This window comes from Bos javanicus, chromosome X (genome assembly GCF_032452875.1).
Source record: "Bos javanicus breed banteng chromosome X, ARS-OSU_banteng_1.0, whole genome shotgun sequence".
In the NCBI taxonomy this organism is placed as follows: Eukaryota; Metazoa; Chordata; class Mammalia; order Artiodactyla; family Bovidae; genus Bos; species Bos javanicus.
Genome location: NC_083897.1, coordinates 120,879,353 through 120,951,441, shown reverse-complemented (window position 1 = coordinate 120,951,441; position 72,089 = coordinate 120,879,353). Strand labels below are relative to the sequence as shown.

Below are 72,089 nucleotides of genomic sequence, written 5' to 3'. Positions count from 1 at the left end.
CTGACTGCGATCGCCGACAGGGACACTCAGGGAAGAGGGGACCTCGTTCCGAGGGCTGGCAGCCGGTCAGCAGAGGGAGGATGTCAGGGCTCGGGAGGAGTAAGGGTAATGACCATCCTCCGCATCACACGGCCGACTCAGGACCCTCCCCTGTGGCAAGCACTTCCTCCCAGCCAAACACGGGGATGGGAGCAGTGGTCTATCAGGGGAGGTTGCAGCTTGGTTGTGAAGGGGCAGCTTCGAGACACCAGAAGGGTGGGTCCCGGCTCCCTTCATTGGGGGCCTGAACATTCCCTCCTCTCATCATTTGGGGTGACAGGGAAGGTGGCAGCGTCAACTTCAAAGCAAGAGAGGGAACAGGGTGGGTGGTTTTGGGGGCGGGGGGATTATGAGGGAGTCTTGCCCCAGGTTTCATCATGACTCTGAAATGTGAACTGAAAGGACCTGCCTCCCCTGCCAGCTCCCACAGGCCTCCCTCTTAACACCGAGGCAGGGCTGTCTGGCTGCGCCCCAGCGATCACTCTCACTTCCTACTCAGTCGTCTCAAGGGAAGGGCTCACCAGGAGAACACAAGACTTGTGGGTCCTAGACCACTGGCCTCAAGGACTGCTCAGAGGCAGCTTTGGTTCAAGCCAGGGAGGAATCTCCTCACTGCAGTTGCTCATAACATCTGCTTGTCCTTCCTCTAGGTGCCCTCCTTGACTACCACCCTGCCTGCATGCGCCTGTGATCCATAACCTGTGTCACCATGCCTCGGATGCACAAGAACAAGTACCATGCCCGTGTGAAATGCCACCAGGTCCAGGGGGACACTCAGTATCCCCAGGAAGCCCAGACCAGTGCTGTTGCAGCCCCCAAAGAGGAGTGCCCCTCCTCCCCCTTGTCTGTCCCTCAGGGTTCTCCCCCGAGCTCCCCTGCTACTGGAGATCACCAGGAGTTTCAGGAAGCCATGGCCCCTAGCTCTCCTGATGCAGGGCCCTCCTTCTCAGGATCTGATAAAGGTGCCCAGGGCCCAGAGGAGGAAAGTGCAGGTGCCTCCCAGGCAGCCCCTGCCACTCAGAGCCCTCGCAAAGATCCTCTGACCAGGAAGGCCAGCATGCTGCTGGAGTTCCTGCTGGAGAGGTCCACCAAGAAGGAGCCCATCTCGCAGCACGCCCTGCTGAAGGTCGTTGGCAGCAAGTATAGGGAGCACATCCCTGAGATCCTCAGGAGAGCCTCTAAGCACATGGAGCTGGTATTTGGCCTGGAGCTGACAGAAGTTGACCGTAGCAGGAACATCTACGCCCCCATTAACAAGATCAACCTCAGGGGCGATGAAGGTCCGAGTGATGAGGGGGGCGTGCCCAAGTCTGGTTTCCTCATGGTGCTCCTGGGCATTATCTTCATGAAGTGCAACCGTGCCACCAGGGAGGTCTGGGAATTCCTCAGTGTGTTGGGGGTCTATACTGGGAGGAGGCACTGGATCTTTGGGGAACCCAGAGGCTCATCACCAAAGATCTGGTGCAGAAGAAGTACCTGAAGTACCGACAGGTGCCCAATGTGAGCCTCCACACTACGAGTTCCTGTGGGCCTCAAGAGGTTGTGTTGAGGCCAATAAGATGAAGGTGTTGGAGGTGCTGGCCAAGATCCACGACAGGTCCTGACTTCCTTCCCAGACCTCTATGACGAGGGTCTGAGAGATCAGGTGGAGAGAGCAGGGCTGAGAGGCATGGCCAGGGCTCCAACCATGGCTGAAGCCAGTGCCCCTTCCAGGGCCAAGTCCTACAGCTCCTCCCACATCTAGGGAGGGAGGCCCAGATACTTTCTTCCCTTTCGTGTTGGAACAGAGCTTTCAAGCTTATAAATAGTAGAGAGTAATAGAGTGGGGGGAACAAAACTTTTATGTTCTTTACAGTTATATGTAGTAAGGGAGTTTAGGTACAACTCATTTTAACAAAATATATATCTTTTTTCCTTTATCCATAGGAGAAATATCTAGTGAAAGTTGATTTAAATTAAGGAGATGAGGGAGGAGTTTAGTATTTTCAAATGTTAATTATTTTTCATGAGGTTTACTGTTCTTTATAAAACAAATATATTAATCATATAAATCACATTTTTGCTGTTTTAAAGTTTTGAAAGCCACAGGTTGGGTATATGTAAAACACATTGAACATATTGAATATGTTGTTCACCGTCTAAACAAGGTAAGATGACACTGGAACAGAATTTTCTCAAAGAGTAGTCAAGCTCCTAGATAGTGCAGGTTAGTAGGGATCGAGGAAACCAGGTTTAGATCTCTATTTTCTTCCTGATTTAAACTAGTAACTTCTGCATATTATTTATTTCACTTTTATCGAATATTTTTACTTCTAACAGATTCTTTTTCTTCAGAATACTGACTTGGTAATGATATTCCAGTTTTATTTATTGCTGTTTTAGGATTTTAAAGTTACAGTTTTGGTAGATGTAAAAGAAAATCATGAACCATCTGTACTGTCTTTATGATCTGGAAGTAGGTAATATGTCGCTGAAAGAGAGATTTTCATGGTAATGTGAAAAACGACCACAGAATATATTGAGAAACCAAAAAGCTTTTAAGCAAACATAAAAGAAAAAGCTTTTAATTTGTAGTTTGCCTTATTTCTTCTAACCATTTGTTTTTTGGTAAAAATATATACTTTGACTTAATTTAGCTCATTTAAGAATATTTATTTCTTTTGTCCCAATGCACTGCATAATCTCTGCTATCTACTGGATAAAAATAACCTCAGATAGGAAGGGGGTATTTTGGAGGTTCATAATAATCATTACTACCATTAAATTAAAGACCAGTGTTTCTTAATCAGTATGACTCTGCTTTATATGTATACATGAATTCCAGCATTCATGCAGGATAGGATTTAGCAGACTCAATTTATAGATGGATAACTTGCAGTTTTCTCAAGTTCACAAGACTGATAAAGTGACCTTCATCAGACAAGTCCTCTGATGTGCACTAGTCCAGAGTCCTTCCCTTTCTTTGCAAGGGCAAGCACTGAGGAAATCTCTTTTCACCAGTGACATATCTGGTACCATGACTAAGATTGCTGCCACAGTGAACTCCATTGGTCTTGCTCAAACTGCTGGCTGGAGACCCCTGACTTTCACCCTATCTCTCCCATGAAAACTTGCTTGCTGTCACTCTCTGCTTTGTTCTCTTTCCATGACCCACAGGGCAAGATCTTGTTCAGCTCACTGTGTCATGGGTCCCCTCAATTAAGAGCTGCAAGGAGTACGCCCAGGCTCTGCATACCCAAAGAACCCTTGGGTGGCAGTTGACACTGTCCTTGGGCCTGGTAGACACAGAATTTCCAATGATGAAGGCGCCCACTGAGGCCAAGATTTTCTCCTCTCAGTCTTTGTCATTTCCTCTATGGCTCTATCTATTTTGAGGTGAGAAGTTTAACCGAGAAGACTGCATGACATTCAAATTCAGATCAGATCAGATCAGATCAGTCGCTCAGTCGTGTCCGACTCTTTGTGACCCCATGAATTGCAGCACGCCAGGCCTCCCTGTCCATCACCAACTCCCGGAGTTCACTCAGACTCTCACCCATCAAGTCAGTGATGCCATCCAGCCATCTCATCCTCTGTCATCCCCTTCTCCTCCTGCCCCCAATCCCTCCCAGCATCAGAGTCTTTTCCGATGAGTCAACTCTTCGCATGAGATGGCCAAGGTACTGGAGTTTCAGCTTTAGCATCATTCCTTCCAAAGAAATCCCATGGTTGATCTCCTTCAGAATGGACTGGTTGGATCAGGGACTTGATTGGGTGAGTTTCTTCTCTGTAAGTCCTCCAGCCCAATTCCCTCCTTACACGTTCTTAATCCCAGTGTGGTTCTGGGACCATAACTGCATCAGGGGCCAAAACTGGGGGACTCTACAGCCTTCTCTATAGATTTTTGGCCTACCTCGCTGCACCCTGATGTTACACTGTGGGCGATCCCCTCCCTTCTGGGGGTCTCAAGCAGACTTTATCAACCCCAGAGCAGAGGCAGTAAGCGAGCACCTTTCTCAGCAGGCTTAGGACTCTCTGCCTAGGAGACAGCCCACTTCTCCCAAGATCCACCATCAGAAACTCCAACCTCCCCCACGTCATAGCTCTACACCTTCCCTTGTGTCCTTGATTTCTCTTCTATCCTGATCTCCAGATTTCTCAGACTGTCTCTTGATCCTTGAGCCTCCTTGCTGGTTAGGTGTTGCTTCTTTCACTTCTATAAAGTAATGTGGTCAGTCGCTAAGGCATGTCCAACCCTTTGTGGCCCCTTGGACTGAAGCCCACCTGGATCCTCTGTCCACGGGATTTCCCAGGCAACAATACTTGAGTGGATTACCATTGCCTTCTTTAGGGTACCTTCCCAATCCTGTGATTGAACCCACATCTCCTGCATTGCAGGCGGATTCTTAGCAAGGAGCCACTTCAGGAGTCCAACAAGGAGCCCTCTTCAATATCACAATGACAATACCCTGAGGGGAACTTTGGCCTAGTATTGTTATCACTGCCTTGTGGTACTCCAGTCCTACCTTTTGGCTCTGTGTTTTTTTCTTTTACTTCAGTCATAACCGTAAACTTTTTAGTGGGCTCAGAGCCTAGGTCTCATCCCTCCCTCTCTGAAGTCTTTAGGCCCTTGGATGCTGGTCAATTTTACTCCCACTGGCTTCTGTTCCTTTTCAAGACTAACCCAAGGGGCCTCCTCAGGCTCACCAATCAGGTAGATTTCAGGTGCTCACAGGGAACCCACTGTTGACACTGGGAGTGCACTAGAACAAATAACTCCCATTGGTCCCTGTCTTGTGACATCCTAACCCCAAAATGGGAGGCGAGGGCGGAAGTCCAATGCATCCAAATGTTCATGACCCTATTCCAAAATCCATGTCTAAAGAACTCCTTTTAACTCCTGTGAAAGTGCTCACACCCCTTTCAAAGTGCCTCCTTCTCCAACAGGAGACCGATGTTTTATATGATCAGCTTATTAGTCCACTTCCCCAAGAACCACAACCAGGAACTGCTACCTCCCCAGTTCTGAGGCGGGGACAGTCTGCCAGACCATCCTCCTCTAATGTACCATCTAGGCAGCTGGAGACCCAAGGCCCCCACAAATCAACTCATGGATTCTGACTTTGGCATACTTAATGATAGAGGTAGGGTTGAGGAGGCAAAAAAGATTCAAGGAATACAGCAAAAAGCATAATTACACAAAGTGACAGCTCAAACCCCTGCACCACCTTAGGGTTATTCTCCCTTAACAAAGCCAACGGCAGGGACAGAATCCAGGAAGCCTGGATCAGAGCCACTGTCTTGTGCACAAAGGATGGATCTTCCTACAGCCAGGGGGACGAATGCTCCCTGTTTGGGAAAAGTCCACCAGTACCCTACCCGATAGATGTACAAATGAGAGGGCCTCCAGAAGCATGACCGCAGTCCCTCCAGTCCTATAGGAGACTTGAGGCTGCCAAACCAAGCTAGCCGAGGGGACTGAAGACTGATGGAGCCTGGGAACCTCCATGGCTCCCAAAGGACATCTGCGCATTTCCCCAAAGGAGCCTCAGGTAACCCTTGATGTGGCAGGAAGGACAGTTATTTTATATGTGGGGCAGCTACCCAGTGCTGATTTCCATTGGCCCTCAGCCCTCCAATCCTCCATGATAATGGGGATGGAAGGAAGGTCCCAAACCAAGTGACCTGCCCCTCCCCTCAAGTCCTTGCTAGGAAAATTTACCTTTGATCATCAGTTTCTGATCATGTATGACTGCCCCCTCCTCTTCTTGGGAAGAAACTTGCTCACGAAATTCCACACAAGAGTCCAAGCTGGAGACCCTCATGGAGAAGACACCCAGCAAGAAAAATGACTGCTCTTGGCTGGGGAGCCTGCCTCCATATGACAGGGATAGAATAGCATAGGATACAGTTAGCTGTCCCAGGTGACTCGGTGGAAAAGTATGCACCTGCAATGCAGGAGACAAAGGTTCAATCCCTGGGTGTGGAACATCCCCTGGAGGAGGAAGTGGCTACCCATTCCAGTACTCCTGCCTGGAGAACCTGGAGTACTTCAGTTCATGGGGTTGCAGAGTCAGACATGAATGAGGGCCTGAGCACAGACAGACAGAGAGATGGGTATCTGTAGAAGTCTAGTAGGGGCCTAGAGATAGAGAAACCTAGGAACCTTTGGGAGACCAGAATAAGTTACTGATCACTCAAGAAATGTATCAAAAGGTCGTGAAAGGTAGCAGGCTTGCTTAAATATAAAACCGTAAATGAAACATGCCATATGCTCCAGTCCCACAGGTAAAAGAAGAATGTCACCACCCTTCTACTGATTTGAAGAAGTACTATGATAATCCGAGATTGACCTCATAGGGTCAGACACTCTCCTGCCCCAAACGAAGCGGGAGTGAGTTATGTAAGCCTGACCTCTATTCAAAGAAGGCAGTCTTTCCCCTTCGTTCACTTTCCTTTGATTATAAAAATGCAACCCACTTAATCCTCAGGGCAGAGCTCCATTACCTGCCTGCTTGCATTTCTTACAAGCGTCCTATATTAATACATCTATTTCTTGTCTAACACTTTCCCTTTCTGAATTCCTTCTGTGCTGAGACATATACACCTGAGCCTCCCAGTAAGTCCAGGCACTAGGACTAGGAGAATTAGAATCACTAGGAGAGTGATTCTAATTAAAATACCATGAATCAAGTCCCAAACAAGAATTTGGCTGGATTCAAGTCCTGGCCAGATGGGTTTCAGTCCCAGCCTTGTGGGCTCAAGTCCCAGCCTGAGGTGAATATTTTCAAACAGAGGAGGTCTCCATGCCACCCTGTCCAAATTTTTCAACTTTGGCCATTAAACTGGTTCACAGTGCTAGAACTAAAGTCAGTTTCTTCTGCATTTCTCTGCATCTAGTCTCCCAGTATCTTTCCCTTTTTGTGTACAAATCCAGACACTGTATGCCACGAATGCCTGCACTTTGTGTGCTTATAAAATTCAAACTGACAGTGCCTGCAGGGTTGGAATTGAAAAAAAAAAAAACACAGAAAAAAAATGGTCTAAAAATTATCTGGCTATCTTTAGAAAGGGGGCTTCCCTGGTGGCTCAGAGGGTAAAGAATTTCCCTGCAATGAAGGACACCCAGGTTTGATCCCTGGGTTGCAAAGGGCCCCTGGAGAAGGGAAAGGCAACCCATTCTAGTATTCTTGCCTCAGAAATCCTATGAACAGTGGTGCCTGGCCGTCTACAGTCAATGTTGTTGCAAAGAATCCGACAGGACTCAACAACAAGCTCCTAACACCTCTTCTCCTCCACTACTTCTTCTTGTGTTTGCCCCATTTTCCCACATTTTGGGAGAGGTCTTGTTGATGTCTGTTAGAAGAGAATCCTTCCTGCCCTACAGCTTCTAAAGTTTTTCCACTTTGGAAAGGATCTAGATTCAACATTTTCTTTATTTTATAGATGGAGAATTTGCATTTTGTTCCATGACTGTGGAGAAAGGACACACAAACTATCTCTTTGTTATTGTAATAACTGATTTATGGATTTGAAAAAAATTTTTAAATTATTACATAACAGCCCTTCCCACAGTCTTCTCATGATATTTTTAGTAAAATATAAATCACCTTTCACTGTCTGAGATGTTACTGTTGAATGAAAAGATGTCTGTGATACTAAGAATGTTGCATCCATTGCTGGCAAATGCCAGCAGGGTAAGATGACTTAACCACAAAGATCGCCAGCAGTTTCAATTATCCCCTGTATTCCTTTTGTTGCTGAAGTTAGTATGCTCCCCTTTTAGCAGATATGGTCTCTATCCTCTTTAGCCTTTTCCACTTCTTGTAACTCAGAGATTATCTCTTGCCTCTCTTTCTGTGTTTGCATAAGCATTTCCTCATTTCCTATTGTCTTTCTATAGCTCTGCATTGTATTTTAAACTACTGCCTCTACCAGAAGCATATTCTAATCAGGTGACTCAGTCAACTGCAATGGGCTTAGGAAGTCTGTCCTATAAGGAGAGAAAAGCTGGACACTAGCAACTGAACCATGAGTTGTATCCTCCCTGTTTATTTCAAACCCTTGGTTTTGAAATAATAGATCCATAAATTGTAAAAACAATTATGGGAAAGATTGAAGGCGGGAGAAGAAGGGGACGACAGAGGATGAGGTTTGTTGGACTCAATGGACATCAGTTTGAGTAAGCTCCAGGAATTGGTGATGGACAGGGAAGCCTGGCATACTTCACAAAGAGTCGGACACAACTGAGAGACTGAACTGAACTGAGTGATGGTGAACACCTTTTCATGGATGTGTTGGCCTTTTGTGTGTCTTCTTTGGAGAAATATCTATTCAGCTCTTTTACTTCTAAACAACAGATATGGCAAGGTGATGGGTGCCACCATTATGGTTACATTATAGTACCTGATGGCATTCCTTTGATCACAGACATTATTTTAGGAGATGTTATTTTGCTAGCGGATATGTTCTTACTTCCCTACCTACCTTGAATAAGAAACCTGTCAAGTTTGCTACTGCTAAGTCACTTCAGTCATGTCTGACTCTGTGCGACCCCATAGACAGCAGCCCACCAGGCTCCCCAGTCCCTTGGATTCTCCAGGCAAGAACACTGGAGTGGGTTGCCATTTCCTTCTCCAGTGCATGAAGGTGAAAAGTGAAATTGAAGTCACTCAGTCGTGTCCGACTCTTAGCGACCCCATGGACTGCAGCTTACCAGGCTCCTCCGCCCATGGGATTTTCCAGGCAAGAGTAATGGAGTGGGGTGCCATTGCCTTCTTCAAGTTTGGAACTACCTATAAAAAGGGCAATGTGTCATAGAACTGCAAGCTGAGGTTAGGAACAGAGAACTGCAAAAATTATTGTCATGAACAACTCTGTCCAAACATCTGCATTAAGAACCTTGACTGACCCCTAGCATGGTTTCTAGCAGCAACCTAAGGCCACATTCTAGGACAACTTGGCTACCCCTGAGTTCCTGTTTAGAAAATTTCAAGGCTACCAAAGGAATCAGTTCCAGCCAACATCTGACATAAGCCCCTCATCTTCCTTTACTGAGAGTGTCTATTTAAAAGAAAGAAAAAAAAAAAAAACCCTCACAATTACAAATCCTTCCTCTGTCCCTTTGAGATGTATGTATCTCCTACAACCCAGGAGTGTCTTTCTCGAGGACCTGAAAGCCCTTCCACTGAAATGTAACAGGAAGGAAGGGTAGAGCCTTTGTCTCCAGTTTCTGTGGGAAATGTGAAGTCAAACAACAGAAAGACCGACAGTTCAATTTTGAAAAATAAGTAAAGACTTGAAGAGATATTTCTACAAAAAAAGATAAACCAGTCACCAAAAAGTATATGAAAAGATGCTCAGGATCATTAGGAAAATGTATATAAGAACACAATGGGATACCGTTGGATCCCTCCTGTGTTGCTGGTAAGAATGCAAAATGGTTCAGCCTCTCTGGAAAAGTGTTTGGGAGTTCCTAAAATTTAAAGAAAAAAATTACCATAGGACCCAGCAGTTCTATTCCTAGGTATATAATTTACACAATTTAGAATTTGCAATCAAACAAATATTTGTACACAAATATTTAAAGATGCATTATTCATAAAAGCCTGAAACTGCAAACAATCCAAAATTTCTAACAACAGATAAACAAAATGTTGTATATTCTTAAAATGGAATAGGATTCAGTCATAAAGAGGAATGAAGTACTAATAACTAAGAGACCATGGATGAGCCTTGGAAACATTATGCTAAATGAAAAGGTCACATACTATATGAGACCATTTATATGAATTATCCAGGATAAGCAAATTCAAAGTGACAGAGTGCAGACTGATGCTTCCCAGGGACTAGGGAGTAGTGTGAATGAGAAGCAATTTTTTGAAGGGTAAGAGGTAAAGTAAGCAGATAGGGTAGGTGTTCCTGGAGAAAGAGAACTTGGCATGGCTTTCCTGACATAAGAGATGCCATTTTTGGCCTAAGTCTTTTTGTGATTGAAGCCTCTGGACAATGTTTGCCCTTGAACAGACATCAGTAATAATGAACTTAAGGAAACAAAAGAATGCAACAATGAGTGACTGTTATCAGGCAGGAGTAGTACCAGTACCAAAGGTAATAAATCAGTTGTAAAGATGCCCAGTTCTTTCAAGGATAAACATTAGCCAGAAGCACATCCTTCACCTGTTTTGCAGAATTCAAGCCCCCCTCAAGTGATCAACCTCAAGATCAACTGGAACCGAAGGAATGGTGATTTTATCTTTTTTGATCTTCGTGACTTCAATCACCTGTAAAGCTTGGACTCCATTGACCTTTGTGTCAACTCTATGCTGAACTCTCTGCTGCTCAAGCCCCTTCATGAATATGTATGTACCCTTAGCTTAAAATTTTCCCAATTTTGCTGTCCAGGGAAACACTGCTTTGGGAACGATCCCCGCTGTTCTCCTTACTTGCTGCAAGAAATAAATCCTTCCTTCTCCTGCTCTTTGACTGGGCTGTGTCATTTGGCTCAACACTCACCAAGAGGTGAACATAGTTGTCCAGTCAGTAGAAGTTACTTCATGGAATGAAGGATATGTTGAAATAAGACAGAAGTGGTGACTGTACAACACTGTGAATGAACTAATGGCACAAAATTATTTGCTTTAAAATGGCATCGGAATATATATACATATGAATTATATTTTTAATATATAATATTCTGTATAATGCATAATATAATCAAATGATTGATTCCACTATGTGTGTGTGTGTGTGTGTGTGTGTGGTGTGTGTACTGTTGTAGTTTATTCGCTCAGTCATGTCCAACTCTTTGTGAACCCTTGGACCATAGCCTACCAGGCTCCTCTGTCCGTGTAGTTTCTCATGCCAGAATACTGGAGTGGGTTGCTATTTCTGACTCCAGGGGATCTTCCCAACCCAGGGAGCGAACCTGCATCTCCTACAAATCTCCTGCACTGCAGGTGGATTCTTCACCTCTGAGCCACCAGGGAATAACTAGAGAATTAGCATTCTACTGACCCTAATGAAGTAATGGATAAGGGTGAAATGAAGATCCTCATCAAGTGTCAGTACCACCACAAAGTAGAAAACAAACACTACATATCTCTAATGGACACAACTTTGTCTCAGGAGTGATTAGTCAATAAACAAATGAATACATAAATAAACTTTAAATTTAACAAGCTGTTTCCTATAATTTTGAGGATTATTGATGCTGAGTTTCAAGTCTACTAAGTTCATTGTTTTATTCTCCAAAGTGTTGTTTATGATTGTTTTTATTTTAAGTATCATGACTTTAAATTTTAAAACTGAAGTAAAATGGGACAGCATTTAGAAACCTATACATCACTAAATTGAAAATGTAGTCCAAACCCACAGTACCATCAAAATGTCCATGACAAGCCAGATTTGGTGGCCCATTACACCAAATGGTCAGGGAGAAACTAATCACCATCTTCCTTGAATTCTTCTAAATCATACAAAAAGACAGAAAATGGATCAACCATTTTAACAGGGTCGCCGTCCTTGACACAAAGTCCAGGTAAGAATGTCCCAATAAAGGAATACTTGAGCAAAGATCACTCTCACACAGCCATGTGATTAAATGAAGAAATAGGCTGTGTCTAAGGAACATGACTAGCACCTAAAGAGCAGAAACTGCAACAAGGAACACACAGATATCATATTAGGAAAAAACTGACAACTGGAAACCACTGCATTTATAGAAAAAGGAGAAAATGCATTTGTAAAGGGAAAGAACAGGTTTTTTTGTTGTATTTTCAATACTGTTGACAACATATGTATGAGTTTTTCTTTGTTTTTCACACACAAACCAATTCTCTAACACCAGCTGAGTATCTACCATGATTCAATTTGTTTCTGACAGTATCTACCTGGAGTTAGCATCACATCTCACAATTTAAGGGCTCATTCCCACAAGAGTGCCTTACACTTAGTCAAATCCAGGTCTCCTGTAATTCTGACTGACTGGCTTTAAATGGGGGTTACCACAAACCATTCCCAGGGTTGAATACTTTTCTGAATCAGCTCAAAGTACTCAAGGAAACAGTTGACTTATTAAATGATTGGTTTATCATAAACCATCTGACTCCCCAACAGCCAAATGGACAAGATGTTTGGAGTGAGGTGTGGGAAAGGGGTGCAAAGCTCTCAGACCCTGTCCAGCACCACCACCCTCACATCTCCTACGTGTGTTCAGCAAACTGGAATCTCTCCAAACTGTCTTATTAGGATTCATTTGGAGGTTTCATTCCATAACCATAATTAATTAAGTCATTTGTTGTTGCTTTTTACTTGCTAACTCGTGTCTGACTCTTTTGTGAACACATGGACTGTTGTCCACTAGGCTCCTCTGTCCATAGGACTTCTCAGGCAAGAATACTGAGTTAGGTTGCCATTTCCTCTTCCAGAGGAACTTCCCGACCCAGAGATCAAACCTGCATCTCCTGCAATGGCATGTGGATTCTTTATGGTTGAGCCACTGGGGAACCCCCATGGAATGTAGGAAGAATTCCCAATAAAGGAAGAAACAACACATGGATATGTGGTACCATCTCCGCTATTCGACAAAAATTTTCCTGCTTTCCCATGTGAATATCTCAGAAACCATCACTCCCATCCTCACAATGAGAAAAAACCTGAACAAACAGAAAATCAAAAACTCTTCCTAGGATCTATTAGAAAATTGAAGTTACAGGGAAAACCACAGCCACCCCAAACTGAAGATCTAGGCAAATAAAGGGAATCACAGCTCGTCAGCAGCAGAATGTCCTAGATCTAGGAATGAGGAGAAAATTCCAAGCGAGGCTTCAACAATACATGAATTTCCAGACGTTCAAGCTGGTTTTAGAAAAGGCAGAGGAACCAGTGATCAAATTGCCAACATCTGCTGGATCATCAAAAAAGCAAGAGAGTTCCAGAAAAACATCTATTTTCATTTTATTGACTATGCCAAAACCTTTGACTGTGTGGATCACAATAAACTGTGGAAAATTCTGAAAGAGATGGGAATATCAGACCACCTGACCTGCCTCTTGAGAAATCTGTAAGCAGGTTAGAAAGCAGCAGTTAGAACTGGACATGGAACAACAGATTGACTCCAAATAGAAAAAGGAGAAAATCAAGGCCGTATATTGTCACCCTGCTTATTTAACTTCTATGCAGAGTACATCATGAGGAATGCTGGGCTGGAGGAAGCACAAGCTGGAATCAAGATTGCCAGGAGAAATAACACTAACCTCAGATATGCAGATGACACCACCCTTATGGCAGAAAGTGAAGAAGAACTAAAGAGCCTCTTGATGAAAGTGAAAGAGAAGACTGAATAAGTTGGCTTAAAACTCAACATTCAGAAAACTAAGATCATGGCATCCTGCCCATCACTTCGGCAAATAGATGGGGAAATAGTGGAAACAGTGATGGACTTTATTTTTTGGGGCTACAAAATCACTACAGATGGTGACTGCAGCCATGAAATTAAAAGAAGCTTACTCCTTGGAAGAAAAGGTATGATCAACCTAGACAGCATATTAAAAAGCAAGACGTTACTGTGCCAACAAAGGTCCATCTAGTCAAGGCTATGCTTTTTCCACTAGTCATGTGTGGATGTGAGAGTTGGACTGTAAAGAAAGCTGAGCACTGAAGAATTGATGCTTTTGAACTGTGGTGTTGGAGAAGACTCTTGAGAGTCCCTTGGACTGCAAGGAGGTCCAACCAGTCCATCCTAAAGGAAATCAGTCCTTAATATTCATTGGAAGGACTGATGTTGAAGCTGAAAATCCAATACTTTAGCTACCTGATACAAAGAGCTGACTCTGTTGAAAAGACCCTGAGGCTGACAAAGATTGAGGGCATGAGGAGAAGGGGACGACAGAGGATGAAATGGTTGGATGACATCTAGGAAGCTCAGAGAATACCAAGCAGGATAAACAGAAAAAAAAAAAAAATCTAAACTTTGGCATATCACACTCAAACTTCAGAAAACCAAAAGAAAACATAATTCTTGAGGAACACTACAGGAAAAAAAAAAAAGAACTTGCTATAGAAGAACAAGAGTAACAATTACCTAAGATTTCTCTTCATGAACAATGCTATCAAGAAAAGACTAGAATTAACGTTTCAATTCACTGAAAGAAAAAACAAAACACTACTACCAACCCAGAATTTAGTAGCAAGGGGGAAAAATCCTTCAACAATAATGAAAAACAAAGACTTTATATAACAAACAAAGACTGATGGAAATTGTAAGTAGCAGAACTACTCTGCAAGAAATGCTAAAAGAAATTCTTCTGGGAAAAGGAAAATGATGTAGGTCAGGAAATCTGGCCTATGTAAAAAACGGTACAGAGTTAGAGAAAGAACAAATGAAGTTAAAATAAACCTTTGTATTATCTCCAATTAATCAAAAAGATAACTATTTATTGAAAACAATAATAAACAAACAATGCATCTAGTGATTATACCTTATGGATAAAAAAAAATGGCAGAAATAGTTGAAAGGCCAGGAGAGGAGGAACTGGGAAACAAGATACTTGCACCAACTGTGAAGCTGCATGGTGTTATTTAAAAGAGGATTTGAATGAGTTGCAAATGTATCATGCAAACTCTACAAAAAACAGTAAAAAAAAATTTTTTTTTAATTTTTAAACATATAACTGATCTCCCAAGAGGACAGAAAATGAAATAATGTTAAATCTTCATTCAAAAGTAGACAAGGCAGAAAAACAGCAGAATATTAAAACAACAACAACAACAAAGAATAAATTCAATGAACAGAAAACAGATATGAATATGGTCAATGTTAAACAAACTCTGCATAATCACTTGTAATGTGAATGGTATTTAAAAGGTAGAGATTGATGAAAATAAATTAAAACAACAAAAATATACCAACCCCTATGTTGTCCATCTTTATTTTGGGCTTTCCTAGAGGCTCAGATGGTACAGAATCCACATGCCTTGCAGGACACCAAGGTTCGATACCTGGGTTGGGAAGATTCCCTGGAGTAGGGCATGGCAGCCCACTCCAGTACTCTTGCCTGTAGAATCCCCATGGACTGGGGAGTCTGGCAGGCTATGGTCCATGGGCTCCAAAGAGTCAGACATGACTGAGCGACTAAGCACATGGGATCTATAAGAAACCCAATCTAAATTCAAAGACATGAATAGATTAAAAGTAAAGCGATAGAGAAAACTATGCAATGCTAATATGAGTGGTAAAAAAAAAAAAAAACTGTACTCACTGAATCTATTTCTGGTAAAGCAGTATTCAAACAAGAAAATCAGGAATAAAAATGCGCATTACTTAAAGATTAAGTGGTCAACACTCAAAGAAATCATAGCAAACTTGAAGGTGTATGTACCTAAAGAAGCTTTGTTAAAATAAAATACCCAGAGCAAACATTGATGTGGCAGATATACTCTCACAGGAGATATCAACACATGTCTTTTACTAATTGACAGATTCAGTAGGCAGAAAATCAGTAAGGTGCAGTTGAACTGAAAAGTAACAACCATTAAAGAGATCTAAATGACATTTACAGAATATTGAATGACAGCAGGAAACACATTCTTTTCAACTTCACATGAAACATACATCAAGAGAGATCACAGTCTAAGCCATAAAATGTACATCATCAAATTTAAAACATACAAATAATACTGAGAATTCTCTCATGTGATGGAAATAAACTAGAAATTGATAACAAAAAGACAGCAGGAAAACTAAAGATTATTTGCAGACTAAACAATAAACATCTAAATAACACATGGGCCAAAGAGAAATTCTAATGAGAAATTTTAAAATATTTTTACAAAATGAAAACAAAATTACAACTTATCAGAAGTTGTGTGATACAGCAAAATCAGTAAAGAGGTATACACAGCATTGAGTGCCTATAACAAAAAAAAAACCCTACAATTAATAACTTAAGCTTCTATATTAGTAAATTTGTGAAAGAAAAGAAAAAGCAGAGGAAGAATAAATCAAAGCAGAAACCAATGACACTGAAAAAAGGAAGGTAATGCAGAAAAAGAACAAAGCCCAAAGAAGTTTCTTTCAAGATACAAAATAAAAAGAAGATACAATTCTCCCCAGGCTAAAGAAGAACAAAGAGAGAAAACACAAATTAAATTACTAATAGAAATGAAGGAGGGGCCATTACTACTGATTCCATGGACATTAAAAGGATGAGTGAATATTATAAACAACTCTGTGCCTACAAAAAGGAAAGGTTCCATTGAGAAACTGTTTGAAGGTATAACTTAGCCCCACGTTCACAAAGAAAAATAGATACTCTGAATTGGTCTGTATCTATTAAAGAAATTTAATCTATAACTAATAAGCTTCCAGTAAACACAGTAACAGACCCAGATGTTTCCACTGATGAATTCTAACAAAAATTTAAGGAAGAAATGATAACAATTCTCTACAATCTCTCCCAGAAAATAGAAGCAAAAGGAACACCTCCTAATTCCTTTTCTGTGAGGTGAGTATTACACTCAAATATCAAAATCAGATGAAGAAATGAAGAGAAAATTGAGCACAATACCTCTCATGAACATAGAAGCAAAATCCCCAATAAAATATAAGAAAAGAAACCTAACAATCCATAGAAGGAATTACATACTATATCTAAATAGGCTGCATTTCAGATGTGCAACATTTGAAAATCAGTAATCATAAATCATAATAACAATAGTCTAAGGAAGATAATCACAAGATGAGATCAACAGATGAAGGAAAAAATCATCTGATAAAATCCAACACCCATTCATCATAAAAATTCTCAGTAAACTAGATACAGACAGGCATTTCCTCAGCTTCATATAAAACATCTAAAAAGAAATACAGGTAAAACATCATACTTTATAGTGAGAAGACAGATGCTGTCACACTAAGGTGAGGAACAAGGCGAGGATATCCCTTCTCACCATGCCTATTCAACACTGTACTGAAAGTCCTAGCCAATGCAATGAGATAAGAGAAGGAAGCAAAAGATACAGATATTTGGAAGGGAAAAATGGAATTACAATCATTAACAAGAAAACTCCTGGCATTAATAAGCCAGGAGTATATGTTATTAAGGTTAATATATTATCAATATATAACTACTATATAATTAATATATTAATAAAGTTAATACATAATAGTCAATTCTTTTCCAATAAAGAGATGGAACTTTCAATTGAAAACCTAACACCATTTACATTATCACCAAAATATATTAGAAATAATTCTTTAAAAAATATGTATAAGATTTACATGAGAAAAACTCATAAACTGCACTGAAAAAAATTAAAGATCTAAATAAATAGACACGTCATGTTCATAGATAGGGAGATGCTATATTGTTGAGATGTCACTTATTGCCAACTTAACCTAGGCACTTAATGCAATTCTGTTCAAAATTCCAGCAAGTTAGCTTCTGGATAGCAGCCAACAATTTAAATTTTATGTCAAAAATGAAATGATCCATAATACCCACTGAAGTCAATATTAAAGGTCAAAGTTAGAGAATTGATATTACTGGATTTCAAAACTTACTTTAAAGCTACAATACTCAAGACTGTATGCTATTAACAGAATAATAGACAGATCAATGGCACAGAACAGAAAATCTAGAAACAGACACCCCAAACACTCAACCGACCTTTAACAAAGGTGCAAAGGCAATTCAATGGAAAAGGACAGTCTTTTAAACTTACAGTCCTGGGATAACTAGACATCCATATCTAAGAAAAATGAATCCACATACAAACTCTAAACTTTTCAAAATAATTAACTCAAAGGGAATCACAGACCTAAAGGAAAAACTCACAATTTAAAAAAAATTGCAGGGACAATCCCTGGCAATCCAGTGTTTAAGAATCAACACTTCCACTGCTGGGGAAAGAGGTTTGATTTCTGGTCAGGGACTGGGATTCCACATGCCATATGGAATAGGCAAGAAAATCTAGAAGATAACACGGGGGCAAAACTTGAGTTTGGTAATGAGATTTTAGGCACAACACCAAAAGCACAGTCCATGAAAGAAAATAATAAGCTGAACCTTGTTAATATTAAAAACTTCATTCTGCAAAATATACTAATAAGAGATTGAGAAAGAAAGGCCACAAAAGGGTAGTTATAAATCTATTTGCAGGGCAAGAATGGAGACACAGACGTAGAGAACGGGCATGTGGACACATCGGGGGAAGCAGACAGTGAGACGAATTGAGAGAGTGGCGTGGACAAATATGCACTACCATGTGGACAACAGGCATGAGGGGGAAGTTGCTGGGTGACACAAGGAATCAGCTCAGTGATGACCTAGAGGGGTGAGGTCGAGGGTGGGAGGGAGGTTCATGAGGGAGGAGATATATGTATACTTATAGCTGTTTCATACAGGAAACCTGACACACCATTTAATTATCTTCTAATTAAAAATAATTGTTAAAAAATCTATGAATTTAAAAACTAGAAAAAAAATCTAGAGAAGTACATATAGCCACTAGTTTTCTATACAACAATGCCAAATGAATAAAAGTCAGAAGTAATGAAAAGAAAAGATCACAATAACAATTTGATTCTCGAATTAAAAATCTTAGAAAACAGGACAGGAAATATTCAAACATGTAAGAGACTTCAAAAATCTGGAATAAAAAAAAGATCACGGCAGCAAAATCATCCAGTTGGTCTGGAAGAATCAACAGTTACTTACACCAAGTAACAGAAAATATACCATAAACAAAAGCAACCATAGAAAAAATTTACCTACAAAGAAACTTTAGAAAAATGTATACAGTCTTCATGGAGGCAACGAGAAGAATTTCCTGAGAATCTTAGGAAAAAGAAGGCTAGAACAGAATAGTATGTTATATATATTCATGAAGAACAGATATTGTAAGACTGTCAATTTTCTGTAACTCCTTTACAGATTTAGTACCACATTCAGAGCAGCTGAGACCACAATGAAACACGGTCTGCTGTTTTTGTACACAGAAGTAACCACGGAAATCTTATGGAAAGAATGAAGAAAACTATTAACAAAAGTGAAAACTAAAATTAAATAATCCCTGATGGACAGTAAGTCTCCACTGAACTTGACCCTATGTGTGCCCAGGTGGGGGAGTACTTAAGAGACTGGCATAGATGTGCAGCCTGCAAGGGAAGCAGACAATAGGATCAGCTGCAAAAGGCTTTAAAGTTGAGCCCTGGATTCTTCCACTCTGCCCTGGGATCATGAATCTCCACAGCTTCACTGAAGGAATCTGAGGTAGCATCTCCGAGGCCCCATGCCAGGACCATGGGGCACCAAAGTTTGGCTTGGATGTGGCAGTATGGCCCAGATCATGAAATAAGCAGCACAAAGTTTGTTGTATGTGTGCTTAGTCATTCAGTTGTGTCTGACTCTGCGACCCCATGGACTGTAGCCCACCAGGCTCCTCTGTCCAAGGGGAAACTCCAGGCAAGAATACTAGAGTGGGTTGCTATGCCCTCCTCCAGGGAGTCTTCCCAACCCAAAGACTGAACCCAGGTCTCCCGCACTGCAGGTGGATTCTTTACTGTCTGAGCCACCACAGAATGCTAGTGGATGAGAACTGGCCCTTTTAAATGATAATCTTAATAGACTATCACCCAGGGACTAAAAGAGAAAAGTTAGTATCACAGTAATTGTACAAAACGACAGAACTTCATCTCAGAACTTTTGAGCAATGACCCTGCAGTCGACTGACAGCCCACAGTGAGAACTGTCAGGCTAAGGAGCCCCTTCACTTGCTCTTCTGGAATTGTATGAGCATGGTTGGGGACAGGGGTGGACTTATACCAGAAAGGTAAGGATTTCCAGGCCCTGTCAGCAGTCAATAGGAGTGAAGTTTCTGAGTGAGATGCGAGGGGTTCCACACCACAGAAGACAGTCTCCCATCCTTCCCTCTCAGCTCATCTTACCTGTAGCAGCCATTTCCAGGAAGCTTCGTGTAGAAACAGCGAGATGAGACGTATGTGCACTTCATACCAGGAGACTCGGGGGTTCACATCTTCGATATGAGGCCTTGGCCTCAGGTCAGCAGATGGGACGTAGCCCAGCATCTACAGGGGTTAAGGCAAGGCATGGAGAACGACAGAGCATCGCTTACTATAGAAGAGAGAAGCCAAGAGAGCCTTCGGTGTTGGTCTCCAGGGCTCCAGGAAGGCTGTTAGGCTTGGGCTCCCCAATTCTTCCTGTTGGGAGTGCTGACACAAGTGAGAGGCATGGAGTGAGCCAGCTGACAGTTCAGGACAGAGACGTCCCAGGACCCCTTAATAGTCAAGGGAAAGTCCACGTGCCAATCCTGTGAGAATCTCCCCTGGAACCCCGCCTGTCCAGGTCCCGCCCCTACTGTCCTCCTGGAGCCCAGATGCGCATGACAGGAAGTGACGTCCTCCTAAGTACGCTGGGGGAGAGACGCCATCCTTGACAGTGCCAGTATCTCTGAGAGCTGCCATTGACTGTGGCCAGAGGGAGCAGACCCAAGTGTCATCGGGTGTCAAGGTCGGAGGTGACGTGAGTTACGAGTACAGGCACACGTCTCTGTACCCCGATTCCCTTTTCCCTCTGAAAAGAGGGGGCTGCACAGCATCTGGCCACACTACCCCTGCACTCAGACCAGAGGATCCAGCCTAGCTCTTAGACCCCAAGACCATCCACTAACCCCTAGGGGGTCTCGGGAAAGAATGCCTCGGTCAGGCTCTGCTGGACCCCAGCTCTGCTCAGTAGAGGAAGAGCCACGAACCCTGTGGAGTGAAGGGGGGACCCTTGGGAAGACTGAGGGTCTCGATACCCAGAACGGCAGCCATGTGTAACCCCCACTCACCGCGATTTGGCTGCGAATCAGCCGCCGGGCAGCTCTAAAGGCTGAGGGGCTCCCTCACTGCGACCTGGGACACAGGACACTCGGAGAAGTGGGGACTTTGGTCTGAGGGGCTGGCAGCTCGTCAGTAGAGTGAGGATGTCAGGGTTCAGGAAGAGTCAGGATGAGGACCATGCTCCCTGACAAACGGGCGACTCAGGACCCTCCCCTGTGGTCAGCGCTTCCTCCCAGCCAAACATCGGGAAGGGGGGCGGTGGTCTGAGAGGGGAGCTTGGAGCCTTGTTGTGAAGGGGCAGCCACGAGACAGCAGAAGGGAAGGTCCTGGGACCCTTCAGTGGGGGGCTGAGTACGCCCTCCTCTCCTGGTCTGGGGTGACAGGGAAGGTGGCAGCGTCAATTTCAGACAGGAGAGGGAACGGGCTTGGTGCGGGAGATGGGGCATTGGATATGGGGGTGTCTCGCACCAATTTTCATCCTGACTCAGAATGTCAGCTGAGAGGACCTGCCTCCCCTGCCAGCCCCCACTGCCGCCCCCCACTTCTAACGCCCAGGCAGGACTGTCTGCTGCGCCCCAGGCTCACTCTCCCTTGCTGATCAGTGATCTCAGGGGACAGGCTGACCAGGAGAACAGGAGCCCTGTGGGTCCTAGAGCACTGGCCTCGAGGACCCCTCAGAGGCGGCTACCATTCAAGCCAGGGAGGACTCTCCTCGATGAAGGCTCTCACAGCATGTCCTTGTCTGTCCTCCAGGTGCCCTCCTTGCCTGCTTTCCTGCCCCCACTCCCACTTGCGGTCTCTGACCTGCTGTCACCATGCCTCGGAGGCACAAGAACAAGTCACATGCCTGCAGGAAATGCCACCAGGTCCGGGGAGACACTCAGGAGGCCCAGGCCAGTGCTGCTGAAGCCCCAAAGGAGGAGTGCCCCTCCTCCCCCTCTTCTGCCCCTCAGGGTTCTCCCCTGAGCTCCCCTGCTGGCGATCATCAGGAGCTTCAGGGAGCCATGGCCCCTAGCTCTCCTGATGCACGGCCTTCATGTGCAGCATCTGATGAAGGTGTCCAGGGCCCCGAGGAGGAAAGTGCAGGTGCCTCCCAGGAAGCCCCTGCCACTCAGAGCACTCGCAAAGATCCTCTGGCCAGGAAGGCCAGGATACTCGTGGAGTTCCTGCTGGAGAAGTACACCAAGAAGGAGCCCATCATGCAGAGCGCCCTGATGAAAATTGTCAGCAGGAATTACAGACAGCACTTCTCTGACATCCTCAGTACAGCCCGTGAGCGCGTGGAGCTGGTCTTTGGCCTGGAGATGAAGGAAGTCGACCATAGAGGGAACATCTACACCGTCATCAGCAAGGTCAACCTCGGGGCAAACGATTGTCCAAGTGATGGGGGGGTGGCCTCTAAGTCTGGTCTCATCATAGTGCTCCTGGGGGTCATGTTCATGAATGGTAACCGTGCCACCGAGGAGGAGACCTGGGAATTCCTCAGTATGTTGGGGATCTATGCTGGGAGGAGGCACTGGATCTTTGGGGAGCCTAGAAGGCTCATCACCAAAGATCTGGTGCAGAAGGTGTACCTGAACTACCACCGGGTGCCCAATAGTGATCCTCCACGCTACGAGTTCCTGTTGGGCCCGATAGCTTGTGCTGAGACCAGTAAGATGAAGGTACTAGAGGTTCTAGCCATGTTCCATGGTAGGGTCCCTAGTTCCTTCCCAGACCTCTATGATGAGGCTCTGAGAGATCAGGCGGAGAGAGCAGGGCGGAGAGGTGTGGCCAGGGCTCCCACCTTGGCTGAAGCCAGTGCCCCTTCCAGGGCCAAGTCCTGCAGCTCCTCCCACATCTAGGGAGGGGGGCAGGGCACTTTGTTCCCTTTGTGTTAGAACAGAGCAATCAAGCTCCTAAATAGTTCAGAGTACTAGGGTGGAGTGAACAAAATCCATATCTTGTTACAGTTTTAAATGGTAAGCCAGTTTAGGTCTAGTTTGTTTTAACAAAATATATATCTGTTTTCTTGTACCCATATGAGAAATGAGGTGACGGAGGTATTTAGTATTTTCAAATGTTCTTACATTTGATAAGGTTTATTGTGCTTCAGAATTCAAATGTATAAATCATATAAATTGTATTTTCCAGCTGTTTTAATGTGTTTTAATGTTTTAAAAGTTTGGGTATTTGTAAAACACACTGAAAGTACTGAATATATTGTTCACCATGCAAAGAAGATAGCATGACATTAGAAGAGAATTTTTCTTGAAGAGTAGTCAAGCTTCTAAAGAGTACATGGTAATGGGGGTTAGATCACATTTCTTTCAATCACATTTCTCTTTCTGTTTCACACGAGTAACTTCTACATATTATTTGTTTTTTTTTTTTTTCAAATATTTTTACTTGTAAGAGGTTGTTTTTCTTCAGAGTATTAATTTGGTAATGATACTGCTGTTATATTCATTGCTGTTTTAAAAGTTTTAAAGGTACAGTTTTGGTAGATATAAAAGAAATTCAGGAGCCAACTATGTTGTCTTTATGATCTGAAAGTAGGTAACATAGCACTGCAAGAGTGATTTTCATGCTAATGTGAAAGAAGACCACAGAAACTATTGAGAAACAAAAAGAAAATGGAGAAAAGAATAGAGTAAAAAGTCTTTATGTTGTGCTTTACCTTCTTTCTTTTAAACTTTCTTTTAGTAAAAATAAATACTTTGAGTTATTTAGCTCATTTAAGAATATTTGTTTCTTTTGTCCTAATTCACTGCATATTCTCTGCTCTCTCCTGGATTAAAAATAAACTCAGATGGGAAGATGGTATTTGAGGGGTTCATAGTAATCATAACTTCCACTTATTTTAAACCAATACTTCTTAATCAATATGCCACTGCTATATATGTAGTACATGCATTCCAGCATTCATGCAGGATTAGATTTAGCAGACTCCATTCATGGATGGATTACTTGCAACTTTCTCAAGTTCATAAACTGATGAAGTGACCTTCCTAGGACTAGTCCCCTGATCTGGATTCGTGCAGAGCCCACAATATGCCACTTCTCCCAGCCTAAGCCAGAGATCATGTCTTTTCATTCATTTTTCCTCTAAATACTCCAAAAAATGTGTCTGGTTGGATACATGGGGCCCTGTCCCAAAGAACTGTTTTGGAATAAATTTTTAAAAATGCTGATAAATGAATGGTATGAAAGAAGACAAAACTACTCAGGGACAATGTGGTCATGAACACATGCAATGTCAGATACTCTGAAAAGATCAATATGCCCTCATTTATCCTTCTTAATTCTCAGGGACATAAAGCCTTAGCTTAAGCGCTGTGTCCTCAGGTCAATGGATGGAAGAGTCCCAGCCTCTGATAGTTATCAAGGGGAAGGTTTTAGAACACTAGGGGTCCCACAAACTATATCCTGCTTCTTGCCTTGTGTGGCCATGGGGAGAGCAGTCTGTCTGAGGTGTGCCTTCCTTTCCTGCAGGGCAAGAGTGGAGGGGTTCTCAGGGAGTTGAGCACCTTGGTTTTGTGACAGCAGCTCCAATTCTGCCCAAGTAGGAGATCCTAAGAGGCCTTAGGATTTACAGTGAGGACACTGGGTGCTGATGAGTGGACCCCCCAATAGCAAGGGGGACAGCACGGAGGAACAGCCAAGGGTAGCTAGGCAGTAGCTCTCTCACCTCCCCTTCTGTTGTCTCAAGAAGGCGAAAGCCTTGGCCTCAGGCCAGCTGATTCAGCCAGTAGAGAGGGTGGATTCCCATATGCTACCGGAAGTCAAGGTAAGAAACCTGATCTAAGACTGGGGGACCACTGACTCCAGAAGAGAGTGGAGCCCTAGAATGTTCTCCTCTTCAGAAGGCCCCAGTAGCTTTGCATACATCTGGTTCATCCTGTCTTCCAATCCAGAACTTCCAAGAAAGTAATGGCTTTGTTCTGAGGATCACAGCCTCAGGGGAGTGGAGGCTGCAGTCTGGGTCTGGTCAGGAGTGAGGATGAGGTCCCTGAACGAGGGGCAAGAGGACCACTCAGCCCAGAACAGGGGAGACTGTAGAGGCCCACCCCTGATGTCAGCCCTATGAGACCCAGGAGAAAGCTTTCTGGCTGAAGTGCTTCTCTTTCCGCTGGAGGGGTCTCAGGGAGGTGAGAGCCTTGGTCTACTGGTAGAAGCCTCACTTCAGTACAGAGTGGAAAACTAGTGACCCCAAATGAGGATAAAGGAACTGCACCTAAAACACAGCCCTGCCCCTCTACACCTCGCACTTGCAAGTCTGGGAACACAGGAATGATGCATCCCCCACATTTCCTTTCAGAGCATCTCAGGAGGTGAGGCACTGGGGCTCAGAGGTCAACCTCAGGAGGAAATCCAGGTCATGCCAAGAATCAAGTAGAGGACCATGAGGACTAAAGGAACCAATCACACTATACCACCTTTATAGCATCCCTCCCCTAGGGTCAGCCATGAATGGCCACAGGTTGGCAGCTGTCACATCCTCCGAGGTGGTCTCAGGGAATTTAAGGCTGTTGCTGAGAGGACAGGTCTCGTTAGGAGATGGGAAGTCAGTGTGAGGACCTGGAGAGAGGACAGTAATAGTGAAGATAGGGAGGAAATGCAGGTCTTCCTAGGAGCCTGACTGAGGACAGGTGCAGCCAGCCATCAGAAGGCCTCAATTTCCAGTCACAGCTTTCTGGCCTGAGAGACCACAGGTAGATGTGGTAAGTTAGGCAACTTAGTTTCTTTAATGTTGAGTTTCTAGACAGAATTTCTTTTCTAGACAGAGTTTTGAGACAGGTTTTCACTCTCTTTATTCACTTTCATCAAGAGGCTTTTTAGTTTCTTTTCTATTTCTGGCATAAGGGTAGTTCCATCTACGTATCTGAGGTTATTGATATCTCTCCCAGCAATCTTGAATCTAACTTGTACTTCATTCAGTCTGGCATTTCACATAATGTACACTGCATACAAGTTAAATAAGCAGGGTGACAATATACAGTTTGATGTACTCCTTTCCCAATTTGACATCAGTCCATTGTTCTATCCAGTTCTAACTGTTGCTTCCTGACCTGTATGCAGATTTCTCAGGAGGCAGGTTAGGTAGTCTGGTATTCCCATCTCTTAGGAATTTTCCACATTCTATTGTGATCCACACAGTCAAAGGCCTTAGGGTAGTCAATAAAGCAGAAGTAGATGCTTTTCTGGAATTCTCTTGCTTTTTCTATGATCCAATAGATGTTGGCAATTTAATCTCTGTTTCCTTTGCCTTTTCTAAATCCAGCTTGGACATCTGGAAGTTCTTGATTCATGTACTATTGAAGCCTAGCATGGAGAATTTTGAGCAGTACTTTGCTAGCATGTGAGATGAGTGCAATTGTGCAGTAGTTTGAACATTCTTTGGCATTGCCTTTCTGTGGGATTGGAATGACAGCTGACCTTTTCCAGTCCTATGGCCACTGCTGAGATTTCCAAATTTACTGGCATATTAAGTATAGCACTTTAAAGCACCATCTTTCAAGATTTGCAGAAGCTCACCTGGAATTCCATCACCTCCAGTAGCTTTGTTTGTAGCGATGCTTCCTAAGGCCCACTTGACTTCACATTTCAGGATGTCTGTCTCTAGGTGAATGATCACTCCGTCATGGTTATTGGATCATTATGATCTTTTTAGTATAGTTCTTTTGTGTATTCATGCCACCTCTTCTACAGAGCTTCTGCTTCTGTTAGGTCCACACCATTTCTGTCCTTCTTGTGCCCATTGTTGCATGAAATGTTCCCTTGGTATCTCTAATTTTCTTGAAGAGAATCTAGTCTTTCCCATTCTATTGATTTCCCCTGTTTCTTTGCACTGATCACTTAGGAAGGCTTTCTTATCTCTGCTTGCTATTCTTTGAAACTCTGCATTCAGATGGATATATCTTTCCTTTGCTCCTTTGCCTTTGCTTCTCTCCTTTTCTCAGCTATTTGTAAGGACTCCTCAGACAATCATTTTGCCTTTCTGAATTTCTTTTTCATGGGGATGGTTTTGATCACCGCCTCCTGTACAATGCTACAAACCTCCGTCCATAGTCCTTCGGTCACTCTGTCTTCCAGATCTAATCCCTTGAATCTATTTGTCACCTCCACTGTATAATCATACGGGATTTCATTTAGGTCATACCTGAATGGCCTACTGCTTTTCCCTACTTTCTTCAAATTGAGCCTGAATTTTACAAAAAGGAGTCCATCACCTGAGCCACAGTCAGCTCCTGGTCTTTTTTTTGCTTATGACATAGAGATTTTTCACCTTTGACTGCAAAGAATATAATCAATCTGATTTTGTTATTGACCATCTGGTGATGTCCATGTGTAGAGTCTTCTCTTGTGTTGTTGGAAAAGGGTGTTGGCTATGACCAGTGCGTTCTCTCAGCAAAACTGTTAGCCTTTGCCCTGCTTCAATTTGGAGTTCAAGGACAAACTTGCTCTTACTCCAGGTATCACTTGACTTCCTACTTTCGCATTCCAAGCCTCTATGATGAAAAGGACATATTTTCTTGGTTTTAGTTCTAGATGGTCTCGTAGGTCATCATAGAACTGTTCAACTTCAGTTTCTTTGGCATTAATGGTTGGTGCATAGACTTGTATTACTGTTGTATTGAATGGTTTGCCTTGGAAATGAACAGAGATCATATTGTCCTTTTTGAGATTGCACCCAAGTAATGCATTTCGGACTCTTTTGTTGACTATGAGGCTATTCCATTTCTTTTTTAAGATTCTTTCTCACAGTAGTAAATATAATGGTCATGTGAATTAAATTTGCTCATTCCCATCCATTTTAGTTCACTGATTACTAAAATGTTCATGTTCACTCTTGCCATCTCCTGTTTGACCACTTCCAACTTACTTTGATTCATGGACCTAACATTCCAGGTTCCTATGCAATACTGTTCTTTACAGCATCAGAGTTTACTTTCATCACCAGTCACATCCACCACTGGGTGTTGCTTTCACTTTGGCTCTGTCTCTTCATTGTTTCTGGAATTATTTCTCCACTCTTCTCCAGTAGCATATTGGGCACCTACTGACCTGGGGTGTTCCTCTTTCAGTGTCATATCTTTTTGTCTTTTCATACTGTTCATGGGATTCTCAAGGCAAGAATACTGAAGTGCTTGGCTTTTCCCTTCTCCAGTGGACCATGTTTTGTCAGAACTCTCCACCATGACCTGTCTGTCTTGGATGCCCCTACACGGCTTCATTGAGTTAGACAAGGCTGTGATCCATGTGATCAGCTTGGTTAGTTTTCTGATTGTGGTTTTCATTCTGTCTGCCTTTTGATGGATAAGGTAAAGAGGCTTGTAGAAGCTTCCTGATGGGAGGGACTGGCTGTGGCAATACTAAGTGACTCAAACTAAGTGGCAAATATTTGTGACTCATCAGATCAGATCAGATCAGATCAGTCACTCAGTCCTGTCTGACTCTTTGTGACCCCATGAATTGTAGCATGCCAGGCCTCCCTGTCCATCACCAACTCCCAGAGTTCACTGAGACTCACGTCCATCGAGTCAGTGATGCCATCCAGCCATCACATCCTCTGTCGTCCCCTTCTCCTCCTGCCCCCAATCCCTCCCAGCAGCAAAGTCTTTTCCAGTTAGTCAACTCTTCGCATGAGGTGGCCATGGAACAGGAGTTTCAGCTTTAGTATCATTCCTTCCAAAGAAATCCCAGGGCTGATCTCCTTCAGAATGGATTGGTTGGATCTCCTTGCAGTCCAAGGGACTCTCAAGAGTCTTCTCCAACACCACAGTTCAAAAGCATCAATTTTTTGGTGCTCAGCCTTCCTCACAGTCCAACTCTCACATCCATACATGACCAAAGGAAAAACCATAGCCTTGACTAGATGAATATTTGTTGGCAAAGTAATGTCTCTGCTTTTGAATATGCTATCTACTTTGGTCATAACTTTCCTTCCAAGGAGTAAGCGTCTTTTAATTTCATGGCTGCAGTCACCATCTGCAGTGATTTTGGAGCCCAGAAAAATAAAGTCTGCTACTGTTTCCACTATTTCCCCATCTATTTCCCATGATGTGATGGGACCGGATGCCATGATCTTTATTTTCTGAATGTTGAGCTTTAAGCCAACTTATTCACTCTCCTCTTTCACTTTCATCAAGAGGCTTTTTAGTTTCTCTTCACTTTCTGCCATAAGGGTGGTGTCATCTGCATATCTGAGGTTATTGATATTTCTCCCGGCAATCTTGATTCCAGATTGTGTTTCTTCCAGTCCAGCTTTTCTCATGATGTACTCTGCATATAAGTTAAATAAGCAGGGTGGAAATATACAGCCTTGACGTACTCCTTTCCCTATTTGGAACCAGTCTGTTGTTCCATGTCCAGTTCTAACTGTTGCTTCCTGACCTGCATACAAATTTCTCAAGAGGCAGATCAAGACGTCTGGTATTCCCATCTCTTTCAGAATTTTCCACAGTTGATTGATTGTGATCCACACAGTCAAAGGCTTTGGCATAGTCAATAAAGCAGAAATAGATGTTTTTCTGGAACTCTCTTGCTTTTTCCATGATCCAGCAGATGTTGGCAATTTGATCTCTGGTTCCTCTGGCTTTTCTAAAACCAGCTTGAACGTCAGGAAGTTCACGGTTCACATATTGCTGAAACCTGGCTTGGAGAATTTTGAGCATTACTTTACTAGTGTGTGACATGAGTGCAATTGTGCGGTAGTTTGAACATTCTTTGGCATTGCCTTTCTTTGGGATTGGAATGAAAACTGACCTTTTCCTGTCCTGTGGCCACTGCTGAGTTTTCCACATTTGCTGGCATATTGAGTACAGCACTTTCACAGCATCATCTTTCAGGATTTGGAATAGCTCAACTGGAATTCCATCACCTCCACTAGCTTTGTTCGTAGTGATGCTTTCTAAGGCCCACTTGACTTCACATTCCAGGATGTCTGGCTCTAGGTCAGTGATCACACCATCATGATTATCTGGGTCATGAAGATCTTTTTTGTACAGTTCTTCTGTGTATTCTTGCCATCTCTTCTTAATATCTTCTGCTTCTGTTAGGTCCATCCCATTTCTGTCCTTTATCGAGCCCATCTTTGCATGAAATGTTCCTTTGGTATCTCTGATTTTCTTGAAGAGATCCCTAGTCTTTGCGATTCTGTTGTTTTCCTCTATTTCTTTGCATTGATTGCTGAAGAAGGCTTTCTTATCTCTTCTTGCTATTCTTTGGAACTCTGCATTCAGATGTTTATATCTTTCCTTTTCTCCATTGCTTTTCACTTCTAGGTGTTGCAAGAGGGCATCAGAGGGCAAACACACTGAAACCATACTCACAGAAAACTAGTCAATCTAATCACACTAGAACCACAGCCTTGTCTAACTCAATGAAACTAAGCCATGCCCGTGGGGCAACCCAAGATGGGCAGGTCATGTTGGAGAGATCTGACAGAATGTGGTCCACTGGAGAAGGGAATGGCAAACCATTTCAGTATTCTTGCCTTGAGAACCCCATGAACAGTATGAAAAGGCAAAATGATAGGATACTGAAAGAGAAACTCCCCAAGTCAGTAGGTGCCCAATATGCTACTGGAGATCAGTGGAGAAATAACTCCAGAAAGAATGAAGGGATGGAGACAAAGCAAAAACAATACCCAGCTGTGGATGTGACTGGTTATAGAAGCAAAGTCCAATGCTGTAAAGAGCAATATTGCATAGGAACCTGGAATGTCAGGTCCATGAATCAAGGCAAATTGGAAGTCGTCAAACAAGGAATGGCAAGAATGAATGTCGACTTTATAGGAATCAGCGAAGTGAAATGGACTGGAATGGGTGAATTTAACTCAGATGACCAATATATCTACTACTAAGGGCAGGAATCCCTCAGAAGAAATGGAGTAGCCATCATGGTCAACAAAAGAGTCTGAAATGCAGTACTTGGATGCAATCTCAAAAATGACAGAATGATCTCTGTTCGTTTCCAAGCAAACCATTCAATATCACAGTAATCCAAGTCTATGCCCCAACCAGTAACGCTGAAGAAGCTGAAGTTGAACGTTTCTATGAAGACCTACAAGACCTTTTAGAACTAACACCCAAAAAAGATGTCCTTTTCATTATAGGGGACTGGAATGCAAAAGTAGGAAGTCAAGAAACACCTGGAGTAACAGGCAAATTTGGCCTTGGAATACAGAATGAAGCAGGGCAAAGACTAATAGAGTTTTGCCAAGAAAATGCACTGGTCATAACAAACACCCTCTTCCAACACCACAAGAGAAGACTCTATCCATGGACATCACCAGATGGTCAACACCGAAATCAGATTGATTATAGTCTTTGCAGCCAAAGATGGAGAAGCTCTATACAGTCAGCAAAAACAAGACCAGGAGCTGACTGTGGCTCAGACCATGACCTCCTTATTGCCAAATTCAGACTTAAATTGAAGAAAGTAGGGAAAACCACTAGACCATCAGGTATTACCTAAATCAAATCCCTTATGATTATACAGTGGAAGTGAGAAATAGACTTAAGGGCCTAGATCTGATAGATAGAGTGCCTGATGAACTATGGAATGAGGTTCATGACATTGTACAGGAGACAGGGATCAAGACCATCCCCATAGAAAAGAAATGCAATTGTGACTCATACTAAGTGGCAAATAAATGAAATTTTGTTGCAGGTGTTCAAAATATCTAGGGAAAGGGGGTCTGAGGCCTCTGGGGCAAGTATCTGTTTTCCTTTTCTTTCCAGAATTATGGACTTGGCAGGATAGACATTGCTGGTAGACTGTTTGCACAATTTTATAAAAATCCTCCTACCAGTGTCTGTAATTTGAGTCATCTTAAATGATGGTCAGGGAAAGAGTTGCTAGAAAGCTGGGAGGAACCAAGGGATCATCTTGAATTTCTCATAGCCTCAACTCTTTATTTCATTTAAAGCTATTGTTTACCCATTTACTTTCTCCAATGTGGGAGCTGACTGGTGCCATATTAAATAGACGTCAGGATGGCAAAAGTGCGGCAAGGAAGGGTCAATGTTTTTGGCAGAAGCAAAATGGACTTTATCTACATGTGCCACAATGTTCACAGATTCTTTTGTTGTTCTGCCTGTACATACAAGTCAGCTTCAGTGTTTCTCTGATACTTGGGTTTAGTCCTTTTAGTGTGAGCTTCAATTTTGATGACAGACAACATTCTACTACAGGACATAGAAGACTTCCAAAGGTTTCTAATAATTCCTGAAACACTTATAATACACACCTATACAAGTCTGAAAGTGTGAGTTGCTCAGTTGTGTCTGACTCTTTGCGACCCCTTGCACTGTAGCCCACCAGGCTTCTCTGTCCATGGAATTCTCCAGGTAAGAATACTGGAGTAGGTAGCCATTCCCTTCTCCAGGGGATGTTCCTGACCCAGAGATCGAAGTCAGATCTCCTGCACTGCAGGCAGATTCCTTGCTGTCTGAGCCACCTGGTAAGCCAGACACAACATAAAAAAGGCTTAACATTACTTCTTATTTGGCAATGCTTCCCATGTAATTTCACATAACCAATATTCTTAATTAGTTTAATATCTCTCTTTTTATAAGCAGAGAGAACAAATCTTTGAGATATTTCAGGGGCCCTCTGAAATAACGTATACCTCAAAGCTACTTCTAAGTCAAAAAGACATGTAGAATTTGATTTGGAGGAAGCTTTTCAAAAACATCAAAGAGGCTTTAAAACACTTAGTCTCATAGATCACTGGGAAAAAATGCTTAGTTATCCACTTAACCAAAATAACAAAGAGTTCATAGGCAAATATAGGTTATATCGTTCTGATTAAAATTTAGCTCTTTTAACATCCAGAGGACTAGGTTTACTTAAGCAATCATGTTCTGATAAAGATTCTCTCTCTCTCTCTGTCTCTCTCTCTCTCTGTCTCTCTCTCTCTGTGTCTCTCTCTCTCTCTCTATATATATATATATATATATATATTTGGTCAGATTCCTTCAAGGTAAAGAAAAACTTTCATAATTTCTTCTTACCAAGAACAAACCCATAGAAAAAATACAGTTTGTCCTTTTAACAGAGATAAAACCAAATTCCAATTTTATACGAGGTTACTTTTGATACTTAAACTCACTTACTTAATTAAATTGATTCCAATTTTATTTATTCTTGACCACACATAAAATTCCTTTCCAAAGATTTATTTTTTCACAAAACTTACAATTTTCTATGTCCATTTTAGTTTGTGCCTTGTTTTCTTTCCCATTTGGGAATAACCAGCCTTACAAAAAACTACTTTTTTTTTCCTTAACAAAAACGTCTCCATACCATATAAATTTTATTACCACCAAATATATTCTGTCTGTTATACTCAGTAGCTTTAACCACATATTAAACTTCTTAATCCTTTTAATTTTAATTTTTTCAGTGAAAATAAAGAAGTAAACAATTCTTTTTTTTCCTTTTTTTAAATTTAAATTTATTTATGTTAATTGGAAAATAATTACTTTACAATATTGTATTGGTTTTGCCATACATCAACATGAATTCGCCACGGGTGTACACGTGTTCCCCATCCTGAACCCCCTCCCACTTCCCTCCCCGTACCATCCCTCTGGGTCATCCCAGTGCACCAGCCCCAAGCATCCTGTATCCTGCATCGAACCTGGACTGGCAATTCGTTTCTTTCTTAATTGTATTAATATTTTGTGGCTCAGCAAACTTAAAAACACATGTTATAATTTCCAGAAATATATAGAATAATCTTTCAATAAAGCATAAGGTACATTTATTAATAAACCAAAACATACTTAGTCTCTTGTAGTAACAGGTGAAATATATGCAAACTTAGACTTGTTCAACAATTAATGTTTTAGTATTTTATCTTATTTGGAAATGACTAGATAGTCAACAAATTTTCATCACTTAATTTAACTTAGCCAAACTCTAAGAGTATAAATTACCAAAGAGATTTAGGAAACAATTTGAGTAGACATATCACAAAACGATTATTGTTAAAAAGTTCACCTAAAAACTATCTCATTTATATCTATTTAATTCTTTTGTTCTTAATAATCATACTTAGATTCCTCATGAAAATCTCATTAAAGCATTTAGTCATTATCTTAAGACCTTTTGACTCTTTTTTGTTTGTTTGTTTGTTCCCGACAAATGTTGCAACAGAGACATTAGCTCATTTGACTAGTAAACCCAGTAGAACAAAAGTTGGTTATCCATATTTTATTTTATGCTAACTCTGAAGATATACCCATATTAAACCAGTAAGCTTAAATTTAGCTTTTATTTACTCAAGATTATTCTAGCTCTATGTGAACCTGAAAATTATTTGGGTTGGTGTTTCTTAAACTTTTAAGAATTTTTATATAAGCACAAGTTTTTTTAAGCCAATTAATAGAGCTCTTTTACAAATATGATTTTGGCAACATAATCTGGAATTAGAAAGATACCATATTTACAATGTATACATATAGACATACAGACAGACAATTAGCTCAAAGTTTTCATTGTAAAACTTTAGTCATGAATCAGGTACAGTACAAAACTCACTAGTTTATAAATAACAACTGGAATTAATTAAGTATACTCATTCAGATGGCTAAAGTATTTTTCTTTGTTTGTGGAGAAGACTTTTAAGATCAGTATTTTCCCTTGACAAGCAATTTTAAAGAGACTGTTTAGGCAAGGGGGTGTTTTGCTGCTGCTGCTGCTAAGTCACTTCAGTCGTGTCCGACTCTGTGTGACCCCATAGACATCAGCCGACCAGGCTCACCTGCCCCTGGGATTCTCCAGGCAAGAACACTGGAGTGGGTTGCCATTTCCTTCTCCAATGCATGAAAGTGAAAAAGTAAAAGTGAAGTCGCTCAGTCTTGTCCGACTCTTAGAGACCCCATGGACTGCAGCCTACTAGGCTCCTCCATCCATGGGATTTTCCAGGCAAGAGTACTGGAGTGGGGTGTCATTGCCTTCTCCGAGGGGGTGTTTTAGCAGTATGTGTTTAAAGAGGTTCCTTTTTTTTTTTTTTTAATTCTACAGACTGAGCTAACCCAGACTCATTCTCAGGTGCTGTGACCTGTGTTAACACTTGAAAGACATGATAGAATTTATAACTTCAAGGGGCAGAGACAGAAAATGTGTTTTCTCCTAGGAGTTTTGGAGCATATTTGTCTATTATCATAAGTATTTGAGTAATTGCTATTAATTTTTTTCCTTAAGTAAAGGAAAATTTTACTCTAATACCCTGGTTATTTATAATATCTACAAGCATTTTAGTAGGGATAGGCAAAGCCTTGGGACTTGTCAAGTTAGGTGTGTTTTGACTTGCTTCTAGAATCGTATTTCTGATTTTATATGTACAAGACAAAGACAGTTGTTTCTGTTAGCCCTTGGCTCCAGCTGATTTGTTCTGAGATTATGTGTAGGAGGTCCTGAAAATTTACTGAGGAAGCAGGGTTATTTTTAAGAAGGAGAATTTTGTTGGATTTTTGTTTAAGTCCTTTCATCATAATAAGGAATGTCTTAAGGGCAGTCATTATAATTTTTTTCCTTTCAATTTGATCCTCACATAAGTATTAATATGACAGATGTTTATGATGACAGCTCCCACAAAATGTTTTCCTTTTAAATACAGCCAATTTAAAGGATCCATCATCTGGCAATTGGCAAGTAGGCTCTTATATTAATTTCAAACAGCAACTCAAACCAGTAAGGTTTTTTTTTTTTTAATTGCTTAACAAAAGATGCAAGAAACATAATACAAGAGAGTATGTACCCCTCACAAGATCCAGAAAGTTCATTCCCAGAGTTAGTCAAAAAAGTAAAAGCGTTTTGTTGCTACAGGTGGTATGAATGATGTAGTGAAAACAAGCTCTGTAGTGTCCCACAAAACGTGGGGCACTCCAGCCATAAGCTCACTAATTCATGACACCAGGCAGGCACTACTGGCATGAGGCTTTCCAGTGCTAACAAGAAACACAAGCTGAGATGACAAATGCCCTTTATGGACCAGGACCCCTTATGACAACCCCCCCTGAGAGCTGGCCCAACCAGACAAAGGGAGTGCTGCTGGTGACTTCATGTCTTGGAACTCCAGTCTATTCAACAAGCCACCAGATATACCCCAGTAAATGTATCTCCTGGATGGCAGAGATCAGACAGAATATTCTCACTGGACAAAATGATGAGCTCTCAAGATATAAAAGAAGATGGAAGGTAAAGTCTCATCTGGTTTTTACTTACGGGAACCACAGCAAAGTTTGTCTAAATAGATGCAGGTCTGGTGAGAATTGCTAACTCATCACTCTGTGAGGCTGGCTTGAACAGCAGGCTTATAGAGCCTATGCCTGCTGTACTGCCCTATGGTTCCTGCTCCTTATGACAAATGACACAACAGACAAAGTAAAATGGTGACCATGTTTGAGAAGAAAAGAATCCCTAAGTTTCCCTAAGTCCAAGGAACTAGCTATACAAATATTATCTCCTGCTAATCTAAATTTAGAGAGAAAAAAAGGGACTCTGACTACTTTCCCTCGCATCAGACCTTGAAGGCAGAGATCTGGAGACTGACATGATAAGACATCTTACCTTCTGCGGCCTTTGTCAGATGTCCCAGGATCTCTCAGTAGCAGCAGTCTCAGGATGATAAACCTCCTGGCTGGCTTGCCAACTGTCAGGGAGAGAGAAATTTATGCCTCTATGCCTCTTGAGTTCCTGTGATTGGACTAATAATAAAATTGACACAGACAGATTAACAGGAGAAGAAGAAACAAATTGTAATTCATGTGCACGAGGGTGTCTTAGAAATGGGACCTGAAGAAGTGGCCAAAGCAGGCAGCTTTTATATGTTTCATACCTAGAAACAATACATTTTTGAGGAATGGACAGGACAAATAAACGTAAGTTTTTTGGGCTCAATTAGTGAAGAATCTAAACAGAATTTGAGCTTGGGGTAGTAAATTAAAGACATTTGTGTATACAGACTTCTCTGACTGAATTCTCTATTTTTGGCTATCGGGGTGTTCTTCTACCTCCAGATGCAGGCAGTGCATCTTTCATATGACAGACGCATTTCCTGCTTTCAGAGAGACAGAAAAGAGGGTCAAAATATTACTCCTGCAATGGCCTTTTCTTAAGTAACCTGAATACAAGGTAATCAATATGTCACTGTGGCATATTTTGGGGCAACCTGCATTGAGCCCCAACAGGTGAGATGCACAAGAGCCACTCTGTTGACACTTTCTGCCTTGAACTGGTAGAGCCAAATCCCAATGCACTAAAAGTGCATTTTAATTGGGTTATCGAGTAATTTACAAATTCTAAGAGTGGGCTAGATTTTGGTGGGGAAGAAACAAATAAAAATAGACATGGTTTAGATAGAAGGGAAACTGGAAAGGACTAAAAGAGTTGGTACATGACAAAATTCCAGGAACTTTGAGTTGCTTCCAGGTAGGAAATAAAAAAAAAAAACAAACCTCCACACCAAAATTAAATAATAAATGGTCTAACATGGAAAAGGTACTTAATTTTACTTGCTAAAGCAAAATTTTGACTGATTTGGTATTGTTCTGTCTGAAAGTGCTGCATTTCCCCTGACATATGCTGGATTTAAGAAAACATTGCTACACAGGTGATATTGTCTAGGTAAAGATATTAACTGCCATTCATGAAACATGTAATATTTGCCTGGATTTTGATGGGTGCTTTATACACAATACAAACATTCCCACAGTCATACAGTGCAGTTCAGTTCAGTCGCTCCGTCGTGTCTGACTCTCTGAGACCCCATGAATCGCAGCATGCCAGGCCTCCCTGTCCATCACCAACTCCCAGAGCTCACTCAGACTCACGTCCATCGAGTCCGTGATGCCATCCAGCCATCTCATCCTCTGTTGTCCCCTTCTCCTCCTGCCCCCAATCCCTCCCAGCATCAGATCTTTCCCAATGAGTCAACTCTTCGCATGAGGTGGCCAAAGTATTGGAATTTCAGCTTTAGCATCATTCCTTCCAAAGAACACAGTCATACAAGTTAGGATTTATCAAATTCATTTGGCAGATGAAGAACTTGCATTATTCTCATATTCACAAGGTGGTAAGTAACAGAGCTAGACTAGACTCCTGGTCTGAATTTCTCTAGGGCACACTTTTCTACCACTCCCACCCTGATGTTGACCTTGTGTATTTTTACTCACTTTTCTTCTCTCTATTCTGGAATATATTTCAGGTGATTGAAGGAACAATAAAAATAAAAAGCAGTGTGTGTCCAAAGTACTGGATTGAAATACATAACCAGGGCAATAAGAAAACCCAAATAAGTGAGGGGTATGAATAATGAAAAGAAGCTTACTACCTGGTAACAATATGATCATTTATATGTGCAGTGTCAGTTAACCATGAAATAGGAGGGTCTCATGAAATTATCAGGCTCAGCCCACTTCTGTAGTATGCAAGTCTCATAGAACAGAAGTTGTATCGGAAGCCAAGTCTGGGTGGTAAAGAAAAGAAAGAAATTAGCATGTTTTTTGCATTTTTCTCTGAGAGCTCAACTCCTATCTAAGTCTTCTACCTGGCACTTCAGCTTCCCTATCTTACATCATTCCTGGGACACAGACCCATTGCCATCAAGACTCACAGTGGAGATAGTACTTAAGAATTTGCATGGATGTGGCTTTTACAAGGAAGCCATTCATTAAAGAGACAGGAGCTGAGACAGGACTCGGGTGCAGGACTGCAGAGGAGAACACCACCTGATCCTTTAGGGAGTCCTGCAGGGACAACCCTGTACCTACTCTTAGACCTGTGCCATCAGGCAGCTTCCTGCAAGGAAGGTCTCAAGTAGGTGAGGACCTCGTTGTAAGGACAGTGACAGAAGGAAGTGCCCAAGGTCCTGAAAGGAGTGTAATTGAGAAGCCTATGTGAAACTATGTGTGTCCTCCACTCCCAGAGGGGGCGCCAGAGATCGAGGCACTATCTATGGTGAGGCGCTCACTTCCTCCTAGGTAGTAGCCAGCACTCACTTCCGGCTAGGCGGCTAAGGAAGCAGAGCGAGTTTGCCTCCGGCGGTGGCACGTGGCCTCAGGCGTGTGAGCATTTCCAGGATCTAGCAGGAACCGAGTCAAGGTGAGGAGCCTGAATGATGAATGGGAGACCCCCCCAAACCTCCAACCTCCCCCACCCCGTGCTGCTGCACCCCCATCTTTGCCTCGCACCCCGCTCCGTGCCTCGCCCCCTGCCCCATGCCTCGCCCCCTCCCCCGTGCCTCTCCCTCGCCCCCTTGCCTGGCCCCCTCCCCCTTGCCTCGCCCCCCCTCCCCCGTGCCTTATGTCCACAAAGCCCTGACGCTCTGGTGGAGGAAGATTCCTGCCCAGAGGCTATCCGGGAGGTGAGGACCTTGGTTGAAGTGGGTGGCCCCAGTTTAGAGGGCGAAGAAGACCCTAACAAGGGTCTGAGAGAGGAAATTCAGGTGGAAAGTCTGAACAAGGCCCTGGTTGTTGCTCTCAGAGGACCCAAGCATGGCGGTCAGGTAGAGGTGAGCCTTCCTTTTCTATATGATAGATTAGGAGCTCGACCACCTTGCCCTGAAGGAATTCGAGGAGGCAACTCTGAGTGAGGTCTGAGGGGACCTCCACCCCAGAACAGTGAAGTGGCACAGGACTTGTGGTTCCGTCAAGCTTGGGAAGACCCGAACAGGGCGATCAGGCTGACTTCTTTGAGGAGGGTCTCTGAGATTGTGAGGGTGTTGGTTTTTTAGGGGAGGGGCCTCAAGGTAGCAGATGAAAGCATTCTAGGGTGGCCAGGGGTTGGGATGAGGACCCTATGTGAGGACAAAGGGAATTCCTGCCCTGCTGGCAGCCTGGCGTGTCCGTGCAACTGGTGATGTGATGACTGACACTCATTTTCTCTTATGGTATCTTGAGGATGGAATGGTGAAGGGATGGGGGGTGGGGGGCGAGGCAGGAAGGCAGCATGTGGGGCGAGTGAAAGATTTTATTTATAAGGGGTAGTTTATTCCCCCACAGTAGGAGGATTTCCAGATCTTTCCAGGAGTTGTATGGGGTACAGAAGGATCCATCTGCTTTTCTCAGCCTTAGAGACCATGGGAAAGTGGGGGAACCCTCAAGTGTTACTGGGTTGTTGTCTCAGGAGAGGCTGGCAGGAAGACAGAAATTCCAGATCATGCAAAGGGTCAAAGGAAAGATTGAAAGGACTACCAAAAATTGAATCAGTTCAATTCAGTTTGGTCACTCGGTCATGCCTCTTTGTGACCCCATGGACTGACTGCAGCATGCCAGGCTTCCCTGTCCATCACTGACTCCCAGCACTTAATTAAAACTCATGTCCATGGAGTTGGTGATGCCATCCAACCATCTCACCCTCTGTCGTCCCCTTTTCCTCCCGTCTTCAATATTTCCCAGCTTCAGGGTCTTTTCCAATGAATCAGTTCTACCCATAAAGTGCCCAAAGTATTCAGCTTCAGCAACAGTCCCTCCGATGAATATTCAGGACCGATTTCCTTTAGGTTTGACTCGTTTAATCTCCTTGCAGTCTAAGGGACTCTCAAGAGTCTTCTCAAACACCACAGTTCAAAAGCATCAATTCTTTGGTGCTCAGCTTTCTTATAGTCCAACTCTCACATCCATACATTTCAGTTCAGTCGCTCAGTCGTGTCCAACTCGTTGCAACCCCATGAATCACAGCATGCCAGGCCTCCCTGTCCAGCACCAACTGCCGGAGTTCACTCAGACTCATGTCCGTTGAGTCAGTGATGCCATCCAGCCATCTCATCCTCTGTCGTCCCCTTCCCTTCCTGCCCCCAATCTCTCCCAGCATCAGGGTCTTTTCCATGCGTCAACTCTTCGCATGAGGTGGCCAAAGTACTGGAGTTTCAGATTCAGCATCAGTCCTTCCAATGAACACCCAAGACTGATCTCCTTTAGAATGGACTGGTTGGATCTCCTTGCAGTCCAAGCGACTCTCAAGAGTCTTTTCCAACACCACAGTTCAAAAGCATCAGTTCTTCTGTGCTCAGCTTTCTTCACAGTCCAACTCTCACATCCATACATGACCAAAGGAAAAACCATAGCCTTGACTAGACTGACCTTTGTTGGCAAAGTAATGTCTCTGCTTTTGAATGTGCTATCTAGGTTGGTCATAACTTTCCTTCCAAGGAGTAAGCGTCTTTTAATTTCATGGCTGCAGTCAACATCTGCAGTGATTTTGGAGCCCAGAAAAATAAAGTCTGCCACTGTTTCCACTGTTTCCCCATTTTTTGTCGTGAAGTGATGGGACCAGATGCCATAATCTTAGTTTTGTGAATGTTGAGCTTTAAGCCAACTTTTTCACTCTCCTCTTTCACTTTCATCAGGAGGCTTTTTAGTTTCTCTTCACTTTCTGCCATAAGGGTGGTGTCATTTGCATATCTGAGGTTATTGATATTTCCCCCGGCAATCTTGATTCCAGCTTGTGCTTCTTCCAGCCCAGCGTTTCTCATGATGTACTCTGCATATAAGTTAAATTAGCAGGGTGACAATATACAACTTTGACGTACTCCTCTTCCTATTTGGAACCAGTCTGTTGTTGCATGTCCAGTTCTAACTGTTGCTTCCTGACCTGCATATTGGTTCCTCAAGAGGCAGGTCAGGTGGTCTAGTATCCTCATCTCTTTCAGAATTTTCCGTAGTTTGTGGTGATCCACACAGTCAAAGGCTTTGGCATAGTCAATAAAGCAGAAATAGATGTCTTTCTGGAACTCTCTTGCTTTTTTGATGATCCAGTGGATGTTGGCAATTTGATCTCTGGTTCCTCTGCCTTTTCTAAAACCAGCTTGAACATCTGGAAGTTCACCGTTAACATACTGCTGAAGCCTGGCTTGCAGAATTTTGAGCATTACTTTACTAGCATGTGACATGAGTGTAGTTGTGTGGTAGTTTGAACATTCTTTGGCATTGACTTTCCTTGTGATTGGAATGAAAACTGACCTTTTCCATACATGACTACTGGAAAAACCATAGCTTTGACTAGATGGACCTGTGTCAGCAAGGTAATGTCTCTGTTTTTTAATATGCTATCTAGTTTGGTCATAGCTTTTCTTCCAAGGAGCAAGAGTCTTTTAATTCCATTGCTGCAGTCACCATCTGCCGTGATTTTGGAGCCCAAGAACATAAAGTCTCTCACTGTTTCCATTGTTTCCCCATCTATTTGCCATGAAGTGATGGGACTAGATGCCATGACCTTAGTTTTTTAAATGTTGAGTTTTAAGCCAACTTTTTCACTCTCCTCTTTCACTAAGAGGCTCTTTAGTTCTTCTTTGCTTTCTGCCATAAGGGTGGTGTCATGTACGTATCTGAGGTTATTGATATTTCTCCCAGCAATCTTGATTCCAGCTTGTGTTTCATCCAGCCTGGCATTTCAGATAAGTTAAATAAGCAGAGTGACAATAGATCACAAAAAATCTAGGTCCCACATTTTTCATTCAGAACTTGCAGGCTCAGGGCAGGACTGTCAGACTGAGGCTGATAATCCACATCAAATCTGAGAGAGAAGAGTATGAGGTTAGTCTGACGTTGCAGCCACCAGTCAGCAGAGGGGAAGTATACCAGGTACCGCCTGGAGACCAGGTGAGCATCCTTAAGGAGAACTGAGGACCCAAGCAGCCCCTGAAAGAGTGGGTTCCTCTCAGATGGGTATCCTCTGACAGAGAGAAGGGCTAAGGAACCCCTTCACTTCCTCCTCTGGGGTCTCTGGGAAGTGCTGACTTTGGTTTGAGGTGTCAGCTTCAAAGCATCAGAAAAGAGGAGCCTCTAGACCTGCCAACAATTGACTAAATGAGTATGATGACCCTGAGTATAAACTGAGAATACCCTCAAACCCAGAAGCGAGGCTCCCTACTGCCAGCCCCTGCTGTCACCCTAGTATACCCCTAGCAGGGTTGGCAGGCTGCATTCTAAGGCTCTAATATCCTCCACAGTTTTCTCAGGGGACAGGCTGATCAAAACAGAAGCCTTGAGAGGTCCTCGACTAGTGCCCCCAGGGACCTTGCAGAGGTGGCCTTGGTTAAAGCCAAGGTGGAATCTCCCTGCTGAGGTGCTTACAGCATCTTATTCTCCTTCCTCCAGGTGCCCACGTCTTCTGAGCTCCTGTCTATACTCCTTCCTGCTGTCCCCTACCATGCCTCGAAGTAAGAAGAGTAAGGCCCGTGGTGGTGATAAATGTCCCCAAGCCCAAGGCAAGACCCAGAGTTGTGGTGGTGCTCAGGCCATAGCAACAGCAGAAGAGGAGTCCACTACCTCCTCTCTTCAGTGTGAAGATATTACCCAGAGTCTGCCTGGTGCTGAGTCATGTAGCACTTCTCGGGAGCGTCAAAGAGTACCGACCATCGCCACTACTGCTCTCTTTTCTTACACTAGATCTTGTGAAGCATTCAATGGCCAATCCAAGTATAGGGCACTTGCCTATGAGGTCCCACCCTTCACTGAGACCCCAGGAACTGACTGTTTAACCAGGAAACCTAGCTTGTTGGAGCAGTTCCTTCTGTACAAGTATAAAATGAAGCAGCTCATGATGAAGGAAGACATACTGAAGATTATCCACCAAAGCCACCATGACCGATTTGCTGAGATTCTCAAGAGAGCCTCTGAACGCATTGAGCTAGTCTTTGCAGTAGATCTGAAGGAAGTTGATTCAGTCGTTCCCTGCTATAATCTGATCAGCAAATTGAAGCTCCCCAACAATGGGAGGGTGCGTGGTGGAAGGGGTTTACCCAAGACTGGTCTCCTGATGAATCTCCTGGGTATGATCTTCCTGAAGGGCAACTGTGCCGCTGAGGAAGACATCTGGAAATACCTGGGTACAATGCGAGTATATGCTGGAAGAAAGCACTTTATCTTTGGAGAGCCCAGAAAGCTCATCACCAAAGATTTAGTGAGGCTGAAGTACCTGGAGTACCGCCAGGTTGCCAACAGTGATCCTCCACGTTATGAGTTTCTCTGGGGCCCCAAAGCACATCTTGAAACCAGCAAGATGAAAGTCCTGGAATTTTTGGCAAAGGTCAATGATGCTGTTCCCAGTGACTTCCCCGCTTATTATGAAGAAGCTTTGCAAGATGAAGAAGAGAAAGCCCAAGGCATGCATGCAGCCAAGCCTGACACTACTGTCAAAGTCAGTACACCTCCCAGGGGACATGCTCAATATTATCATCCCACCCATAAAGAAGTATGTGAAGTTTTTACCCCCAGCCAGGAAAATATAACATCACAATAGGGATTATATTCTTGGAAATGTAAAGAATCCCATAGTAAAATAGTTAGGATAATGGAATAGAAAAAAAGTAAAACATGGTCAGTGTTAGTTTTTCTTGTTCCTTTTAGGCTTTAGCTTTGTTAAAGTAATTGATTTGTGCTCTGAGTTCCTTAGCTTCTTCAAGAAAGTAAGAGAAGTAAAATGCTAGTAAAGTAAACCTTGTGTTTATTGGCTCTTTTATTCATCAAACATTGAGAATCTGCTCTTGGGAAGGCTCAATGCTAGTACTGGGGATGCTAATATAAAGAAAACCCAGCCTCTACTCACAGAATTTTAGAGCTTATGAGTTACATTCATATGAGTAAGATACTGAAATATTCTCTATGACTTATGTGTAAAGTAAAAAGAATGGTTGAAGTGGAGGGTATTCCTTATGATGGCCCTGCCTGCCTGGCTGCTCAATCACTTAAGTCATGTGTGACCCCATGGATGATAGCCCACCATGCCCCTCTGGTACATGGAATTTTCCCAGAAAGAATACCGGAGTGGGTTGCAATGCCCTCCTCCTGGCAATCTTCCCGACCCAGGGATTAAACCCACGTCTCCTGTGCCTCCTGCATTGCAGGAGAATTCTTTGCCACTGGGTGATGGCAGTTAAGTGTAAATTTCCTGAGTAAGGCAGTTTGGGACTTTAGGAAACTATGAGTCCTCAGTGGAATGTAATTTTCATTGCCGTTGTGTGGTGGGGTAGTTGAGGTCCTGAAGTGGTGAGTAGAGGCCAAACCTTCCAAGAGTTGATATAAAAAACCCTGTATCAATCTGCCAAGACTGCTGTAACAAGACCATAGATAGGGTGGCTTAAACAACAGACATTTATTTTTCACAGTTACAGAAGTTGGGAAGTCCACAATCAATGTGCCAGTGGATTCTGTTCCTGGTGAGAGCTCTCTTTCTGGCTACCTTCTCTCTGTCCTCACATGATGGAGAGGGAGAATTCTGGTCTCTATTGCTCTTCTTCTAAGATACCTGATTGCATCATAGGTGCCCCATCCTCATGACCTCATCTAAACCTAATTATCTCCCTAAACTTTAACCTTCAAATACAATTACATGGACACGGTGGGAAGGAGAAAGTGGTTAGGGCTTCAACATATGAATTTTGCCAGAGACACAAACATCTAGTCTATAATGGCAAACTGCTGCTACAAATTATTTTGGGATTGTGGATAAACTATAGAAAAATTTCCACCAGGGGCAGGAAAGGAAGGTGTCCTTTGCTCTCGTTCTAGTGCAGATGAACACAGTGTGCAAACTAGGTGTTCTACGCACATCATTTCCCAGGAATTTCTGAAAATAATGGAGACGTTCCCCTTAGGTGAGATGCCAAGAAACCACTGTGCTGGCACTGTTTGCCCCAAACTGGGAGAGCCAGGGTCTGATCCATTATAAAGGCATTTTAACTAGGTTATCTTAAGTAGAGTTTGGCAAACTCTTGAGGGATAGCTTTTTTATGAGAGTGTAATGAATGTAAACAGAGCTGGTTTGAATGCAAGGGCACCTGGAAGGGATGGTAGGGTTAATCTCCTAGATAGACGAAATCTAGGAGCTTGAGCTGTACCCAGCTAGGGACAACAACTCCATACCTAAATCAAATGCTCAAATCGGTAAAGTTAGTTTTGCCAGCTAGAGAGACTTTTTGGTTGATTCAGTATTCTTTTTCTAAGAATATTACGTATTTGAAATTTCCTGAGTTAAACATTCCAAGGGAGGTAAATGGTATCATCTGAGATGAAAATAATATAAATTACTGCTATTCTTTAAATATTGGGTGATATTTGCTGGTCCTCTTGCCATGTGATTTATATATGGTACATACATTTCAACCATCTTACAAGATAGGGCTTACCAAACTCAGCAGATGAAGAACTCACAGTTTTCTCAAGTTCACAAGACTGGTTGTTAGCAGAGCTGGGAACAGACTCCTGGTCTGAATTTGTCCACAGGCCATACTGTTTCATTCTTCCCAGCCTGGGGCAGACCTGTCTCTTAATTCACTTTTCTTTGCACTATGTATCTCAAATAATAAAAAGGCCCTTGAAGTTAAAGTGCTAAAAGCAAGTCTACTGAAGGGGAGAGTGAATATGAGAATAGATCAGTATGTGGGAACTGTACCTGGGTTTCATTTTCCTAGGATCCTACCAAGAGCTAGCTCTGTCCAGAAACTAGTATTTTGTTCAGCTCCAGTTCTTTCCACCATTACAGCATCCTCTCCTCTCCTGGTCCCAGAATTCCCCAGTGTGTCCTCCTTCCAGCTCTGGAACCTGACCTCCTGCTGACTAGTTCTTCTCTGCAGCCTCTTCTGAGGGCTGCACTCTGCTCAGTGGAGTTGACAGTCCATATCTTCTGCTGTCCCCACCCCCCTACCCCCCACCTTAGAGCATCTCAACTCCCTGGATATCACTTCCTTTATCATGGATGTGTACCATCTTTATTTTCCTATTTATGTGGTAATTTGGAGATCTTTATTTCACTGTCTCTCTCTCTTCATTATTTTTTAAATATTGTCTCTTTTGATGGTTTAAATAGCTTCTACATTTATGTATCACTTGTTTATACATTTATTGCTGTGTATCAAGTTTGCAAGTAGGAATTTTTATATTTTGTGAATCCAAGTGGGATATTTTCATTCTTATTTTTTGATTCGGAATGGGTAACATGATATTGGAATAGGTGTTACTTTAGAAAAGTAAAGTATGTCAGTAGAAAAATTGTTGGGATCAAGAAATAGAGCAAAATAAAGTAAAAGATTGTCACTTCCTGTCTTCCTTATCTTTAGTCTGTTGTACAGTAAAAATTAAATGATACGTACCTGCATTTGTTTAGTTTAGCTAAGAATTTAGGAGAAATTAAATCTTAATAAATTAGATACTATGCTCCTGGGCTCATTTATTCCCTTAACACCAATTGGGCATCTGCTCTTTGGAATACACTGTGTTATTTCTGGGTGCTAGGATCTGTGTGTCTAACAGCCATCATCTTAAAATGAAGATGGTAAGATATTATGGTAAACCAGAGGGCAATTAAAAAGAGAGTGAGGGAGTTGAGGTCTAGATAAATGCAATGAAGTGGAAGCTAAGTTTAAATGCTCCAAGCTACGTCCACTTGGGAAATTGCAAGCTCTTCAGACTAAAGTTTAAGTTCAGTTATGTCCTGGGGAGTTTAGTGGGAGTGAGGAACAAAGGCTAGCTCTTTGCAAGATGTATCTCAGAATGGAGAGACTTAAGCTTGGAGCACAATGACACCTTTATCACTGGATATATTGACACCTTTATCATTATGTAATTCCCTTCTTAATCCCTGATACCTTTCTATTCTCTGAACTCTGCTCTGTCTGTAATTAGTACAGCCACTCCCACTTCATTTTGATTAATGTTACCAAGGTATATACTTCTCTGTTCTTCTACTTTAATCTGTGCGTCTTTGTATTTAAAGTGGGTTTCTTTCTTTAAACAACATATTGTTTGGGTTTGGTTTTGGGTCCACACTGATAATCTCTGCCTTTTAATTGGTGATTTTAGACTGTTGATATGCAAAGTAATTATTGATGTGATTGGGTTAATATCTACCATATTTGTTACTGTTTTGTATTTGTGGCCTTTTTTTCCCTCTTGTTTTTATTTTATACTCTTTTTGCTCTGTTTGTGGTTTTTAGGCTAATTAGCTTGATTGGGGGAATCATTTTACAATGTACATATATGTCAATATCACATTTCATACCTTAAATATATGTAATGTTTATTGGTCATTCATATTAATACCTCAGTAAAACTGGAAAAAATTAGTTGAGCTTTTATGGGATTCCAATTTCTATACTTTAGCATATCAATTATTTTTAAAAATTTATTTTCAGTGGTGGCCCTAATGTTTGTAATACACATTTACACCTAATTCAAGATCACTTTGCAATAACCCTCTATTATTTTACGTATAGTGCAAGTAGCTCATAATCACAGAGTAGTCCTAATTATACCCTCCTGTCCCTTGATTATTTCTCTTATTCATTTTGCTTGTACATAGGCCATAATTGGACTTCCCAGGTAGCACTAGTGGTAAAGAACTCACCTGCCAATGCAGGTTAGATGTAAGATGCAGGTTTGATCCCTGGGTCGGGAAGATCCCCTGGAGAAGGGCACAGCAAGCCACTCCAGTATTCTTGACTGGAGAATCCCATGGACAGAGGAGACTGGCAGGCTACAGTCTATAAGGTCTTACAGAGTCGGACATGAGTGAAGCAACTTAGCACACATGCAGGCCATAATCATCTTAAACATTGTTGCAATTATTGTTTTGAACAAACTGATACCTGCTAGATCAATTATGAATGAGAAAAATATGTTTTCTTTCACTTCTATTTATTCTACCTCTAATTCTCTTCTCTTTAGAAGGATTCAATATCATTTTCCTTCTTTTTGAAGAATTTCCTTTATTTCTTACAAGGTCGATCTACTAGTAACAAGTCTCTTCAATTTTTGTTTGTCTGGAAAAGTCTCTATTTGTTCTTCCCTTTTGAGGGATAATTTTGCAGGATAGAGAATTCCTATATTTTTTCCTCTCAACACTTAAATGTTGAGAGGAAAAAATACTCCCCTTTTTTCTGGTGTGTATGGTTTCTGAGGAATAGTCAAACATAACTCTTATCTTTGCTCTTCCACAGATAGGCTGTTTTTCCTCTGGCTTCTTTTAAAATTTATCTTTATCTTTGATTTTCTGCAGTTTGATGTGTGGGATTTTTTTTGTTTATTTGTTTGTTTTTGTTATTTGACACCATCATGTGGTTCTTTAATTCTCAGCAGACAGTGACTGGGTGTCCTACAAATATAACTCAATTCTGACACTGTCTACCTGGAGAATGCATCACAGCCCCCAGGTTAAAGGTTCAGTCCTACAAGACTGAGTCTACTTCAAATGCCAGTCACAGGTCCCAAGTGGCTACTTGTCCTTCTGACCTACTGGCTACAAAGTTCACAAGTGATTCACAGTCCTACACCCCTCTTAAACTGGACCGGATGGCTATGTGGAACTAGAATTATTTCCCTTGTCCCATATAGAAGGATAGAGAAGGCTAGAGCTGGGTATTTTATTTCTCCCAAGCCAGTCTGGCTCTGATAAAACCTCAATAGATTAGGCTCTGATAATATAATTTCTGCTGAGGGCAGGTTTTGTTAAGGACAGAGTGTTCTGGCATATGTCAGCTGATTACTTTTTCCTCTACCTGCAGGAAGCCCAAAGGGATTTTTTTTTAGTCTTAACTGTGAGAATCTGGTAACACCCCTGGATGTAAAATTCACAAAATGTAAAGAATTTTTAACTCTCAGACTTTTCCAGAATGAGCTTCCTAGAAATTTCTCAATTATAGTTTATATTTTCCTACCCTGGCACTGGTTCCCATTGAGGTTTCTGTTTTTTAAATTCTGATTCTCTGTATTGACCTGACAGCCTTTCCAATTAGAGGGGCAGCAGTTTTCTCTGTGGTCTCATCTCTCTGGCTGATGTAACAAGATTTATTGATTTTTTTCAGCTTTTTATTTGTTGTCAGGATGGAATGACAACTTCTAAGTGACTCACATGCCAGAGAGGAAACTGTAACTTTATTATTTCAATTATTCTTTCTGCCCCTTTCTCTACTCTGAGACTCTTATTTTACATATGATTTCATAACTGATGATGTTCCACAAGTCTCTTAGGCATTTCTCATTTTCCTTATTTATTTTACTTTCTGTTCCTCAGATTATATAATCTCAATTGACCTGTCTTCTGGTGAGTCTTTCTTTGGCCTGCCCGAATCCCCTACTGAATCCCTCTAATGTATTTTTTATTTCTGTTACTGTACTTTTCAACTCCAGAATTTCTATTTTGTTCATCTTAATAATTTTTAAATCTTGGTTGCTGGTCTTCATTTGGGGAAACACAATTCTTAGTTTCCTTTAGTTCTTAGTACATGATTTCCCTTACCTCTTTGGTAATATTTAAATGGCTGATTTAAGTTCTTTGTTTAATAAGTCCAATATCTGGGCTTCCTTCTGTACAGTTTCTATTAATCTCTTTTTTCTCTACTTTTTTTCATTGCATACCTCATGATTTTTTCTTGAAAACTGTACATTTTGAATATTATTATAATGTGTTAACTTTGAAATCAAATTCTTCCCCCATTCACGGCTTATTTTTGCTTCTTCTTATGGTTTCTGTTTGTTTGCTTCATTAATTTTCTGAACTCACTTTTTAAGATATGTGTTCTTTGTAATGAGTGGTCACTGACTCTGTTCAATTAATTGATTGATCAGCTAGTGACTTGACAGAAATTTCTTAATGCCTGAAATAAAAAATATAAATCACCTCCATTCTTTGCAGATGGGCGATATGTGTTTGTGTTGGAGCATGCCTTCTACAATCAGTTGGGCAGTCTGCAACTTTGCTCATACTTTTGCTTGCACAGAGTCTAACTGTGAGCCTTAGGTAAGAGACTAGGGCCTTCCAGGTATATTTTTTTAGCATTAGCTAGTTCTGGGCATTCATATGATACTCCAGATTCTCAGAAATATATAGTAGCTTTAGAAAGCTCCTTTCCCCCAAAGCATCTCATTCTTTACCTTTCTTGCCATGCCTTTTGGTTTGTCTGTGATTTGTTCCAACTATTATCTTTCAGGCCTCAGTGGCTTATACCCTTAGCTCTAAATATTTCTGATAAACATTTTGCAGTAAAATGCCTCTTCCCTGGGAGAGTTTAGAAAAATAAAGGAGTCCTTTGAACGCATCCTTCAGGGAGCCATTGGATAGGCCAAAACAACCACAATTCCCTCTGAACAGGCCACTTTGCCCTCTCTAAAATAAGGAACCCATATCTGGAAAATTGGCTCCCTTCCTTAAGGACAGTACTCATTGGAGGAGCCAGGTAAGAGGTAGGTGAAAATTCCATGAAGTTTGCTTATCAAGATTCAGGCTCCCCCTTTTTCTTCTAATCAATGACTTTATCTTTCTTTTTTAAATTGAAGTATAGTTGATCTACAATACTGCTCAATGTTGTGGTTTCTGCTGTATAGCAAAATGATGCAATTATACATATATATATATATATATATATATATATATACACACACATTTTTTTCCATTATGGTTTATTATAGGATATTGGATATAGTTCCTTGTGCTACAATGGTAGGACCTTGTTGTTTATCTATTTTATATATAGTAGTGTGTATCTGCTAACCCCCAAATACTAATTTACCCCTCACCTACCCCTATCCCATTTGGTAACCATAAGTTTGTTTTCTGTGTCTGTGAGTTTGTTTTCATTTTGTAAATAACCTCATTTGTGTCATATTTTGCCCTTCCTGACCTTCAACGTGGGATAGCTCCTCTAAGCCCTCCTGTGCCCGTGCAGCCACCACTCCCTGGACATGGGGTTGGTCCTCAGAAAACGAAAATCATGGCATCTGGTCCCATCACTTCATGGGAAATAGATGGGGAAACAGTGGAAACAGTGTCAGACTTTATTTTTGGGGGCTCCAAAATCACTGCAGATGGTGACTGCAGCCATGAAATTAAAAGATGCTTACTCCTTGGAAGGAAAGTTATGTCCAACCTAGATAGCATATTCAAAAGCAGAGACATTACTTTGCCAACAAAGGTCCGTCTAGTCAAGGCTATGGTTTTTCCTGTGGTCATGTTTGGATATGAGAGTTGGACTGTGAAGAAGGGTGAGCGCCAAAGAATTGATGCTTTTGAACTGTGGTGTTGGAGAAGACTCTTGAGAGTCCCTTGGACTGCAGGGAGCTCTAACTAGTCCATTCTGAAGGAGATAAGCCCTGGGATTTCTTTGGAAGGAATGATGCTAAAGCTGAAACTCCAGTACTTTGGCCACCTCATGTGAAGGGTTGACTCATTGGAAAAGACTCTGGTGCTGGGAGGGATTGGAGCAGGAGGAGAAGGGGATGACAGAGGATGAGATGGCTGGATGGCATCACTGACTGGATGGATGTGAGTCTGAGTGAACTCTGGCAGTTGGTGATGGACAGGGAGGCCTGGCGTGCTGCGATTCATGGGGTCGCAAAGAGTCGGACACGACTGAGCAACTGAACTGAACTGTGTCATATTTTAGATTCCATATGTAAGTGATATTATATGGTAATTGTCTCTCTTTCTAACTTATTTCATTAAGTATGATAATGTCTAGGCCATCCATGTTGCTACAAATGGCATTATTCATTCTTTTTTTAAAGATTATATAATTCCCTTCTTAATATTGTAAATTGGATCCACAGTTGCATAGCCTAAAGAATGATGAAATCATTAATTTTCCTTGGAAGACTTTGGATACACTGACAGTGTGATCACAGACAGGTTGTGTAAATAAACTAACACATCCACAATGTCACATGCATAATAATTACAAAATAAATATGTTAAAATAATAATTTCAAAAAATTGAAATATATCAACTATTTTGGCATTCTGGGCTTATGCATGCAGGTCAGATAATAAAACAGTAATACGCATTCTTACAAAGAGCATACAGTGAATACTGACAGGAGATCCTTGAGAATTAATATGTACAATTGCTTCCACTGCATGAAAAGAAATTGTAAAAATTGAAATTTAACTCATAATGCTAAAATACTGCATGGGTCCAAGGCACCTGCTATCCATGAATACTGATCTTAAGGCAATATTTGGAAATTTAGAAGTTTGTCATATAAGTATTATAGAGATAATGTACATTACAGCAACTTAAAAAAAATAAAAAACTTTAATGTGACTATTTCATGATATGGTCCAATTATGTATAAAATTTCTTCTAGAGAACCAAAGAAGGTTTTTGGAACAATATGTACAACAGAAGCTAAAATTTCCTCCTTTGCTTGCCAGTCATGTGACTATACTTATTAAATAGTCTTTCAAACTCTCCAAATACTTTAGTTTTTACAAATGGAGTTATTCATTTTGCAAAGATGAGATACTCATTTCTTGATTTTCTGTTTGTCTAGAATAAAGTATTTGTCATGAGGGGAGGAGGATTCTTAAACTGCAGCAAACTAAGTAAATTTCTTAACAAAATCTTTAAAATAAAATGCCACACTATTCTTTGCAAGATAAAAGTACTGTATTATATAACTTATTTTTGTCAAACCATACCAAACACAGAGCACAAATTTATGTAGATTAAAATGATTATACTTACCTATAACAGAGGGACAATTTTAATCCTAGTACCACCTCATACCAGTCAGAATGGCTATCATTAAAATGACTACAAATAGCAAATGCTGGAAAGAGTGTGGAGAAAAGGGAACCAACCCTCCTACACTGTTGGTAGGAATATAAGTTGGTACAGTCACTATGGAAAACAGTATAGAGTTTCTTCAGAAAACTAAGAATAGAATTACCATATAATCCAGCAGTCTCACTCCTGGGAATATACCAGGACAAAACTATAATTCTGAGAGATATATACACCCCTATGTTTGTAGCAGCACTATTCACAATAGCTAAAACATGGAAACAACTTAAATGCCCATCAACAAGGGAACAGATAAAGAAAAAGTGGTACACATATGCAATGGAATACTACTCAGTCATAAAAAATAAAAGTAAAAAAAATTTAAAATAAGGTAAAAAAAAAGCCAAAAAATAACAGTAACTGGAAAACTCACAGTAAAGGGGTTGGGGAGGGTCCAGAGGGGTTCCTGAATCTAATTAGGGGAATCTTTCAGATCCATGACCTAACCTGGCTAATATCCAGAGCCTCCTCAATGTACTCCTAACAAGGAAGAAAAAGCCATGGTCTTTTAAAAAACCCGAGATGAAGCAGAGAAAGAGAACAGAACAGAAACAATGCACATGGTGCTATTTTCAGACGGGGAATCAAGGGCTCCCAGATAATGGACCCAATTGGGACCACCGAGACAGAGGAGAAGGGAGTGGAAACAGAGGCTGGCCCATTATATAATTATGATAATTATGATCCTAAACAGAATCCAGGAAGCAGAAAAGAAACCCAGCAAGTGGAATAAGATAAAAGAAATTTATCAGAGCCAACAAAAAACCCTTTGGCATTCCTAGAGCCTCAGGGGATGCCTCTGAATCTATGCTATTGATGATTGAGTCCTTGGAAGGAAAGGCAATCCTGAGGTGCTATTTCTCATTTCCCAAAGTGCTTCAGCATTAGGCATAAATTTCAGAAAGTGGAAATAGAACCAGATAGCCCTACTTTTCACCTGGTCAAGGTTGCCTACCAGGTATTTAATGAACAAGATATAGAGGAGGAAGTGGAGAAAGAAATGGCAACCCACTCCAGTATTCTTGCCTGGAGAATCCCAGGGACAGAGGAGCCTGGTGGGCTGCCGTCTATGGGGTTGCACAGAGTCAGACACGACTGAAGCGACTTAGAAGCAGCAGCAGCAGAGGAGAAAAAGTCAGAGGGTAAAAAGGCCTAGAGACCCACCTACTGGCTATTGCTCTCTGATGTCAGTCAGCATGAGAATTTGGACTAACTGCCCATGGAGACTCTCTTCTCTGGTGAGTGACCCCAGGCCCCATGGAAAGATAGAAAGCCAAGGAAACTGGGACCCAATAAGTGCACCATAGTTAAACAGGAAGGGCATTGGAAAAGAGACTGCCTGAAGGGGGATAGAAATTGCAAATCCCAGTCACTACCCTGGAAGGCAGATTGTCCAAGTAGAAAAAGGATGACAGGGCCTAAGCAGGCACTCCAGCTGACCCTGAGGAGCCCTGACTGACTTCAGATAGAGTGGGGAAGGCTGTTGAATTCTTAGTCAACACCAGTGCCACTTACTCAGTTCTGAACACCAGATCATGCAAACTCAATTCACAAGAGTTGTAAAATTATGAGAGTATCAGGGAAGGCCCAAGAATGGATATTCACAGAATCATTTGAATATCCATTGGGTAAACACACACTTATCCATTCCTTTCTGTGTGTCCCTGAATGCTCTATACCCTACTAGGAAGAGAGATCTTATACAGATTGGGGGGTTACTATCCACCTAATGGCGGACAAATTGGAGTCTGGGATCCCCTTAGTAAAAGGGTGTAAGATCACAGTGTTAATGGCTGAGAATATACCTCCCCGGACAGAGCAAGTTGATCTTTCCAGAATTATCCTGAGGTATGGGCTCAGGGATGGGTGGAACAAACTGTAGGAGCCAGTGCCATGATAGTCCGTCTAAAACCTAGACATACATGTCCCAGTAGAAAACAGTATCCTCTTCTTCAGGAGGCCTTGTTGGGCATAGCCCCTGTTATACAGGGCCTAAGTGACCAGGGCCATATTAGACCATGACAATCAGCCTGTAATACCTCCATTCTCCCTATATTTACAAGTGACAAGTGTTAGTCGCTCAGTTGTGTCTGACTCTTTGTCGCCCCATGGACTATAGCCCACCAGGCTCCTCTGTCCGTGGGATTCTCCAGGCAAGAATATTGGAGTGGGTTGCCATTCCCTTTTCCAGGGGATCTTCCTGACCCAGGGATCAAACCCAGGTCTCCTCCATCACAGGCAGATCTGTTACCATCTGAGCCACCAGGGAAGCCTCCATTCTCCCTATAAAGAAATCCAATAAGGAATACTGGATGGTACAGGGCCTCAGGGCAGTCAGTGAAACCACTGAGGAGGTACATCCAGTAGTCCCTAATACCTGTACCTTGGTGGCTACTCTATTGTCCACCAGGACTTGGTATTCTGTACTGGATTTAAAAGATGACTTCTTTTGTATTCCACCAGCTCTCGAGTCACAAGAAATTTTTTCTCTTGAGTGGCAGGATCTAAAAGTACCACAAAAACATACTAGAGACTGAGAATGGATCAAGTTGGCAGAGTAGAATATGGAGCTCACCTCCCCCCACAAACACATCAAAAATACATCTACATGTGGAACAATTCTCACATAAAACTAACCAGAAACTGGCAGAAGAACTTCTATACAACCAAAGATTATAGGCAAGAAATATTTCCACATAACGAGGTAGGACAGAAAAAAAGTATAGGGTCAGGACGTCCCTCCCTGGAAGGATCTGAAAGGAAAAGAAGAGGACCCTCAACATGGGAGGCAAGTGTGTGAAGCCACAGACTGGACATCCTATGCAGAGGAGACAAGCCCCTTTGATGGCTGGGAAATTTACTGGGATAGGTAGAAAGTCGGGAGAAGCCTAGATTCTTCTCACAAAGAGTTTACACATGCTAGCTTGCTAACAATCGGCAGAGAGCAAATAGGACCTAATTAAACTTCAAAGGTTTGCACAGCAGAGGAAACCATCAACAAAATGTAAAGACAGCATACAGAATGAGAGAAAAATATTAGATTGGCCAAAGGTTCATTCAGGAATTCCTTCCCATCTTACGAAAAATCCAAATGAACTTTTTGTTCAACTCAATATTTGCAAATGAAGCAACTGACAAAGGCTTAATTTTCATAATATACAAAGAGCTCATACAAATCAATATCAATAAAACAACCCAATCAAAAAATGGGAGAAGGCCTAAACAGACATTTCCCCAAAGAAGACATACAGATGTGCCAACAGGCACAGGAAAAGATGTTCAACATTGTTAATTATTAGAGAAATGCAAATAAAAAAAATGAGATTTCACCTTGTACCATTCAGAATGGCTATAATAAAAAAAATCTACAAATAATAAATGCTGCAGATGGTGTGGAGAAAAGGGAATCTTCCTACACTGTTGGTAAGAATATAAATTGGTGCAGCCACCGTGAAAAATGGTATGCAGATTCCTTTAAAATCTGAAAATAAAGCTACCATACAATCCAGCAATTCCATTCCCACGTATATATCTGGAAAAACAAACATTTTAATTTGAAAAGATGCATGCACCCCAACGTTCATATCAGTTCATTTCAGTTCAGTCACTCAGTCGTGTCCGACTCTTTGCGACCCTATGAATTGCATCACCCCAGGCCTCCCTGTCCATCACCAATTCCCTGAGTTCACTCAAACTCATGTCCATTGAGTTGGTGATGCCATCCAGTCATCTCATCCTCTGTTGTCCCATTCTCCGCCAGCAATCCCTCCCAGCATCAGGGTCTTTTCCAATGTGTCAACTTTTCGCATGAGGTGGCCAAAGTATTGGAGTTTCAGCTTTAGCATCATTCCTTCCAATGAACACCCAGGACTGATCTCCTGTAGGATGGACTGGTCGGATCTCCTTGCAGTCGAAGGGACTCTCAAGATTCTTCTCCAACACCACAGTTCAAAGGTATCAATTCTTCAGCACTCGGCTTTCTTCACAGTCCAACTCTCACATCCATACACGACCACTGGAAAAACCATAGCCTTGACTAGACGGACCTTTGTTGACAAAGTAATTTCTCTGCTTTTCAATATGCTATCTAGGTTGGTCATAGCTTTTCTTCCAAGGAGCAAGCGTGTTTTAATTTCATGGCTGCAGTCACCATCTGCAGTGATTTTGGAGCCCCGAAAAATAAAGTCTGACACTGTTTCCACTGTTTCCCCATGTATTTCCCATGAAGTGATGGGACCAGGTGCCATGGTCTTAGTTTTTTGAATGTTGAGCTTTAAGCCAACTTTTTCACTCTCCTCTTTCACTATCATCAGGAGGCTTTTTAGTTCCTCTTCACTTTCTGCCATAAGGGTGGTGTCATCTGCATATCTGAGGTTATTGATAATTCTCCCAGCAATCTTGATTCCAGCTTGTGCTTCAGCACTATTTCAATAGCCAAGACATGGAAACAATCCAAGTGTCCCTCAACAGATGATTGAATTAAGAAGATACACACACACACACACACACACACACACACATACATACAATGGAATATAACTCAGCTATAAAAAAATAAAATATTGTCATTTGCAGTAAAATAAATGGATCTAGGGAATATCTAGCTCAGGCAATAAGTCAGAGAAAAACAAATACTATATGATATCACTTATATGTGTACTCTAAAAAATTAATATAAATGAATGTATGTACAAAATAGCTGTTGACTTATAGAAAACAAATTTAAGGTTACCAAAGGGGTCGGGGGAGGAACAAATGAGGAATATGGGATCTATACATACAAATTATTAGACATAAAACAGATGAACAATAAGGAGTTATATATACATTAATAACACAAGGAATATTACCTAATATCTTATAATCCTCTATAATGGAACATAATCTGCAAAGAAAGCCCCGAGTTACTTTGCTGTACAACTGAAACCAACACAATATTGCAAATCAACTCTATTTCAATTAACAACAACAACAAAAAATCCCCCAAAAGGGAATTCTCTGGTGATCCAGTGGTTAGGACTCCATGCTGTCACAGCCGAGGGCCTGGGTTCAATCCTTGATTGGGGAACTAAGATCCCATAAGGCACATGGCAAAGCCAAAATGAACAAACAAACAAAAAACAATACTGCTGGATGGTCCTGCTCCCAATCTCCAAAGGGGAAGAAAAAAAACTGCCCCATCATTTCTGGGGAAACTTTAGCTGAAGACCTTGAAGAAATCTCCTCTGGTATGTAGAGGATATTCTAGCCACGAGCCCTATGATGGGCATCTGGTCCCACCACTTCATATAAATTGATGGGGAAACAGTGGATGAATTTATTTTTCTGGGCTCCAAAATCACTGCAGATGGTGATTGCAGCCATGAAATTGAAAGACACTTACTCCTTGGAAGGAAAGTTATGACCAACCTAGACAGCATATTGAAAAGCAGAGACATTAGTTTGTCAACAAAGGTCTATCTAGTCAAGGCTATGGTTTTTCCAGTGGTCAGATATGGATGTGAGAGTTGGACTACAAAGAAAGCTGAGTGCCGAAGAATTGATGCCTTTGAACTGTGGTGTTGGAGAAGACTCTTGAGAGTCCCTTGGACTGCAAGGAGATCCAACCAGTCTATCCTGAAGGAGATCAGTCCTGGGTGTTCATTGGAAGGACTGATGGTGAAGCTGAAACTCCAATTCTCTGGCCAACTGATGCGAAGAGCTGACTCATTGGAAAAAGACCCTGATGCTGGGAAAGATTGAGGGCAGGCGGAGAAGGGGATGATAGAGGATAAGATGGTTGGATGGCATCACCGACTCAATGGACATGGGTTTGGGTGGACTCCGGGTGTTAGTGATGGACAGGGAGGCCTGGCGTGCTGTGGTTCATGGGGTCGCAGAGAGTCAGACACGACTGAGAGACTGAACTGAACTGAACTGAACAGAGCCCTACGAAGGAGTCCTCCGACAAAAAACACTGTAGCCACCCTAAACCACCTAGCTGATAAAGGATACAGCTGTCCAAGAAAATGATCAAGTATCACAAACTAGGATGAACTACCTAGGCTTCATCCTCACACGTCAGAGAAGCCCACCCCAGGAAAGGAAAGAAGCCATCTGCAGCCTCACTCCTCCTAAAGCTAGAAAACAGCTAAGGGGTTTCCCGAGGATGGCCACGTTTTCCCACAACTGGATCCCTAACTGTGGTCTAATAGCTAGTCCTCAATATGAAGAATTGAAAGGAAAGGAGGATGATCCTTTTGAATGTGATTCAGAATGCAATTCAGAATGTGAAGGGGCCTTTTAAGAAGTGAAAAAGCAATTACTTTAGGCCACTTCCCTGGCTCTCCCAGATTTAGCTAAACCCTTCACCTTTACATTTATAAGAGAAGGAATTGCCATTGAGGTATTTTAGCTTATAAACTGGGACACCTTATTAAGGTGGTTGCTTATTTCTCTAAACAATTAGATCAAACCATGAAGGGATGGCCTCCTAGTCTGCTAGCAACAGCTACAGCCCTGCTAAAGGAAGCGAAAAGTTAAAGTTTGGTCAGCCAATCACTATATGGACTCCACACCAGGTTCAGGCTTTCGTAAGTTCTAAGGAAATGGGACGGCTATGTCCCAGAAGGTCTATTCAAGTTCAGGCTCTGCTTTTAGACACAACCCAGTGGCTACCATAAAAACCTGTCACATACTACATTCTGCCACGCCGCTATCCACAGAAATGGGGCCCCTGGAGCATGACTATATAGAAATCATAGACATGATCTATTCCAGTCACCCAAACTTAGGAAGTGAGCCTCTCCCAAATGCCAAAGAGGAATGGTTCACAGACAGGAGGGATTCTATGAGAGAGAGGAAAAAGGCTGGTGAGATATGCAGTCACCTCCCCGGCCCAAGTCACAGAGGCACAAAACCTACTGTTACAGACTTCTGCCCTAAAAGTGGAGCTGATAGAGAGCCTTAGAGCTTGGAACAGGGAAGATCTTAAATGTTTACACAGATTCCCAGTATTTGCATGCTAACCTTCACACACAGGGCCATTTGGAAGGAAAGAGATATGTTTACTGCAGAGAACAGACTGATGAAACACGGCTTAAGCATACTGAAGCTCTTAGAAGCAGTGCAGCTTCCCCAAAATGTGGCAGTGATTCACTGTAGGGGTCACCAAAAGGGGTGCAGAGTTAATAAAGGGAAACAACAAGGCCAAGGCAGATGCAGTTGCAAGAAGTACACCCCTGAACTATTAACTTGGCAATTATCTTCTTATGTAAGAGGCCAGGTCCATTCAGTTACTACCCAGTCTATACAAAGGAAGAATTAGACAAAGCCCCAAAACAGAACTTCATTATAGATCTAGGAACCCATGGGTGGCTAGTTAATAAACATGGGTGATAGTCCTTTTTCCAAACTGCATGTGTCATGCCATCAGGGAGGCTCATCAAGGAATTCACTATGGGAAGGAAGCCTTCCTTATATAATTGATCAGTTGAAGTCATGGTAACTCCTGGCATGAAAAGTATTAATATACTCAGTTGGAGAGCTGAGACACGCCTCATCTGCACAATAAACAACTCCAACACCAGTCTCCCCAGAAGCTCCCAGATAAGGTCCATGGAAACCAGGGGAACATATCCTGGAGAACACTGGAAGTTTGATTTCACTGGCATGCCGAGAGTCCCGAGCAATTTCAGGTATCTCCTGGTGCTTGTAGACATGTTTTCTGGGTAGATAGAAGCATTCCCTGCTAGAATTGAAGAGGCAGCTGAAGTGCCTAATGCATTCCTACAAGAAATAATCCTTAGATTTTTGCTCCCAGGATCCCTACAAAGTGATAATGGTTCAGAATTTGTGTCTCAAATGACAAAGGGCCTTGATCATAAAATGGACCTTGCACTCAGCCTCAAGACCCCAATCACTGGGGAAAGCAGAGAGGTCCAATCAGACCTTGAAATGGGTTGTAGCCAAGTTATGTCAGGAAACTCAAGAAAATTGGATTAAGTTGCTTCCAATGACCCTTCTCCCAGTGCCATTATTAGTTCAAGGGATAAGCTACAGTTAAGTGTATTTGAACTCATGTATAGGGGGCTTCCCCTGTGGCTCAGCTGGAAAAGAACTTGCCTGCCACATTGGAGACCTGGGTTCGATCCCTGGGTTGGGAAGATCCCCTGGAGAAGGGAAAGGCTACTCACTCCAGCATTCTGGCCTGGAGAATTCCATAGATTGTATAGTCCCTGGGGTCGCAAAGAGTCGCACACAACTGAGCGACTTTCACTCACTCATAGTAGAGCCATTCCCCAAGCCCAAGGGAAGGAATGGACTTGAAAGGGAACAACCCAAGTATGCCCTCCAGGTGGGAGAAACCATGAAAGCTCTCACGGAATATAGTAACCAGATGCTGACCGCATCCACCAACCCAGGCCTCCACCCTGTCCAGCCAGGAGACTGGGTGAACCTAAACACTGGGGAAACCTGCAGCCGCAAACCAACTCACTCTTAAGAAGAACAGACACTACTCGGTGATCCTAACCACCCATTACACCCTGAAGTTGCAGGGCCACTCTGTGGGGACTTTGCATTTGAGGGAAGAGGCCCCTCAGCCCCAACCTGGGGCAACGACACCCCCCGACTACTCGTGTGACCCACTCTCTGACCTGAAGCTTCTCTGCAGAAAACCCACAAAAGCATGAGCAAGGAGATTCAGGCCACAGTGGTGAGCCTCGACACCGAGGCACAGTTTTGCCTTCGGGCAAAAGAACTGGAGACCTTCATTTTTAGGAAAACTTGGCCATGTGCCCATTGTTCTCTTGCTAAAATTTGGGCCGTGTATCTTAAATTGGGCATCGCTCAGAGCTATGAACAATTGGGGCCGAGCTGACAGAACTGAAGCGGTGGGAGAAGTTCTGTTCCTCCACACGCAGTCAGGACGATGGCCACACACAGCAGGGAGCAGTGACACAGGACAGACTTGACTGGCGCCCCTCAGTGCCCTTCGAGCACCACGAGCAGGATGAAAGGCAGTTTCACCTGCACAGCCCATTAACAAAGCCCAGGAAATAAAAATAAATCTGAGTAACAAAGTCTAACCTTTTCCTTTGCTTTTGTGCTTAGTCTAGTTCTGCTTGCTCATAGGGGGCCATGTGCAGAGCCCTTCCACCTGGCTCCTCAGACCTGCGTGGCCAGGGAGAAAGGGCTGCTCCGACATCTCAGCTCCGAAGGCCTCATGCAGGCCTGACACTGTCATTCAACATGGCCACGGCCGTCGTGCAGAGACGATGCATCCAGCACTGAGATCTGAAGTGCACCTGTGGCTGTTCCCGCCTCACGAGAACTCCTCTCTCCACCCCACTCAACGGAGGAGATCCCTGTGAAGCAGCCCTGCCCCATCTCACGTGGCCTCAGCCTGTAGCGGCTTAAAGCTGGGCATCAGTTCCAGATCAGAAATTGAGGCAGAATCTAGGCGGTGAGGGCACTGAATCCTAGCCCCTAGACCAGCGGTCAGGGACAAGGCTTTGGCCCTTGACCTTTCCGGAAAAGAATTCCCACATAAGATGGGAAGTGTAGGGTGAGGGAGTTAGTTAGAGAAGGCGAGGTTCGGAAAAAGAAGGAGACCGCGCTTTACAGGAACAGATCACCTTTAATGAGGTGAGAAGGGGCATCAGTCAGATTAGTAAGCTGCTGCACTAACCCAAGAAAAGAGTAAGTATATATAGGCATATATATGTGGAAATCTACTGTCTTAAGGGGGCCTGTTCTTCTCCCAGGTTGTTCAGAGTAGTTATCTTTTAAACGGCTGGGGCAAGGAATTCTGGAGATCAGCCAGAGGCTGTGACCAGCTGGGAGCTGGGCGTTATCAACCTTAATGTCCATTTTTTCCTTCGGGTGAGAGAGTTCTTTGTTTTGCATAGAATGGTGGGGAGGACCTGGAGGGGAGTTTTAACTCTAGGCTATTTTGAGCCGTGTAAGTTTTCTTCAGGAAGTATTGAGACATGTGTTTATTAGGAAAAAAAAGAGTGCAGTACAGTGTGGATAGACGCACGGGCGGACCCAGAGAGAGTCTCGCCTCCGTGGTAATTTGAATCAGCTTTATGGGGCATTTCTTCTGGGTTTCCTTTGGCCAAGCATTTTTATTTGTCTGGTTCTGAGTCCATATTTGGTATATCTCAGGATCCTCCCAGGTGTACATGCACATCGCTCAGCCAAGATGAATTCCCCTGAAGAGGCCTGTGGGTAGGTAGACTTACCGTCATTTACCTTTTGATCTCTAAGGAGCTTTCTCAACAGGAGGGTTTCCTTGACTTTGAGAATGAGACATATGTGATTTTTTTTTCTCTCTGAGCAGGGCTCAGCCTCCTCTCTTGATTGTCCTGCTATTCTCGTCTTCGGATATGGGACCACCAAGAATGAATCTCCAATTGCTTTACCCTGGGTGGGGGATGGGGAGGTCTTGCTTCATGCCCACCACCTGTCCAGGACAGCATGGATGAACTCTAGAGCATGAACTCACCTGTCTCCATTCTTTATTCAAAAATAAAACTTTCTTTGCTTTAGAACCAAACAGTCTTGTTCTACCCGAGTGACACTGGGCAGGAGGACTCTTGTTGGGCACTGACTTGGGCTTGTCCATAACAGTATCTGCAAAGAATGTGGGCAAGGTGTGGTGGGAGAAACTCTAGGCATCACCTAGCGTTCAGAGCCCACTCTGTGTTCCATGGTTTCTGCCTGGCCCAGCAAATACTTGTTTACCAATCATTTGCTTTTTCATCTCCATTTCAGTGCCTTCCTTCCTTTTCAAATCTCAAACTACTACGCTCAACTTCCTCTCTGTCTTAGCTGTAGATGGTATTGAAGGTGAGGATTTTGGCCAATTTGGTGAGTTATTCAGGTCTCCTCAGTCTCTCTCATGTACACATGTTATTAAACTTTTGTTTGATTTTCTCCCATTTATCTGTTACATGTCAATTTTATTCTTAGATTAGCCAGAAGAGGAGAAGGCAATGGCACCCCACTCCAGTACTCTTGCCTGGAAAATCCCATGGATGGAGGAGCCTGGTAGGCTGCAGTCCATGGGGTCACTAAGAGTCGGACACGACTGAGTGACTTCGCTTTCACTTTTCACTTTCATGCATTGGAGGAGGAAATGGCAACCCACTCCAGTGTTCTTGCCTGGAGAATCCCAGAGACGGTGGGGCCTGGTGGGCTGCCATCTATGGGGTCGCACAGAGTCGGACAAGACTGAAGCGACTTAGCAGCTGCAGCAGCAGCAGCCAGAAAAACCTAGATGGCTGGAGGACAACTTCTTCTTCCCTACCACCTTCATTATAATGTTTGTTATTTTTGTTGCATATCACTAAAGTCTGTATCCAAAAATAACTACCAGTAATAGATCATATTCAAAGGTGATATAAAATTCATCTTGAACACTTTCAAATATTCAATAAGAATAATCTTGATGTCTTTCTTTAAATATTTTCCAAAAAGTGTTCCTTTTGATTCTGATTTGTACGATTTCATTAGTCTATAAATATACGGCCCAAGTACACTTGTGATTAATCTTTTTACTTTTCATTCTGTGCCCTTTTATGGTTTGCAGTCTCAAGTCTATTCATAAAATATTTTTCTTCACAACATACACCGTGTATTTTGGCTTTATTCCCAAGCAAAGTCTTCCCATCCAAGTGTCTCTTACCTTGTCACTGTCAGCCAGTTGTGGTCTCTGTAGACTCGGTTTTGTTTGACACAGTTCTACTTTTAGTTTAGGTTACTTTCTGAATCAGAAGTGTGAAGAGTACCTTCTGTTCTTTTACATTCTCCCTAATATAAATATTAAAGTTATTATATTCAAAATCAAAGGACAAAATCTGCTCTTTACCAATAAATACATAAAGTTGACAGATGATTTTATTAGCATCTTAAATCTTCTGGGTTTGACGAATTATTTGAAGCATAAACATCAATTATGTTTCTTGTCGTAAAACTACTCTCACCAGCATTGATCAATGAATATTAGATTCTCAGAGGCCTCTGATTTCATGATCAGCACCTGTTTTGGGTTCTATAAGGAATCCCAATCAAATAACAATTTCCAAATGAAAATAGTCATGATATATATATATATATATATATATGTATATATATGTATATGTATATATATGCATATATTTTAAGCAGAAAGTGTCAAAAAATTGATAATAATTTTAATGTTCTTATTGTATATCAGAGGTCCCATTAAGTTAGATCATATTTTTTGATGCTGTTGTTCTTTAGTCGCTCAATCATGTCTGACTCTTAGATCATATTTACTGATCAAGAAAATGCCTAATTTTCATAGATCGCAAACATTAAAATAATTACTTAAATTCACTATTGTTCATAGAAAATAACTTACATGTTTGATACTATATTTCACTCTAGATAGATATCTTCCATAATTACTTTAAAAATTACCCTGTTTCCTCTGCTGTATTGTAATTAAAAATGTACATGTAGTTATGTTACATTCAAATTAAAACTATTCAATTATTAATTTATAGATAAAATGGGACAGAATTAAATGAACGTATAGTTGAAAAGAGAATGGAGAAAAAATAAAATAATTCAGAGGACAAAACCACAATAGTAAAAACAAAACTCACTAGGAGTTGTGAATAGCAGTGTTGGCAAAGGAGGAATTTCCCTCTAGGTTCTTCTGGTTGGCCTAAGAGCTAAATTGACATGAGACAGATTAACAGGAGAAAATCAAACACAAGTTTAATAGCATGTATATATGTGAGAGACCCAGGAGAACTAACTTGCCAAATTGGCCAAAACCCTCACCTTGAACATGGTCTTTAGCTAAAGACAAAAGAGGATGTTGCAGGTTGTGGTTTGGGACTTCAGAGGGGAGGAAGGCAATTGACAAGGAGATGGGAAAGCAAGTGTTTAGTAAACCAGTGTTTGCTGGGCCAAGCAGAGACCATGGAACACAGAGTGGACTCTGATCCCAGGCTCACCCTAGAGTTTCCCCCACCACATCTTGCACGTATTATTTGCAGAGATCTCTGATGATAGCTCTCTTCTGGGAACAGATCCACAATCCAAATGATTTTAGGCAGTTTGGAGGAAGGTCAAAGTCTCTTCCTTAGTCTTTTGTCCCTTGATTGTTTTCGGCTAAAAATAATCTGCATGTTAAAGAGACATTTTGCGATGGCAACTATTGCTTCCCTACAAGTAGCAAGGCAGAGAATAGATCCATGAAAAGTACAAAAATGAAAACAAGGAGGCATGAGCTGAAACAGGTGTTTTTAAATAAATGACAATAAATATTCACTCTGTTATTGATGGAAGATTAATCAATCAGTCTACGAAAGACGGAAATTTTGTTCAAGCCAAAGTTGAGGATTATAACCCAGGAAGAGCATCCCAGAAAGCTCTGAGAACTGTGCCACTCATTAGAAGTCAAGGCACAGTTATACTGTATACATTTTTTTGAGACAGAGGACTCTACATTAAATGATGTATTATTGACAATTTACACAATGTAGATCTAAGTGTCATTGTGGCCATTACAAGATCAAGAAGGAATATTATCTTTTAAGGAATTGTCTTCTTAATGCTAGGAGAATGTTGCTCTTTATGGTCACATAGATATTTCTGCCTATTGTGGCGGTTTGGTCAACCCATAATGCAGGTACACAACGCATAACGGTGAGGAGTTGTTTAGTTGCTAAGTTGTGTCCCACTCTTGAGACCCCACGGTCTGTAGCCTGCCAAGCTCCTCTGTCCATGGGATTTCCCATGTGAGAATACTGGAGTGGGTTGCCATTTATTTCTCCAGGGAGTCCTCCCAACCCAGAGACTGAACCCATGTCTCCTGTATTGGCAGGTGGATTCTTTACCACAGAGCCACCAGGGAAGCCCAACAATGGTGAGAGAGGAGGCCAAAGGGCAGAGAAATTTTTTTATGTGTAAATTTTCCTTGTTTTTCCATAAAAAAAAAATGAATTTTATTTCACACTACAAATTCCCAGTGCCCTTGAAGGGGGAAAAAAAATAATAGAAGAACTGGAGCAAAGGTAAATACATAGCATGGAGCAACCTAAATGCCCATCAATGGATGATAGGGTAAGCAAAATGTGAGAGATATATATTATTTAGCCATAAAAAAGAAGGACATCTTGCCATTTGTGACAATGTGGATGAAACTTACAGGCATTATGCTAAGTGAAGTAAGCCATACAGGGGAAGACAAATAGTATAGGATGGCACTTGTAGGTAGACTCTAAAAAATAAACCCAAACTGACAGATTCAGAGAACAGGTTGGTGGTTGCCAGAGGTAGGGGTTAGGGGGTAGGGAAAATGAGTGAAGGTGGTCAAAAGGTACAAGCTTCCTGTTATAAAATAAGTCATGGGTATGTGATAGTATACAGAAAAGTGACTATAGTTAATAATGCTGTGCTTAATGGCTCAGTCATGTCTGACTCTTTGTGACCCCCATGGACTGTAGCCCACCAGGCTCCTCTGTCCATGGGGATTCTTCAAGCAAGAATACCGGAGTGGGTTGCCATGCTCTCCTCCAGGGGGTCTTCCCAACCCAGGGATCAAACCCAGGTCTCCTGCATTACAAGCAGATTCTTAACCTTTTGAGCCACCAGTGAAGCCCAGAGTTAATAATACTGTATTCTATATTTGAAAGTTGCAAAGAGAGTACATTTTAAAAATCCTTAGCAAAAAAATAAATAAATAAAAATCCTTAGCACAAGAAAAGAAAAATCATGTAATGATGGATGTTAACTGTACTTATTGTGATAGTCATTTCACCATATATACAAATATTGAATCATTATGTTATGGAATTAAAACTAATGTTATATGCTAATTATATCACTTTTTAAAACAGATACAATCTGATATAGCCAATTAAATATTTGAAATAAAGATGGAAGGAATTCCCTGGTGGTCCAGTGGTTAGGACTCCACACTTTCACTGTCAAGGGCCTGGGTTCAATCCTTGGTCAGGGAACTAAGATCCCACAGGCTGTTTGGCATGGCCAAAAAAGAAAAAAAATAATAATAACATTTATAAACAACCAGGTCCTACTGTATAGCACAGGGAACTATATCCAATCTCCTGGGATAAACCATAATAGACAAGAATATTTTAAAAAGAAAATATAGATGTGTTAAAAAAGAAAAGAAAGAAAGATGGAGGGAAATACTCCATGCACCAATCCAAAAAAAAAAATGACTTAGAAAAAAATGCAACTTTTCTTTTTTCTACAAAGTAATGATACCTTGCTAGAATGTACACATTGAATCAAGAAGAAAATGGGAAAAACTTTATACCTAACCCATTTGACAATGATTAGCACTCAATTAAGACTTTCTACCATTCTGTAATGATAATAGGATGGCATGAAACAACATTATGAAGGTTAAGTTTGCTAAAGTCACAAAACCTGTGACAGAGCCAGAAGTCAAACCAAAGATTCTACGTGCTTTCCTCTTACCAACTCTACCTTAGTATCCTCCTTTTCAGGCTATATAATAATGTAGGAAAATATCTCTACAAATATATATTCAGGTCGATATGTATATAAAAGCAACATATATGTACATGTGTGCGTGCTCATGCTCAGTCACTTCAATCATGTCCAGCTCTTTGCAAACCCATGGACTGTAGCCCGCCAGGCTCCTCTGTCCATGGGATTTTTCAGGCAAGAATACTGGAGTGGGTTGCCATTTCCTACTCCAGGGGCTCTACCCGACCTAGGGATTGAACCCGCATCTCTTGCGTCTTCTGCATTGGCAGGCAGATTCTTTACTACTGTGCTACCTGGGTAAGCCCAAAAAAACAAATGAACATTCTTAAATGGTCAATTTTGCTCTGAATATCAGAAATCTTAGATTTTGTCCTGATTTGACACTAACTCAAATTGGGCAAGTTACTAAAAAATCCAAATAAAAAGCTTCATATTTGACAATCATTAACTGAGAATCTGTTAACCACTCCTCTGTCAACAATATTATGCCTTAGATATTGGTTTAATTATGCACAGAATGAAGTGTGCATCCTGGCTGATACATGAAATGCCTTCTAAGTGATAATATACTCTGAATAGTAATGCTGAAAACTGAATCATCTGAAACTGTGAACTGGCTTAAGATTACTTTCTAATGTCCACTTTCTTAGTAATAAAATGTTGGCCACTGCTGTGAAAAAATGGAGAAACAAACATTTTAAAAGCTTAGTAATATTGAGAAGAGACTGTGAAGAAGAAATAATGTCATACTTTGCTGATTGGAGAGTAAAGTTTCTGAAACTGCTTTGGAGAGCAATTGCTAGAATATTTTAAAATAACAAAGTGCTTATTTTATGAGTGTTTACACTAGAGATTTGTCCCATAGGAGGTGAGTACAAAAATGTTTTATTTGTTTATTTGCATTGATATTTGTAGTAATTACAAGTGGGATAAAAGCTAAATGTCTTATCAAGTGGCTATTGGCAAAAACCACAGCATACCAAGAAATATTCTTCAATAATTATATAAGTTTGTGATTAACATAGGTGTATGGGTTTGTTAATATAGCCAAGGTAGATTGTTAAGTAATAAAAAATGCAAAATGGTACACATAAGTTATATTTTAAAACACCATGTGATTTATGGTAAAGACAAAACTCAATCCATGGCAGAGATCTGGCTGATTTATAGCTATCTGAGGGAGGGACTGGGCTTTGTAGTGATGTTCAAGGAAGATTTTATCTATAATGCTGACTTTTTTTTTTTTTTTTTGGCTGCACCACAAGACATGTGGGATCTCAGTTCCCTGACTAGGGATCAAACTCGTGTTCCCTCTATTGGAAGCACCGAGCCTTAACCACTGGACCCCCAAGGAAGCCCCTAATGCTGTTTGTAGTGCATATGTATTTAAAATTATTGGAATTTGATTAAATTTAACTAAAATAATGGGGATTTTTTTCCCATTTATATAGTGCCGTGATCTGAATGCTTGTGTTTCTCCCGATTTTGTGTTGCAATCCTAATACCCAATGGACTGCTATTAGGAGGTGGGGTCTTTAGGAGGTGATGAGGTCATAAGGGCTCTGAATGAGATTGAGGTCCTCATAAAAGAGAGCCAAGCGAGGTACCTTGCCCCTTCTATGTCATGAGGACATAACAGGAAGTCTGTAATCTAGAAAAGGGCCCTCACCCAACTGTGCTGGCACCCAGATCTCAGACTTCATAGCCTTTGTCAGCCAGCTAGTGCATGCTCAGTCAGGTCCAACTCTATGCAATCCCATGGACTGTAGGCCGCCAGGCTCCTCTGTCCATGGAATTTTCCAAGCAAGAATATTGGAGTGGGTTGCCATTCCCTACTCCAGGGGGTCCTCCCGACCCAGGGATCAAACCTGAGTATCTTGCGTCTCCTGCACTGGCAGGTGGATTCTTTACCAACTGTGCCAAATTCATAGCCCCTAGAATGGTGAAAAATAAATTTACTGTTTATAAGCCACCCAGTCTGTGGTATTTCTTAATAGCAGCCTGAACGGACTAAGATATATAGCCACTGAATTTCATATAACACAATTCAAAGTATACTTTAAATATAATATGATAGCATGTATTAAGAAAGGTATGAAGCTTACATTGAGGATCATGCAACAATACACAAACAAAAGGAAGAGATAAACTCTTTTTTTGAAATTGAAGTTTTAAATTATTTATATGATTTCACTTACTCTCAAATTAAAATTAATTTCCTATTCTGGTTTGGAGTGATGAAAATTAACATCTCAATAGGAGATGGGATTTCCTTCAAGAAATAAACAGGTGAAATACTAAAGTATATTCAGTAAAAGAAGAATGAATGGTGGCTTATTCTGCCATATTTCAAAACAAAAAAGTAAGTACTTGAACATAACGAAAGAAAAACTCTAGATATATGCCTGAATTAATAGGGACGTGGACCATTTTAAAAATGGACTTTTAAATGAATTGGGAGGGATCATTTTAAAATGGTTATAAAGGAAGTAAATACACATTTGAGGAAAAAAATAAGTTTAGGACAGCATCTCACACATTACAAAAAAGTGCACATCAGTGTACACCTTAAACTTTTAAAAAATAAAACATAAAAACCTTAAAGAAAGACTAGAACTTAATGTAAGTGAATATTTATCTACTCCTTGGGTTAAGAGTATGTTTCTAAAATTTTAAAATAGATATAAAAACATAAAGGGAAAATTAATAAATTTGTCTAGTTAATGAAAACAGCTTCATATTCAAAAATATATGTAAAAGATGAGTGAGCTCCAGAAATATATCTAGCATATTTGGTAGTCAAAGAATGAAATCTTTAATATATGTAAAGAATTTTCAAAGAGGAAATGCATAAGAAAATGCCATATTTTAAAAAATAGATAAATGATAGTTCAGAGGAACACTCTTAGACCCTGAAAATCTGGCAGCAGAATTATTATGCATGGACACCTGGTAACAGACCAACCTTGCTGCTTCTCTTTGCTGATGGTATACTCCTCTGAGTAACATTTAAGAAAAAAGAATGCATTCATTTTTTGTTTGCATTCATTTGAACAGAAGTGTATTGAGCATTGGTTAATTGCTTCTGGTACAGTGATGTAAGCTTCTAGTATAGAAGAGCAGTAGTAGAGAAGTTATTCAGCTGTTTTCTTAAAAAGAACATCTCAGTAC

The 72,089-nt window shown here is 41.7% G+C and overlaps 3 protein-coding genes across 3 annotated transcripts; all 3 read left to right on the top strand.

Moving 5' to 3' along the window:
* The first annotated feature begins 748 nt into the window (after nt 1-748).
* LOC133242684 (melanoma-associated antigen B17-like) lies at nt 749-1,519 on the top strand. Its single transcript, XM_061408830.1, has one exon. The coding sequence runs from the start codon at nt 749-751 to the stop codon at nt 1,517-1,519; it is 771 nt and encodes a 256-aa protein (XP_061264814.1).
* Nucleotides 1,520-21,678: 20,159 nt separating this feature from the next.
* Nucleotides 21,679-22,707, top strand: LOC133242683 (melanoma-associated antigen B4-like). The gene has a single exon (XM_061408829.1). It carries the CDS (start codon nt 21,679-21,681, stop codon nt 22,705-22,707), a length of 1,029 nt encoding a protein of 342 aa, XP_061264813.1.
* A 16,174-nt stretch (nt 22,708-38,881) lies between these two features.
* LOC133242890 (melanoma-associated antigen B5-like) lies at nt 38,882-44,234 on the top strand. Its single transcript, XM_061409114.1, has 2 exons — nt 38,882-38,962; nt 42,958-44,234. Exon 2 carries the CDS (start codon nt 43,010-43,012, stop codon nt 44,099-44,101), a length of 1,092 nt encoding a protein of 363 aa, XP_061265098.1. The 5' UTR covers nt 38,882-38,962; nt 42,958-43,009; the 3' UTR covers nt 44,102-44,234.
* Nucleotides 44,235-72,089: the final 27,855 nt, after the last annotated feature.

What these genes read in the sequence shown, in the direction of transcription:
- LOC133242684 (XM_061408830.1), top strand. Translation starts at nt 749, where the DNA reads ATGCCTCGGATGCACAAGAACAAGTACCATGCCCGTGTGAAATGCCAC.
- LOC133242890 (XM_061409114.1), top strand. Translation starts at nt 43,010, where the DNA reads ATGCCTCGAAGTAAGAAGAGTAAGGCCCGTGGTGGTGATAAATGTCCC.
- LOC133242683 (XM_061408829.1), top strand. Translation starts at nt 21,679, where the DNA reads ATGCCTCGGAGGCACAAGAACAAGTCACATGCCTGCAGGAAATGCCAC.